This window comes from Anomaloglossus baeobatrachus, chromosome 2 (genome assembly GCF_048569485.1).
Source record: "Anomaloglossus baeobatrachus isolate aAnoBae1 chromosome 2, aAnoBae1.hap1, whole genome shotgun sequence".
Lineage (NCBI taxonomy): Eukaryota > Metazoa > Chordata > Amphibia > Anura > Aromobatidae > Anomaloglossus > Anomaloglossus baeobatrachus.
Window position 1 is genome coordinate 558,732,722 of NC_134354.1, and position 60,948 is coordinate 558,793,669.

The 60,948-nt window shown below is 47.1% G+C and overlaps 2 protein-coding genes across 3 annotated transcripts in view; both read right to left on the reverse strand.

Annotated features, from left to right (window-relative positions):
* Positions 1–5,275, reverse strand: part of RMP64 (ribonuclease MRP subunit p64) — a 37,535-nt gene extending 32,260 nt beyond the window's left edge. Inside the window, exons 1-3 of one of the 2 annotated variants that reach the window (XM_075336683.1) lie at positions 5,017–5,275; positions 3,592–3,746; positions 381–517 (exon numbers count right to left, since the gene is read on the reverse strand). In XM_075336683.1, coding sequence (XP_075192798.1) covers positions 381–517; positions 3,592–3,746; positions 5,017–5,101 — 377 coding nt within the window. In that variant the 5' untranslated portion in view covers positions 5,102–5,275. The remainder of the gene's footprint in view (positions 1–380; positions 518–3,591; positions 3,747–5,016) is intronic. The other variant, XM_075336684.1, reaches the window with a different exon arrangement.
* A 31,870-nt stretch (positions 5,276–37,145) lies between these two features.
* On the reverse strand, positions 37,146–58,148 carry TEX30 (testis expressed 30). Its single transcript, XM_075336687.1, has 5 exons — positions 58,073–58,148; positions 43,748–43,984; positions 39,282–39,333; positions 38,612–38,814; positions 37,146–37,465 (listed from the first exon to the last, which is right to left on the reverse strand). Exons 1-5 carry the CDS (start codon positions 58,088–58,090, stop codon positions 37,298–37,300), a joined length of 678 nt encoding a protein of 225 aa, XP_075192802.1. The 5' UTR covers positions 58,091–58,148; the 3' UTR covers positions 37,146–37,297.
* Between the last annotated feature and the right edge of the window lie 2,800 nt (positions 58,149–60,948).

Sequence of the window (60,948 nt, forward strand, 5' to 3'; positions counted from 1 at the left end):
TGATGTAACATTCATTACCATAGAAACAAAAAAGATCACAAAGCCAAAGACTTATCAGCAGCCCCTCGTACAGAATAGTCAACAAAGGGACAAATAAAAATAATGCAGTTAACTAGAGTGGAGTTTAGGGTATTGTGACCTCTTCTACAGCTAATTTTCGTCTACATAGATTAGATGTAATAATGATAATATAGGTCACATGTCAGTTTGGGAGCTGCGCTACTCCATTGGCATCCAGATGCCGTTAAATGTTATAGCTTTCAAAGTGGTAACAAAAAACAAATATATAAATGAAGCAGATATTTTTGCAGATATTTTGGAACCAAAGTTCTCAGTAACTTGCCAGCTGTTATCAGGAGAGAAACTCAAAAAAGGCTGACCAAACATTTTTTTCTGCCAAAACAGGAAGATTCTTGCAGCAAACATGAGTCAAAACATACTTTGGGCACAAATCCATCATCTCTTCTATGGAACCTTCTAAGCCCATCGTCTTTATCCGTTTTGTACATTGTTGTACCTGGAGAGAATAAAAAAGCATATATAATTTTTTTTCATATAATGCAATGAATTCAGTTGGGGTTTGGGTGTGATCCCTTTTTTTTCATGAATTTTTTTAAAAATACATTTTATAAATTTATAGAGTCAGCTGTCAGTCCCTGCTTAGGTATCGCTTACTATGCACTAAATAGTGACTGAAAGAGCGCAGCCGCAGCCATATGACCACAAGGCTGCTGGAAGAAGTAAAGTTAATTTCCTCCTGGCAGTGGGGCTCTCTGGGTGGGCGTCCGGCAGCGTCAGAACGCTATGAACCTGCAAATTAAACCTATAATAATAATAATATATTTATTCATTTATATAGCGCTATTAATTCCACAGCGCTTTACATACATTGTGAGCCCCGATGGGGACAGTGTTGCCAATCTAAATTCCCTATCTGTATGTTTTTTGGAGTGTGGGAGGAAACCGGAGTACCCAGAGGAAACCCACCCAAACACGGGGAGAACATACAAACTCCTTGCAGATGTTGTCCTTAGTGGGACTAGAACCCAGGACCCCAGCGCTGCAAGACTGCTGTGCTAACCACTGAGCCACCGTGTCGCCCACCTAAAGCAAACTGTAAGAACATTTTACAGATGGTGCTGATGTAAAGCACACGAGGTTAATGTTATATATTAACAATGTGTGGTGTTACTATTTGGAATGAAGTGATAATCAAAGTTTGAAAACTGCCAATTTTTAGACAATTTTTCAAATTTTTGATACTTTTATAAATAAAATATTGAACTAAACTTACCATTATCATAAAATATAATATGAGACCTCCCCCATTAATTGTGTAAGTAAAAAGAAATAAAAAAAAAAAACAGAGAAAAATCATTTAAAAGAAACAAAAGACCCTCTTTCTCCAATATATTAACCTTCAAAACACCCCTGCAGATCCAATGTAATCCACACCACGACGATCCCGACTCTGTTACATCCTGAGGTTGCAGTGCGTAGTCACATTATAAAACGTGACCAATCACTGCGGCGTCCGGGACACCCTACCAGAGCCACAGCTGTCAGAGCGGTGACGTCAGTGAGTTCACCTTAAGTTCCAGCTGGCTGTTCCCTTGGTACCCCAGCTGAGACCTCAGGTGAACTTATTGAGCATTAGGTTATGTGCGCACATTGAGTATTTGGTTGCAGAAATTTCGGCACGAAATCTGCATCACTTGGCAGAAAAACACATTGAAAACACGTCAAGCTGGCATGGAGTTCAAAACCGGACTGCATTTGATGCGTTTTCAATGCGTTTTTCTGCCAGGAGATGCAGATTTGGTGCAGAAATTCTGCAACCAAATACAGAACATGCACACATAAGCCTCCCCATCCTGAGAATACCAGCCCCCAGCTATCTGTTTTATCTTCCCAGGGTATCAATATTTGTGGGGACCCTATGCTGTTTTTTACTTTACTTAAGCTATTTACTTTAATAATTAAAACAAAACCTATGGGCTCCCTAGAATTTTGATACACAGCCAAAATGAAGCACACAGCTGGGGGTTGCAGCCTCCAGTTGTCTGCTTTATCTGCACTGGGTATCAAATACAGGGGACCCCATGCCATTTTTTTCCAATTATTTATTTGTAGACTCCACTTTGTAGACCCAGACAGCTAGCGTGACAGACGCCATCAGAGGGTGGACCGGGGAACAGTGAATATTTATAGGTTTTAATGAGCAGAACAAAGAAACAACTGCACAGAAATTTGATAAGTATAATTGTCCTACTTTACTCGCCATTTTGCTTCCTTTTGCAGCTCCCTAGCCATTTTACAGCATTTAAAGGGAACCTGTCAGCAGAAATTTCGGCCAAAACCTAAACGATTCCCCCTCTGCAGCTCCTGGGCTGCATTCTAGAAAGGTCCCTGTTATTATTGTGCCCCATGTGAGACCAAAATAAAGACTTTATAAAGTGGTACCTTTTTGTATTCAGATACTGTAAATGTGACACGGGGGCGGGCTTTCTGGCATCTGTTATTCTGCCCCCTGGTCCTGTATGCCGCCCCCATCGCTCCTTTCCATAGCTGATGCACCGCCCACTGCTCCAGCCATCCCCGCGCATGCCCAGTGCCAGTCTCACGGGACTGAGCAGTGTGACCGCTGGTGACGTGTGCGCAGGCAAGTGATTATGGGCGGGGCTGTGATTGTTATAAAAAAAAAAACCCGCCCATAATCTCGTGAGCGCGCAAACCTCACCAGCGGTCACACTGTGCTCAGGGTAGTGCTAGACTGTATGGGCTGCTTCCAGGGATGACGTCCCTTTTGTCACGTGATAGTATTTTGAACACGCCCCTATCACGTGACAAAAGGGACGTCATCCCTGGAAGCAGCCCATAGTCTAGCATCTACCCTGAGCAGTGTGACCGCTGGTGAGGTTTGCGCGCTCACGAGATTATGGGCGGGTACTTGCTGATAACAATCACAGCCCCGCCCACAATCACTTGCCTGCGCACACGTCACCAGCGGTCACACTGCTCAGTCCCGTGAGACTGGCACTGGGCATGCGCGGGGATGGCTGGAGCAGTGGGCGGTGCATCAGCTATGGAAAGGAGCGATGGGGGGCGGCATACAGGACCAGGAGGCAGAATAACGGACGCCAGAAAGCCCGCCACAGTGTCACATTTACAGTATATGAATACAAAAAGGTACCACTTTATAAAGTCTTTATTTTGGTCTCACATGGGGCACAATAATAACAACAGGGACCTTTCTAGAATGCAGCCCAGGAGCTGCAGAGGGGGAATAGTTTAGGTTTTGGCCGAAATTTCTGCTGACAGGTTCCCTTTAAGTTCAGGTCCCCATAGACTTATATGGGTTTCGAGGGTAAAGTCCGGTCCTAAACCAGACTTTTTTGTTATGTCTGGCCGGATTCACCAAACATCTGGATTTGACCATCTATAGTCAAAGAAAAAAAAAAATCTCAAAATCACTGGGATATGTTGAAACACTGCAGAGTTAATGGGACATAAAGGGATACATCAGGTTTCAAAAAAATTAGCCTCATCACAAAGGGGTTAACAAGCCATTTTATTATATCAACTATTTACCTGTTTTAGGGCTAGATAAGGTTTATGGCAGCTCAGCTGATGGTGATAAGCATATAGTATAGTGTCCAATGTTCTCACTTCTGTATTTAATGTCTCGCTCTTCAAAAAGGAGTGAGTGGTAGAACACTGATCAATAAGGGTCTTCATACATTTTTCTGGAAAAAAAAAAGTAATGTCTTCAGTGTATCCAAAATATTATCCATTATGCAGCAGAAATACATGAGAAACACTGCCACCAACAACAGGGAAAAAGCTGGTAACAAGTAAAAAAAATAAAAAAAATAATGCATTCACATTTTTATATAGATTTTGTACCCTGCAGACTACAAAAATATGTATTATGTCTATTAATCTCTTATTATTGATCTCCTTAAATGTATTCTCTGTGTACTGCTAAGTTTACCCCGAAAAGAAAGCAGACACCCCCTAAGGCCTCTTTCACACGCCCGTGAAAATCACGCACGTTTTTCACGGATGTGTCAAAGATGCGGATTGTCCTCGGTCAGCTAACACACGGAGAACGGGAACTTTCTACTCACCTGTCCCTGGTGTCGCTGTCCGTGGTGCTGATCTTCGGTCTCCAGCCCTGCAGACTCCCCGCTGCTGCTGTTTCCGGCCAAAGTGAATATTAAATGAGCGGCGGTCGGCAGCAAGTGACAGCAGCGGCAGAGACAGGAGGGCAGAAGAAGGTGAGTAATGTTTTGGGTTTTTTTAATGCACGCCTTTTCTCCAGTGCGTGTCACATGGAACACAACCATGTGGTCAGTGTGTGTTACGTGTGACACGTTTGCGTTCCGAGGGACACCCGTGATGCCAGAAAAAAACGGACATGTCGGCGTATGGAGCACACATAAGTACGGAATGGACACACGTTCCGTGCAAAAATACGTGTGCCCGATACTATAGGAAAAAATATGTCAACGTGTGCCCGTGTCTCCGGTACGTGAGAAAACTGTCCATACACGTACCGGAGGCATGTACGTGTGAAAGAGGCCTAAAAGAATCCCATTTACCAGACCCCAAACAATTAAGAGTTGAACTCAAGACAACTCTGGGTGAGAGCCCATCCACCATCAGCACTTGCCAACTTTAACTGTTTGAGGTCTGGTGAGTGCGATTTTTTTTTTCAGGGGGTGATGTGTGATCCCTTTGTTGAAGAGTCCTGCTGTATCCTGTAATATTTTTAGCTGCATGGACACTTCCTTATGGAACCGAAACCAGGGCTTGCTTGTGTGCGTGTGTGTGGGTATATATACACACACACACACACACACACACACACACAGGACTCCAGGTTCCAGATATAGCGAGCTGGTGGTCTAAGAACACCAGGGAATGGCCGTTTCTGCAGTTCCCCAGCACGCCTCCCTATCCCATATAACTGGCGAATGCGATACAGTAAGGTAATGTGTCTTCTTCTGTCACCTGTGTTTTCTCCGAGGGGCACGGAGAGCTGGCACTGAATGGCAGGGCGGGGGATGTGCAGCCGGTTCCAGGGCTCAGCCGCCATGCTGGTGTGCAGAGACTTCCGTGCACCGGTACATAAGCGTGCGAACAAAACACACACTGCCCCGGAAGTACTCCCGTCACACCGCAAACCTCTTCCGGGTTACAATGTAGTCCCTTAGTACAGCTCTGTTACCGGAAGTAGTATACCGCGGAAAGTCTGCTGAGCCGTTGCCTGCTGATATCCTGCCGTACGTCTCCGTGAAGTCAGTGAAGACCTGCTCCTCGGTGACATGGGCACTAGCGGCAATGCTGCAGGAGGCCTGTGATGTAACATCAATGCAGTCACCGCAGCACAACAGGAGGATCCAAAGTGCAGCTCTTCCAGGAGGAAGTGTGCGACATCAGCTGCTGTAGTGTCACATATAGTGCAGCCGAGCGGCACACACGTACTAGAGCGCCATCACTGAGGCACACACGTACTAGAGCGCCATCACTGAGGCACACACGTACTAGAGCGCCATCACTGAGGCACACACGTACTAGAGCGCCATCACTGAGGCACACACGTGCTAAAGCGCCATCACTGAGGCACACACGTGCTAGAGCACCATCACTGAGGCACACACGTACTGGAGCACCATCACTGAGGCACACACGTACTGGAGCACCATCACTGAGGCACACACATACTGGAGCACCATCACTGAGGCACACACGTACTAGAGCGCCATCACTGAGGCACACACGTACTAGAGCGCCATCACTGAGGCACACACGTGCTAAAGCGCCATCACTGAGGCACACACGTGCTAGAGCACCATCACTGAGGCACACACGTACTGGAGCACCATCACTGAGGCACACACGTACTGGAGCACCATCACTGAGGCACACACGTACTGGAGCACCATCACTGAGGCACACACATACTGGAGCACCATCACTGAGGCACACACGTACTAGAGCGCCATCACTGAGGCACACACGTACTAGAGCGCCATCACTGAGGCACACACGTGCTAAAGCGCCATCACTGAGGCACACACGTGCTAGAGCACCATCACTGAGGCACACACGTACTGGAGCACCATCACTGAGGCACACACGTACTGGAGCACCATCACTGAGGCACACACGTACTGGAGCACCATCACTGAGGCACACACATACTGGAGCACCATCACTGAGGCACACACGTACTAGAGCGCCATCACTGAGGCACACACGTACTAGAGCGCCATCACTGAGGCACACACGTGCTAAAGCGCCATCACTGAGGCACACACGTGCTAGAGCACCATCACTGAGGCACACACGTACTGGAGCACCATCACTGAGGCACACACGTACTGGAGCACCATCACTGAGGCACACACATACTGGAGCACCATCACTGAGGCACACACGTACTAGAGCGCCATCACTGAGGCACACACGTACTAGAGCGCCATCACTGAGGCACACACGTGCTAGAGCGCCATCACTGAGGCACACACGTGCTAGAGCGCCATCACTGAGGCACACACGTGCTAGAGCGCCATCACTGAGGCACACACGTGCTAGAGCGCCATCACTGAGGCACACACGTACTAAAGAGTCATACGTACTAAAGGCACACACGTGCTAGAGCGCCATCACTGAGGCACACACGTGCTAGAGCGCCATCACTGAGGCACACACGTGCTAGAGCGCCATCACTGAGGCACACACGTGCTAGAGCGCCATCACTGAGGCACACACGTGCTAGAGCGCCATTACTGAGGCACACACATACTGGAGCACCATCACTGAGGCACACACGTACTGGAGCACCATCACTGAGACACACGTACTGGAGCACCATCACTGAGGCACACACGTGCTAGAGCGCCATCACTGAGGCACACACGTGCTGGAGCGCCATCACTGAGGCACACACGTACTAAAGAGTCATACGTACTAAAGGCACACACGTGCTAGAGCGCCATCACTGAGGCACACACGTGCTAGAGCGCCATCACTGAGGCACACACGTGCTAGAGCGCCATCACTGAGGCACACACGTGCTAGAGCGCCATCACTGAGGCACACACGTGCTAGAGCGCCATCACTGAGGCACACACGTGCTAGAGCGCCATTACTGAGGCACACACATACTGGAGCACCATCACTGAGGCACACACGTACTGGAGCACCATCACTGAGGCACACACACGTGCTAGAGCACCATCACTGAGGCACACACGTACTAGAGCGCCATCACTGAGGCACACACATGCTGGAGCGCCATCACTGAGGCACACACGTACTAGAGCGCCATTACTGAGGCACACACATACTGGAGCACCATCACTGAGACACACGTACTGGAGCACCATCACTGAGGCACACACGTGCTAGAGCGCCATCACTGAGGCACACACGTGCTGGAGCGCCATCACTGAGGCACACACGTACTAGAGCGCCATTACTGAGGCACACACATACTGGAGCACCATCACTGAGACACACGTACTGGAGCGCCATCACTGAGGCACACACGTGCTAGAGCGCCATCACTGAGGCACACACGTGCTGGAGCGCCATCACTGAGGCACACACGTACTAGAGCGCCATTACTGAGGCACACACATACTGGAGCACCATCACTGAGGCACACACGTACTGGAGCACCATCACTGAGGCACACACGTGCTAGAGCGCCATCACTGAGGCACACACGTGCTAGAGCGCCATCACTGAGGCACACACGTGCTAGAGCGCCATTACTGAGGCACACACGTACTGGAGCACCATCACTGAGGCACACACATACTGGAGCACCATCACTGAGGCACACACATACTGGAGCACCATCACTGAGGCACACACGTACTAGAGCGCCATTACTAAGGCACACACATACTGGAGCGCCATCACTGAGGCACACACATACTGGAGCACCATCACTGAGGCACACACGTGCTAGAGCGCCATCACTGAGGCACACACATACTGGAGCACCATCACTGAGGCACATACGTACTAGAGCACCATCACTGAGGCACACACGTACTAGAGCGCCATTACTGAGGCACACACATACTGGAGCACCATCACTGAGCACACACATACTGGAGCACCATCACTGAGGCACACACGTACTAGAGCACCATTACTGAGGCACACCCGTACTGGAGCGCCATCACTGAGGCACACACGTACTGGAGCACCATCACTGAGCACACACATACTGGAGCACCATCACTGAGGCACACACGTACTAGAGCACCATTACTGAGGCACACCCGTACTGGAGCGCCATCACTGAGGCACACCCGTACTGGAGCGCCATCACTGAGGCACACACGTACTGAAGCACCATCACTGAGGCACACACGAACTAGAGCGCCATTACTGAGGCACACCCGTACTGGAGCGCCATCACTGAGGCACACCCGTACTGGAGCGCCATCACTGAGGCACACACGTACTGAAGCACCATCACTGAGGCACACACGTACTAGAGCACCATTACTGAGGCACACCCGTACTGGAGCGCCATCACTGAGGCACACCCGTACTGGAGCGCCATCACTGAGGCACACACGTACTGAAGCACCATCACTGAGGCACACACGAACTAGAGAGCCATCACTGAGGCACATACTGGAGCTCCGTCAGTGAGGCGCAGATCACACTTGTCATGGTCTGATCTTACCGCCTTATGTCTTATTCAGCCCCTAAAGTCTAAACGAGCCTGTGTTTCTCCTGGAGGCTTTTTTCTTTGTATATAAAACTCTAACCTGATCTTGATAAATTGGCCCGGGCTTATCAGTTGTTTTCCCCAGGACTGACCATGTTCTCGCCTCTGTGGGTGCACTGCATGTTCTGGGGAGCTGAGGTGACAGGACAGCCCTGACATTTGTAGGGCTGGTGGTATTCATGTGCTGTGCATACACCGGCCTCAGGGGGCAGAGATTTTCCCATAGGGATATAGTAACTTTATTAGTGGGACTACTAATCTTGGGGAAAGCCATGCCCCCGCAACTAGTCATCCACTAATTAGCATATTGTGGCCAATTTATAAAAAAAAACCTTGCAGGGTAATATACAAAGCAAGATGCCACCAAAAGGAGCTTGTTGGAAACTATAGTAAAAGTGGGAAAAAATCAGGGTCAGTTTTGGGGAAAATGACAGGTTCTCTCATAAAAGGGGTCGTTCTATACAACCCATGCTCATTCCCACTTTGTGCCCCAGTCAACACTTATACTCACCTCCAGCCAGGGTGGACTGGGACTCGCATTCAGCCCTGGCATTTGGGGGTGCACAGGCCCACTTTTCGCGTGGTTAATGTGTAATATCTTTGTGCACTTGTTGATGTGTAACACGACCATATAACATGCAGTCACGGCTGCGTCCAGTATTACAGCTCAGGCCTATTTATTGCTCTTAGTTGCAGGACCTGGTGAAGCCGCTATTTATTGCTCTTAGTAGCAGGACCTGGTGAAGCCACTATTTATTGCTCTTAGTAGCAGGACCTGGTGAAGCCACTATTTATTGCTCTTAGTAGCAGGACCTGGTGAAGCCGCTATTTATTGCTCTTAGTTGCAGGACCTGGTGAAGCCACTATTTATTGCTCTTAGTTGCAGGACCTGGTGAAGCCACTATTTATTGCTCTTAGTAGCAGAACCTGGTGAAGCCGCTATTTTTCCTACAGAGCTGGGTCTCGCAGATAATGAAGAGGATGCTGCTCTCCACATAATGTTGCGGTCACATAGCTGATGGGCAGGGATACAAAATCACATCCCCCTGAACTAATATTGATGACCTATTCTACAGATAGGTGATCAGGGAAGCTGTTGTTGTCACTGGTGATAATTTTGGACACACACCACTTAGGGAACGTGCAATGACATTTTTTGGGGGCAGATCCCACCATGGAAACCACTATGAAAAATCCTGGAATGACCATCTGCATCTATCGCTGTGCAGTGGATCAGGCTTTTGAACATCTTTTACCAACTTCAGGTTTCTAAAACCAAGTGATTAAAAGAAGTGACCGCTCCATTCTTCTGGTGTTTTCCACTCAGAAAACGCTCTGTATTTTACAATGCAAATCAATGGGAAGGCTCGGAAGATGCCGGAATCTACAAATCCCAGCTTGTCCTTAACAATGGCGAGGAGATGCTGGGAGTTGTTGTTATCAGACTGCGGACCATACAGGAACCACAATACTGATAACACGCAGGCAATATCACAAATAATCATTTACATCCAGGTACCTTTATAGGTGACCTCTTCTGAGTCGATCCCATCCCTTTTGTCTCCACGCAGTACAGACGCCATGATGAGATTTCGTGCCCACTGCTCGTCTCTGAAGACCTCCATCTTTATTTTTCAGCAGCACCTCCCCACACAGCACCTTTACAAATAAAAGTATCATTATACTGACCCATAAATATGTATCTCCCATGCTGTGCCCCTGAATAAATAATTGCTGTGCTTCCTTCACAAAATATCCCCCCACACTGCCCTTATCCAAAATTCCTCCCACACTGCCTCTCTCCTTAATATACCCCCACGCTGCCTCTTTCCATAATGTCCCCATACATTTCTCTCCATAATGTCCCCTACACACTGCTCTCCTTATAAGATACCCTCACACTGCCTCACCCTCACCCACATTACCCCTACACACACGCACACAAGAATACACCCTCCAGTACCCCTCCCCCCCCACACAATACAATGCACCCCCAATACCCCTCCCCACACACACACAATACAATGCACCCTCCATTACCCCTCCCCCCCACAAACACACACAAAATACAATGCACCCTCCATTACCCCTCCCCCCGTACACACAATACAATGCACCCCCATTACCCCTACACACACACACAAGAATGCACCCTCCAGTACCCCTCCCCCCACACACACACAATACAATGCACCCCCATTACCCCTACCCACACTCACACAATACAATGCACCCTCCATTACCCCTCCCCCCACAAACACACGCACACAAAAAATACAATGCACCCTCCATTACCCCTCCCCACAAACACACAATACAATGCACCCCATCACACCCTACACACACAGAAATACAATGCACCCCCCATCACCCCCTACACACAATACAATGCAACCCCCATTACCCCTCCCCCCCACAAAATACAATGCACCCTCCATTAGCCCCTCCCCAGACATGATACAATCCACCCCCCATCACACCCTACACACACAAATTACACTACCCCATCACTACACACTCCTGCCTTACCCCTCCCTCGGAATACAGTACTCCCCCTCTGCCTGTCACAAAGCTGTGTTTCTTCACAAATACTCCCCCATTATCTGTCCTCAGCCCCTCCCCTTCATCTTGAGCTCCTCCATGGAGCACTTACCGCTGCCTGATGCATCCAGTGTGGCGCCTGCAGCACTGTGATGACGTCAGCAAGGTGCTGATCTCATCATGTTGTTGCACGTCGGGGGAGGATCTCAGTCCCGACGCACTGTTCAAATGTATTTACGTCTGAAAGACGCAAATACATTTGAATAGGAAGGAGGAATCTGCGGTCACCGCCACCGCCGCGCTCCTCAGCAGTGTGTCCATGCCGGGCACACTGTCACACAGCAGGGCCGGCAAAGCACGCTGCCTCCTGCTCCTGCTGCAGCTAGTGTGCCCGGCATGCACACACTGCTGAGGAGCGCGGCGGTGACTGCAGATACAGCGGCCCACTGCAGGCACCGGCCCACTACAGGGACTGGCCCACTACAGGGACCGATCCACTACAGGGACCGGCCCATCTGACATTTGCCAGAATTGCCCTATGGTCAGTCCGGGCCTACCTCCACCGTTTATTCGTTGTTGTCAGCAGCGGCTCTCCCAGGGATTGCGTGACATTGTAATGTCACACGGTCCCTGCAACCAATCAGCGGCCGTTTCACTCTACCCACCATTGGACCAATCACTACTGCTCACTCATTTTCTCCAAATGAATGCAATTTGTCTGAAGGCAGTCTGCCATAGTGTTAAATATAAATCCTTTTAATGAGGTAATAACACGCACTTAAAGGGAACCTGCCATCACTTTGACCTTGTTAGGCTATGTGCGCACTGGAAAATGGAATTTTCTCAAGAAAATTCCGCAGGTATTCAAAGATTACCGCACCCGCGGTAAAAAAACGCGGAAAACCGCATGCTGTTTGCTGCGGTATTGTTGCGGTATTGCCGCGGTTTTGCCGCGTGCGGGTTGGTATGTGCTTTATTGCATTCAATGCAATAAAGCACATTGAAGAAAAAAAAAAGTCATTTCATTCTGAGATAGTAGATAGATAGATAAAGAGACAGAAGAATAGATAGAGGGATAGATAGATAGACAGATAGATAGAGGACATTGGCTGCATTTCCCACGGTCGGCAGTGAGTTCACATTACCGGCCGTGGGAAATGACCGGTAATTACCTCTGCTGTCTCGCTGCGAGGCTGCATTCATTCAGCGCTGTGTATAAGTCGCGGCTGGATGTAAGCAGCCCAGGAGCTGTGGATTACGCCTGAGCTTTGTTTCGGGAGGGGTTAATAAAATGGTGAACGAGGCTTGTTTGTGTTTTATTTAAAATAAAGGATTTTTCTGTGTGTTTTATTCACTTTACTTACGGGTTGATCATGTCAGCTGTCACATAGACGCTGCCATGATCAAGCCCAGACTTAATGGCGGCGATCCGCCACCATTAACTCCTTGTATTACCCTGACTGCCACTGCTACACGGCGGCAGGAAGAGCCGGGGACACGCCGGTACTGCCGCATAATGCATGCGACAGTCCCGGGGCAGCTGCGGCTGATATTCTCGGCTGTGGGAGTGAGGCGCTGGACATTAACCCTGCCCCTCTCCCTCCCCAGCCTGAGAATACCGGGCCGCCGCTGTGTGCTTACCTCGGCTGGACGGGAAATATACAGCGGAGCCCACGTGCTTTGTTTTCTATATTTCCGTTTGCTTTCTATGTGTATTTTATGTGTCTGTGTTCTATGTCTGTGATGTGTGTCTGTGATGTGTTTGTGTTTACTCTCTGCTCTGCTTCGTCTTCCTGTAATGACATCACTTCCCTGCAAAACCGCAGGCAAGCGATGTACATTACCGCAGGTAAACCGCGAAATACCGCAGGGAATAACGCAGGAAAACGCAGTGAACCGCACAGAATTTGCTGCCTGCGTTATTCCCTGCGGGATTTCACGATTACATTGGAGTCAATGGAGTGAAATCCCGCAGCGACGTGCGGAAAGAATTGACATGCAATTGTTTTTGCTGCGGGAATCCCGCAGCAAGACATGCAGCTGTCAAATTCCGCCTAGTGCGCACAGGATTTTTTTTTCCCATAGGTTTTGCTGGTGATTCACTGCAGAGATGTTATGAACATTTTCTGCAGCGAAACATGCAGCAAAACCGCAAAAAATCCGCGGTAAGTGCGCACAGGGCCTTAAACTATTAATTTGGGCATGCAGGTTATAGATTGCTGAGAAAAAAAAGTCATACCGTTATGTCTCAGATGCCTTGTTGTGGTTAAATTATCTTTTATCACTTTATGTAAATGAGCTTTTCCAGACTATGGGGCGGATGTTGCCATGAAGATAACTCCGCCTCCAGAGATTATTTTAAATAAAAAGTGCATTACCAGTGTGATGGTTAAGGCTACTTTCACACATCAGTTTTTTGCAATCAGGCACAATCCGGTTTGTGCCTGATGCAACGGATCCATGTCAGAGTGTGAAAAACTTATGCGACGGATCCGGTAAAAAACAGATCCGTTTTTTGTTTTGTTTTTTTAAAGCTGAGAGAGAGAGACCCCGTCATCAACGCACATACACCAGCACTCCCGCACGCATCATCCCCGCACACACCCCGACACTCCTGCACGCATCATCCCCGCACACACCCGACACTCCCGCACGCATCATCCCGCACACACCTCAACACTCCCGCAAGCATCAGCACCGCACATACACCGGCACTCCCGCACGCATCATCCCCGCACACACCCCGGCACTCCCGCACTCATCATCATCACCGCACACCCCGACACTACCTCAGTGTTGTCACCACTGACAGCGCAACTCCCTCAGTTGCTACGTGGAGCTGATAGAGAGCGGCGGTGTTCCACGGCTGCACCTGTCAGCTTCATATAGCAGAGCTGAAAGCGTCGCGGGACCTCTGTGGATTACGTCGGACCTGGAGGGGTGTTTGGGGATTTTAATAAAATGGTGAAAGAGGGTGTTTTTTTGTCCTTTATTCCAAATAAAGTATTTTTTTGGGTGTATGTGTTTATTTACTTTCACTTACAGGTTAATCATTGGGGTGTCTCATAGACGCCTGCCATGATTAACCCCTTATTAACCCGATTGCCACCGCACCAGGGCAATTCGGGATGAGTTGGGTAGAGTCCCGGGACTGTCGCATGTAATGCATGCGGCAATTCCGGGCAGCTGCTGGCTGATATTGTTAGGCTGGGGGGCTCCCCATAACGTGGGGCTCCCCTTCCTGAGAATACCAGCCTTCAACCGTGTGGCTTTACCCTGGCTGGTATCAAAATTGGGGGGACAGCACGCCATTTTTTTAAAATTATTTATTTTACTGCAAGATATAGACCCGCCCACCGGCGGCTGTGATTGGTTGCAGTGAGACAGCTGTCACTCAGCGTGGGGGCGTGTCTGACTGCAACCAATCATAGGCGCCGGTGGGCGGGGAAAGCAGGGAATATGAGATTGAATAATGGGCGGCTGGCATTTTCAAATCAGGAGAAGCCGCCAGCATTGTGACAGCCATGCAGCCCCGCGCCGGGGATCGGTGAGTGGGTGAGAGTGAGTGAGTCAGTCAGTGAGTGTGAGAGAGAGAGAGGCTAGGGCCACACAGGGCACTTCTGCGATGCTCGCATCACACTCGGCTCGCGCTGGCAGCACAGCAGGAGCCGAGTGTCATGCTAGAGTCCCTGCGTCTGCGGTCAGCCTGTGCGAGCGGACCACAGCTGCAGGAGGCGGGCAGGCTCTCAGGAGGGGCGGGCTGGCACGGAGGAGGGGAAGGTGGGATTTCTCTCCCTCCTCCGTTGCTGGCTATTGCGACTCTCGCTCTGCATGCACGGTACACCGGTGTACCACGAGTGCGGTGCGATTTTTTTCTCGCCCCATTCACTTGAATGGGTGCGAGAGAAAAGAGTCTTACATTACAGTTGCAGCATGCTGCGATTGTTTTCTCGGTCCGATTAGGACTGAGAAAATAATCGCTCATGTGCGCAGATACACAGGCTAGAATTGGTCCGAGTGGAATGCGATGTTTTATCGCACTCCACTCGCACCGATTTTCTTAGGCCAGAGAATCACTTCTGGGCATTCTCAGAAGTAAAAACCGAATCCGGTACATGCTTCCGGCGTTTGATACATGCCACCGGATTCAACGTGCATAGACTTCCATTATGCACCATGCCGCACAGCGCCGCACCCGGCGCTGTGCGGTTTTTTTATGAGACAAGAAACATTGCATGAAACGTTCCATGCGGCCACCGCATTCATTAATTAAGCCGCATCCGGAAAAAGCCGGATGCAACGCAAGGTCATCAGGCACAATCCGGCGACAATACAAATCAATGGGGATAAAACGGATGCCGTACCGGATCCGTTTTAACCGTTATTTTCCGGATTGTGCCTGATGGGAAAAACCTGATGTGTGAAAGTAGCCTAATGGCTGTCACTGCAGAGTTGTTTGTGATTATAGCTAAGGCTACTTTCACACATCCGGTTTGAGCCCTGCGGCTCAATCCGGCTGTGAAAACTATGCAACGGATGCGGTGAAAACACCGCATCCTTTGCATCAGTTTTTACATGCGGCCGGTCCGGTTTTTTCCGGTTGCGGCATGCTACTGAGCATGCGCAGTGGAAAATACCGCATGCGGCGACCGGATGCGTTTTTTTCCGCATCGCGCCGCATCCGGCCTCCATAGGGATGCATTGAAAAATGCGCCGCAGCGGCCGGATGCGGCGTGATGCGGTGTTTTTTGCCGGAGCAAAAAACGTTGCAGGGTACGTTCGATCCGGCCGCCGCATCGGCTAAATCTGCCGCATGCGGCAAAAACCGGACCGAACGCAAGCCCCTACGGCACAATGCGGCACTAATGTAAGTCAATGCAAAAAAAAACGCAATCGGCGTTACAAAAGCCGGTTGCGGTTTTTCTGCAGAACGCCGTATTGTGCCGCAGAGCAAAAATCCGGATGTGTGAAAGTACCCTAACACTTCTACAGGTGCCTCTCACAGGCAGATAGATTAGTGTTGTAATATTGTTGCAATAAAGCAGAGCTGCAAAAAATGTGTTTGAAAGAAGACAAATGTAATGTCTCCTGTTCTGTGTCAACACTGGTAATGCCTCCTATATAAAATAATCTGTGGAGGCGGGGTTATCTTCCAGGCAGCATCCGCCCCATTGCCAGGAAGAAGTCATTTATATAAAGTGATAAAAGAGGATTTATCCACAACAAGGCATCTGATATGAGGGAGACAGCTAGGACTTTTTTCAGCAGTCTATAACCTGTAAGCCCATATTAATAGGTTAGATAGGTCAAAGTGGTGACAGATTCCCTTTAAATGAGGTCGAGAGGATAGATGGATGCATACAAAATAATTGTATAATATATATGCATTCAGACAAGGTAGAGGGATAACTATGTACAGCAGGCTAATAAAGTGCACATGGCTCCAAACATAGTGATACCTGTGTAGGTTCTCCTGCTGGAGTGGCAATTAAACGGAATCTGTTGTGTCGTTTTTTGATGTTAAACTGCCCCCAATGTGTTATACATGATGCAGTGTGCGTCACTAACATGGTTTAAAAAAATAATAATTCCATGTATTTATCTTAAAAAAAAAAAACACTTCGTATGCTTAGGTGAATGCATTAAATACCTTAGGGTTCAGTCATAGGAGTGGAGCTTTTGCTGGGAGGATTAACGTTCATTTCCTCCTGGCAGCGGAGTTTATCTGCAGGTTAATAGCATTTTTCCACTTGACAGGTTCACTTTAAAGCCATTTATAACAGAAAATGTAGTCTATAGATAACATTCAAGCCCATTTGTTTAGGTTGGAGATATGTGAAAGTAATATTCTCATAAATGGCAAGGCCCAAAATCTCCAGCAAAACATTGCCCAGAGCATCGCACTCCTACAGCTTTGTATTCTTCTCATAATAGTAATATTTTTTATTTCTCTAGCTGCAACATTTTCCACAGCTCTTTACAATTCAGAGGGGACAAAGAAGCTAAGACAGAGTAACTCATAGCTCAATGCATACCAAGAGGAGTGAGGGCTGCTTACAATCTATGAGGAAATAGGGGGGACATAAAAGGTACAAATAAAGGGCTTGTCATGTAAGGTCCAGCCATAAGTATAATAAATAGTGCTGTTCAAAAAACACTGCATGAACCAGTCACCAGCCAGGATCTGTACAAGTCCAGATACAAAGTCATATTGAGTGCATGGAAGATGTAGCGCCGGCGCTCCTGCACTACCCTGTCTCCCCAGCAGGGACTCCGACTCACCAGTGGTGGTTTAAAGAGAACCTGTCAGGTGCAATACGCACCTAGAACCACAAGCAGTTCTGGGTACATATTTGTAATCCCTGTCGAAGTGTCCCAGCCTATAGTAGCATAGATAAAGAGATCTTTAGAAAAAGTATTTCTAAATATCCCTTATGTTATGCTAATGAACACAGGGACTAGTCGCAAGGCCGTTATTTCCTCAGACTAGTCCGCCCTCTTAGTATGTTAGCACACCCACAGGGGCATGCTAACATGCTATTCAATGCCCATTGCCCAGCGTCACCAGCGGTGACATGCATACCTGTGTCCATTGTCACCGCCTCAGACGCCGGGTTTAGGGTCAGTGCACATGATCAGAAACGCCCAGCACTTCCAGTCATGCACTCTAGACCTCTCTGAAGCCGGGACGCGTACACTCAGCTTCATAGTGCGCATAACCGGAAGTGCCGGGATGTCTGATCATACGCACTAAACCCGGCTTCCAAGCTGGTGACAACAGACACAGGTACGTGTGTCACTGCTGATGACGCTGGGCAATGGGCATGGAATAGCATGTTAGCACGCCCCACTGGGTGTGCTAACATGGTAACATGGCGGACTAGTTGGTCGAAATAACGCCCTTGCGACTAGTTCTTGCGCTCATTAGCATATCATAACGGATCTAGATGCTGGGACAGTTAGGCAGGGATTAGCAATATGCATCCAGAACTGCTCGTTATTCTGGGTGCATCTTGGACCTGACTGGTTCCCTCTAAGTCTCATTACTCAACTGCAGTAATATTAGTAGTCCATGGCCATCAAACTGGAGCCCTGCGAACGACCTCTTTGCTACCAGAAAATCCCCGGTCCTTTTCTGAATATAGGCTCAATTTGACATTGTTGGAGCATTGCACACGCATGACGTCATCCTGGGCTTTCTAATTAGAAGAGGTGTCTGGAATGCCAGTAAATAGATGGGCTCCGATCTGTTGGTGTCAGACCATTGATGTGGGCGCTGGACCAGGACCATGCATATTAATTTACTCATCCCTATATTCAGAGGTTGATATCTTTAGGGTGTCTGGAAGCTTAGACAAGCGATTTGGGATTTTTAGATGAGCAGATTGAATAGCTTGATGTAGACTTGTTTTTTAAGTCCTTTTAAAACATTATGTCATTGTAACCATCTGTACTTTTAGGAGGTGCTTTAATATTCTGAAGTTATCTTTTAATTGATGCGTCTTTTCAAGCCCTCTGTCTCCATATGGCACATTTATCACCCACTGCTGAGTATACTGTTGATCTGCAGTTGTTTTCTCAGTCTCCCACATGCAGTTAATGAAGTAATTGTGAGGCTGTATTATGTAGCACAGATGTTACGTAAATGTATCTGAAAGAGAATCTCTTTAGGAATGACATTAAGAACAAGTTTCCTCTGCAATCCTCAACGAGTCAATTACACAGGTATGCAAGATTTGGGTTTATGAAAATTGTTTTATATCCAATGACTGATTCTTATGTTTTCTTATGCCCTGATTTAAAAAAAAAACTTCTATCTTTTACCATCACGTATGGATTTCCACAAAATGGGCATGAACCACTTTCAAGTCAGCACTCACTGCTGCAAAACAAACCTACTTCTCATCCGTCATATCCTCTCTATCCTACAACCCTAAACAGCTATTCAACACTTTCAACTCTCTCCTCTGTCCGCCAGCACCATCTGCCTCTCATCTCAGCTGAAGACTTTGCCTCTTTCTTCAAGTAGAAGATTGACAACATCAGAGCAAGCTTTGGCCTGCAATCCCCACAGCCCCTCCTCACAACTATTTGGCCTTGTTCAGAAGATCATCTTTCTTCTCTCCTCTCAAGATCACATCTCACCATCTGTGCACTTGACCCGATCCCATCCCACCTCATCGCTAATCTCACCACAGTCTTCATCCCAACCCTAGCCCATCTTTTCACCCTATCACTAACAACTGGTGTATTCCCTTCATACTTTAAACATGCCTCCATCACACCCATCCTCAAAATGCCCTCCCTTGACCTTTCCTCTGTGTCAAACTATTGCCCCATATCACTTCTCCCCCATGCCTCAAAACTACTGGAACAGCATGTCCATCTTGAACTGTCCTCACACCTCTCTTCCTGCTCTCTCTTTGACTGGCCACAACCTGGCTTTCGACCGCATCATTCCACTGAAACTGCCCTAACTAAAGTCATCAATGACCTACTAACCGCCAAAGTCAAGAGACACTACTCTGTCCTCCTCAAACCTGGACCTGTCCTCTGCCTTCGACACAATAGACCATTCCCTTCTACTACAGATTCTCTCGTCTCTGGGCATCACAGACTTGGCGCTATCTTGGATCTCCTCATACCTAACCAACCGAACTTTCAGCATCTCCCACTCTCACACCACTTCCTCATCTTGCCCCCTATATGTTGGTGTCCCCCAAAGTTCAGCTCTTTGACCACTGCTGTTCTCCGTCTACACCTTCAGTCTGGGACAGCTCATAGAGGCCCACAGCTTTCAGTATCACCTCAGCATCACGCTGATGATACGCAGATCTACCTCTCTGGACCTGACATCACCTCCTTACTAACCAGAATCCCACAATGTCTGTCTGCTATTTCATCCTTTTTCTCTGCTCGATTTCTAAAACTGATCATGTACAAAACAGAATTCATTATCTTTCCTCCTCCTCACTCAACCACCCCAACTGACCTATCAATCAAAGTCATTGGCTTCTCACTTTCCCTAGTTTAACGTGCTCGCTGCCCGAGAGTAACTCTAGACTCCGCTTTCTCTTTCAAGCCACACATCCAAGCCCTCTTCACCTCCTGCCACCTCCAACTCAAAAATATTTCCCTGTTTCATAAATTTGTTTTCAAAGAAACTGCAAAACCCCTAGTGCATGCCCTTATTATCTCCTGTCTGGACTATTTTAACCTCCTGCTCTGTGGCCTCCCTTCTAACAGTCTTGCACTCCTACAATCTTTTTTTTTTTTTTTTTTAAATGGTGCTGCCCAGCTAGTCCACCTGTTCCACCGCTACTCTCCAACCTTTCCTCTCTGCTAATCCCTTCACTGGCTTCCCATTGCCCAACAATTCCAGTTCAAAACCCTAGCCATGACCTACATAGCCATCCACAACCTGTCTCCTCCTTACATCTGTGACCTAGTCTCCCGGTACTTACCTGCACGTAACCTTCGATCCTCACAAGATCTCCTCTACTCCCTTCTCATCTCCTCTTCCCACCATCGCATCCAAGATTTCTCCCGTGCGTCCCCCATACTCTGAAATGCTCTGCCACAACATATCCTACATTGACAAGCTTCAAAAGAAACAAGACCCACCTCTTCCGACAAGCCTACAATCTGCCGTAACCCTCAGTCCACTATAGCGCCACACGTCCATCTCTATCCTCACCGCCTGCATTCTCACCCATCCCTTGTAGACTGGGAGCCCTCGCAGGCAGGGTCCTCTGTCCTCCTGTACCAGTCTGTCCCTTGTTTTGTTTATGATTATTGTACTTGTCCCTACTATGTGTACCCCTATTCACATGTAAAGCGCCATGGAATAAATGGCTATAATAAATAATAATAACTATGATGATGACGATGATGAAATTACGTACAAATAAGATGAACAAGAAAAATCTTATTGTAGCCAAAAATGTACACGATATTATATAAATTTATTGAACATTCATTCTGCAACTTTATTAGAACTTAATTCCTTTTCCTCTTCTCTTCAAAGCTTCTCTTGATACCTTTTTTCTTATAGTAGGCCTGCGGATCATCTTCCCCTATCATGTTCACGTTCCGTCTACCTTAGTATCGTTGTTGGTACCGTCTCCTTGATATCCTGATTAAATCTTTCTCTTTGCTCTTCGCTAATAGCACCAAGATTTCAGGAAAGTAGTCTAAAGGGGAGTCTAAAAAATGTAACTTAATATTCATCAGACAACCCAAGGCTTTGAAACGGTTCAGCATGTTCTCCAGGATGGCTCTATATTATAGATTTTTCTTTGTTGTTACCTAGAAATTTTTTAACAACTTATTTTAAAGAATCCAAGCCCTTTTCTCAACAGCTTTAATTTTTTTGTTTTGAACTTGTCATCCTTCATTTGTTTTTGAATATTCAGACGTATAAAAATGCCTTCCTTTAGTTTTGCTTCGGTCAGTCCCTGACACTTGGTACATAGATTCTTAAAGGTAAGGTGTCACGTTTATTTTTGTATTAATAATAGTGATTATGAAATCAAGTATTTTTAATACAAAATTAATTTCACTGTTTATTTCGTTTTTATTTAATTCTAGTTTTACTAAAACACTGGGCGCTGCCATCTTTGATCTGCTGTGTGTAACGACAACTCCCTGTGCATAACAGTCAGTTGTCAGGCTGCGACCCTATTCTCTAAGGCTATGTGCCCACGGGACTCTGTATCTGCGGATTTTTCTGCATCAAAATCCGCAGCTTCCCCCCAAAATCCGCACCTTTTCATAGGTGCGGATTTTGTGCGGATTTGACGCGGATTTTGTTGCGGATTTTGCGATTTTTTTTTTAATTTAATTGAATAGGCAAAATCCGCAAGGCAATCCGCAACAATAATTGACATGCTGCAGATTTTTCCGCACGAAAATCCGCATGATTTCCGCTGCGGAAAAATCCGCAGCGTGGACACAGCAATTCCCAAATGCCATAGAAATGGCTGGGGAGTAGCTGTGCTGCAGATTTCTGGAAAATCCGCGGCTTTTCCGCGAGAAATCCGGGGCAGAATCTGCGCATTTTCCGCAGCGTGGGCACATAGCCTAACACTGACACTGCTTCTGCTGTGCAGATCACAGTAGAGGGAGGAGATCACTGCCATCTTTGCGGAGCTTACAGTGTATGCTTTGTGGTGCACTTTCCCCCTGTCACCTGCTCGGGATGTGTGAGTACCGCTACCCTAACCCCCCTACTGCTCTACCTTCCCCCACTGCCACTCCCCCCCACCACTGGCCCTCTGCAGCAGGGAGGTATACATGGGCATGCATGCGGCAGAGCATTGCGGGCGTGTGGCAGAGCATTACAGGTGGAGGGGTGGCAGAGCATTGCAGGCAGGCGTGCAGCAGAGCATTGCAAGTGTGTGGCAGAGCATTGCGGGCATGCGTGCAGCAGAGCATTGCGGGCGTGCGTGCATCAGAGCATTGTGGGCAGCAGAGCATTGCTGGTACGGGGCGTGCAGAGTGCTATGTAGGGAGCACAATGTAGCTGTCCTTGATGACACTTTAGACATTAGGATCACTTTGCGGTCACCAACAAAATGGCTCTGCACTGTGATCCTAAACTTAATTTTTTCTTATCCTTTTGGAAACACCCAGCTTGGGAGGGGGAGCTGTGACATCACACACAGGAGAGCAGACTCCACCCACTTTTACTGCAGTTGTAATGTGAGCTATTTCTGCAGTAGTTCTACAGCAGGATTTCAGCAGCTACTCCCCCAGAGCTTTCATAAACTGCTTCATCAGTCCAAGCTTAATGTGGAGGCGTTGCAGAACTTGACTGGGATCAACTAACCTTTCCATAACTATGTTCTTGAGTCCTGTTACTCGTTGGCCAACATTTTTTGTCCAGCTGAGAGTCCTATCCTGGCTGGCCCATTCACACAAACAGCATGGGAACTTTGTGTTTCCTTTTTGCTGCAGAAGTAGGAAAGACAGAACTTTTAGATCACCATATACTGACCAGCCTTGATCCTCGTAGTTAAAGTGGCGGTCTAAAGGCAAAAGTAAATTTACTTTTAAATTCCTATTTGATGCTATATTCTAAGCAATTTTCCCTAACTATCTGCTATTCTATTTTTTTTCTATTTGCTGTATGATGATGATCCGTTTGAGAAGCCCAGTGCACAGGGGTGGGATTCAAATTTTTAACAACAGGTTCTCTGTAAACCCCACCCATTTGAAAACCACACCCATTATGTAACCACACCCATTTTCTTAGCCACACCCATTTTCATGCACTTTCCTCAACCAAAAAATACAAGTAATTTAAAGTATAATCTCTTTCCTCTTCTTCCCCTCCTATACTTTCACTCTCCTGTCCAGCACCAGTTGTTCCAGTCACTGTCAGTCATATTGTATTAAATGGTTTTTCTACAGTTTTTAAAAATTATTACTAAAGGAGCCCTGCTTCCCCATACAGATCCCATCCCATTATGGCCTCTTTCCCCAGCAGATCCCATCCCATTATGGCCCCTTTCCCCAGCAGATCCCATCTCATTATGGCCCCTTTCCCCAGCAGATCCCATCCCATTATGGCCCCTTTCCCCTGCTGATCCCGTTCCATTATGGCCCCTTTCCCCCTGCAGATACCATCCCATTATGGCCCCTTTCCCCCTGCAGATCCCATCCCATTATGGCTCCTTTCCCCTGCAGATCCCATCCCATTATGGCCCCTTTCCCCCTGCAGATCCCATCCCATTATGGCCCCTTTCTCCATGCAAATACTATCCTTTTATGGCCTCATCTCCCCATATAGCTCCCCTCTTATGTGGCCCCTCTCCCCATATAGCCACATATAGCTCCCCTCTTATGCGGCCCTTCTCCCCATATAGCCACATATAGCTCCCCTCTTATGCAGCCCCTCTCCCCATATAGCCACATATAGCTCCCCTCTTATGTGGCCCCTCTCCCCATATAGCCACATATAGCTCCCCTCTTATGTGGCCCCTCTCCCCATATAGCGCTCCCCTCTTATGCGGCCCCTCTCCCCATATAGCGCTCCCCTCTTATGCGGCCCCTCTCCCCATATAGCGCTCCCCTCTTATGCGGCCCCTCTCCCTGCATCTTCGGCTGACTGAGCGCTTACCTGCAGCGGCGGCCTCTCCTGTGTCTCCCGTCCTCCTCCGCGGCTCTCTGCACACTGACAGACGGCAGGAGGAGGAGCTCCCTCCTCTCACTGCCGTGACCTCTGCAGTATCATTGCGTCGCTGCACGCCAGGTCAGGGAGCCAACAGGCTCCACTGAACCAGGAAGTGCGGCACGGGGGTACGGGCATTAATTTGTGCTAGTGTCTTAAAGAGACACTAACACAAGTGAATACAGGGAACCGGATCGCCGGAGCCGTTTCTTGCCGGTTTTGGGAACCGGCTGCTATTTTAACAACCGGTTCTCCAGAACCGGACAGAACCAGCTAAATCCCACCCCTGCCAGAGCATGCTGGGACACTCAAAGTATAATCAGAGGCCCCTGGTGAAGCAGCTGGTATAACAGTGAAACAGGATTCAACCCAATAGCCAACATACATGCTGTTTCCTGGATACCCCACCATAACATGCTTTAACTGCTGACATTACTTGTTGTACTGAAGAGGTGCCTCATGATTTGGATGATCAATATCGCCTGATTATTGTAGCTTACAGTATACAAGCACTTTATATCGTAATCACTGGTTTATTTCATATTATTACTATGCATGCTATTAACCATTGGTTGATGTTATGTGGAAACAATGTACAATCATCATTTCGCCAACCAGGAATCCAGCATTTATGCTTATTTCCATCATTTGCATTTGATAGATGTGAATATACATACAGTCCCTGACAGAAGTTCTGTCGCTTAGTTCTTCCTGGCAAAGAAAAACAAGGTGCTCAAGGACTGGCCAGCCCAGTCACCAGACATGAACATCATTGAGCATGTTTGGGGTAGGATGAAAGAGGAAGCTTGGAAGACAAAACCAAAGAATCTAGGTGAACTCTGGGAGGCATGTAAGACTGCATTCTTTGCTATTCCTGATGACTTCATCAATAAATTGTATGAATTATTGTTGAACTACATGGATGCAGTTCTTCAAGCTCATGGAAGTCACACAAAGTATTAAATATTGCTCTAATAGCACCACAACTTCATTCACCACTGTTATGCAGCATATTTTTATATTAGAAGTTAATTATTTGTTTGAATTTCACATTACTTTCTTTGGGCGACAAAAGTTTTGTCTTGCCAAAATCTGACTTGTGTTCATTAAAGCCATATTCCCAAATCTGGCCTAGTCTGAATGTGAAATAGGCTTCTCTAAAAGGCCAAATCCTGACACTGGCTAAAGCTTATGACTGATGTGGGCTAATGAATGGCCCAGATCATGCACTTATATATTTAAAATGCATGGGACATTCATAATATAAGTGCTAAAGAAAACATAAAATAAAACAGTATCACCATATATGTACATCTACATCTGTCAAGTACAAATAATTAGAATGCGCATGAATGCTGGATACTTAAAGAATACACAACAAAGTACCATACAGTCCCTGACAGAACTTCTGTCGCTTATCCATGTTATGTAAATAAAAGCTTATAACTTGACTTTAAATTCATCCATTGGTTTTATAAATTACTCTTTTGAAAGCTGAAACCCTCCCAAATTTGGTTTAGGTTATGGAAATAAAGTTGCTGCAAAGCTGAAATATTGATCATTTTTGTGCCTTTTAGTTATTTTAGCAAATGTTTTTCTGTGTGCTTTTGTTAGTCTAATAAAGATTTGTAAGACGATTGTTTTTTGCATACATACCTCCTTTCTCTTAAAGGGAAGGTGTCGTCCAAAAAAAAAATTCAATAACTGGAAAAATGTAAAAGTATTAATGTTTTAATGTTTTGTTTAGATATTGTTTTTAATTGAGCAAAATATAAAAAAAAAATTAAAAAGTTTGATATTTTCCACTCTTAAACACTAGGGGGAGCAGCTTCTGAAATCCTACTGTAGAAATAGCTCAAATTCCAGCTGCAGTAAAACTGGGCAGAATCTGCTCTCCTGTGTGTATGTCACCTCCCCCTCCCAATCTGGGTGTTTAACAGAGAATGAAATTTAGGATCACAGTGCGGAGCCATTTTGCTGGTGACCAGAAATGTCTAAAGTGTCACCAAGTACAGCAGGAGTATCACACAGGAGAGGATTAGATACACGGCTCAGCAAGCAGTATCACACAGGAGAGGATTAGATACACGGCTCAGCAAGCAGTATCACACAGGAGAGGATTAGATACACAGCTCAGCAGACAGTATCACACAGGAGAGGATTAGATACACGGCTCAGCAGACAGTATCACACAGGAGAGGATTAGATACACAGCTCAGCAGACAGTATCACACAGGCAAGGATTAGATACCTAGCTCTGGAGACAGTATCACACACAGGATAGGATTAGATACAGCTCAGCAGGCAGTATCACACAGGAGAGGATTAGATACATGGCATGGAGGGGGGAGCAAGGGGTGTCATTGGAGACGGTAGCAGCGGCGGCGGGGGAGGGGCGCCGGTAATCACGGACTGCTCTGCATGTACGCCCGCAGCGGCTGCAGCAAGGGGAGTGGAGGAGGTGTCATTGGAGCATTGGAGAAGGGTAGCAGCGGCGGTGGTGTGGGGAGGGACGCTGGTACTCACATGCTCTGTATGCACACTCACACAAACACCCACAGCTCTGCTGCATGCACGCCGGCAGCAGCGGGGGGGGTGTCATTTGAGACGGTAACAGGGAGGGGAGGGGAGGCGGCCCGGCGCCCCATACTCACACATCCCGGCGGTTGACAGGGGTAAAGTCAAGCAAACAGCATATGCTGTGAGGTCCACAATGATGGTGCTGATCTCCTCCCTCTGCTGTGATTTGGACAGCCCAGGGGGCGCATCCAAGTCACAACAGACGCCTACTCTAATGTTACTAAATGGGGTCGGAGCCCGACTATCAGAGTCTATGCCCAGGGGGCTGCCATAAGGGTATGTGCACACGTTGCTTTTTTTTCCGCGCGGAAAAAAACGCACCCTCTGGCAGAGGGGAGAATTGTAAACAATGCTTTTTGAGAAACAACGCATCGAAAACGCATGCGTTTTTCATGCGTTTTTCATGCGTTTTTCATGCGTTTTTCATGCGTTTTTTTAGGTGCGTTTTTTAAGACTTGTCAGTGATAATAAAGTTGGTTGAACACAGACCTTTGGAAAAAAAAACCTGTGATGTCATTTCCTTCTCCACATTCTGTTTGGATAAATGCACCCACTCTCCCCGGGTCACAGCTGCAGACTGCCGAGCAGCCAGCACAGCTCACACTGAACACTGTGCTGGCTGTCAGCTGCTCTGCTCATGTGACCGGCCAGCGTGCACTGTGAAGGAGGAGGGGGCCGCGGGGGATCAGCGCTGCGACCGGACAGGTATGTATGACACCGGGGGGAATTGGGGTGAACGGGCAGGGCCTGGGGAACAGTTTTCTGTCGCATGTGTTATTGCACATGCGACAGAAATCATAGGAGCAGGGCGGCCGGTGCGCTACTGTGCGCGCGGCCATGTTGGATTTTCGGGAGGGGGGTCGGGGGTCGGGGCGGGCACTTTGGCGACACCGGGGGCTTTGCCAGGAAGTGAGGTCAACAGGAAGCCTCTTGACCTCACTTCCAGGTAAATGCCTGCGTTCTGGCGTGCCGACAAAGCCCGCGGACCGCAACAAAAAAGCAGGTCCATGCGGTGTAGCTGCGTTCTGACCCCACATCATTGATTTCAATGGGGGAGAGAACGCAGCCACAACGCACAAAAGAAGTGACATGCTGCTTTTCTTTCCGCACCGATTTTTGGCATCCAAAACGCTGCGGAAAGAAACGCAGCGTGTGCACTGATTTTTCAGCTTTCCCATACACTTTGCTGGGAAAGCTGAACGCATGCAATTTGCCACTGAAACGCTGCGGTTCAAAACGCAGCGTTTCCGCGGTAAAAAACGCATCGTGTGCACACAGCCTAAAGGAGGTAAGTAACTGTCGTTACAAACACCAAATCCAAGATGGCAGCCCCCACTGCCTTCAGTAAAGAAGGGAATTTTGTTTACTTACCGTAAATTCCTTTTCTTCTAGCTCCAATTGGGAGACCCAGACAATTGGGTGTATAGCTATGCCTCCGGAGGCCACACAAAGTATTACACTAAAAGTGTAAAGCCCCTCCCCTTCAGCCTATACACCCCCCGTGCTGCTACGGGCTCATCAGTTTTGGTGCAAAAGCCAGAAGGAGGAAAAAATTATAAACTGGTTTAAAGTAAATTCAATCCGAAGGAATATCGGAGAACTGAAACCATTTAACATGAACAACATGTGTATACAAAAACAGGGGCGGGTGCTGGGTCTCCCAATTGGAGCTAGAAGAAAAGGAATTTACGGTAAGTAAACAAAATTCCCTTCTTCTTTGTCGCTCCTTATTGGGAGACCCAGACAATTGGGACGTCCAAAAGCAGTCCCTGGGTGGGTAAATAATACCTCATAATAGAGCCGTAACGGCTCCGTCCTACAGGTGGGCAACTGCCGCCTGAAGGACTCGCCTACCTAGGCTGGCATCTGCCGAAGCATAGGTATGCACCTGATAGTGTTTCGTGAAAGTGTGCAGGCTCGACCAGGTAGCCGCCTGACACACCTGCTGAGCCGTAGCCTGGTGTCGCAAGGCCCAGGACGCTCCCACGGCCCTGGTAGAATGGGCCTTCAGTCCTGAGGGAACCGGAAGCCCCGAGGAACGGTAAGCTTCGAGAATTGGTTCCTTGATCCACCGAGCCAGGGTTGATTTGGAAGCTTGTGTCCCTTTACGCTGGCCAGCGACAAGGACAAAGAGTGCATCCGAGCGGCGCAGGGGCGCCGTACGAGAAATGTAGAGTCTGAGTGCTCTCACCAGATCTAACAAGTGCAAATCCTTTTCACATTGGTGAACTGGATGAGGACAAAACGAGGGTAAGGAGATGTCCTGATTGAGATGAAAAGGGGATACCACCTTAGGGAGGAATTCCGGAACCGGACGCAGAACCACCTTGTCCTGGTGAAACACCAGGAAAGGAGCTTTGCATGATAACGCTGCCAACTCAGACACTCTCCGAAGTGAGGTGACTGCTACTAGAAAAACCACTTTCTGCGAAAGGCGTGCGAGCGAAATATCCCTCATTGGCTCGAACGGTGGTTTCTGAAGAACCATCAGCACCCTGTTCAGATCCCAGGGTTCTAACGGACGCTTGTAAGGAGGGACGATGTGACAAACCCCTTGCAGGAACGTGCGTACCTGTGGGAGTCTGGCCAGGCGCTTCTGAAAAAACACAGAGAGCGCAGAGACTTGTCCCTTAAGGGAGCCTAGCGACAAACCCTTTTCCAATCCGGATTGAAGAAAGGACAGAAAAGTGGGCAAGGCAAATGGCCAGGGAGAAAACCCCTGAGCAGAGCACCACGACAGGAATATTTTCCACGTCCTGTGGTAGATCTTGGCGGACGTTGGTTTCCTAGCCTGTCTCATAGTGGCAATGACCTCTTGAGATAATCCTGAAGACGCTAGGATCCAGGACTCAATGGCCACACAGTCAGGTTGAGGGCCGCAGAATTCAGATGGAAAAACGGTCCTTGAGACAGCAAATCTGGTCGGTCTGGCAGTGCCCACGGTTGGCCGACCGTGAGATGCCACAGATCCGGGTACCACGACCTCCTCGGCCAGTCTGGAGCGACGAGGATGGCGCGGCGGCAGTCGGCCCTGATCTTGCGTAACACTCTGGGCAACAGTGCCAGAGGAGGAAACACATAAGGAAGCTGAAACTGCGACCAATCCTGAACTAAGGCGTCTGCCGCCAGAGCTCTGTGATCTTGAGATCGAGCCATGAATGTTGGGACCTTGTTGTTGTGCCGTGACGCCATTAGGTCGACGTCCGGCATCCCCCAGCGGCAACAGATCTCCTGAAACACGTCCGGGTGAAGGGACCATTCCCCTGCGTCCATGCCCTGGCGACTGAGAAAGTCTGCTTCCCAGTTTTCTACGCCCGGGATGTGAACTGCGGATATGGTGGATGCTGTGGCTTCCACCCACAGCAGAATCCGCCGGACTTCCTGGAAGGCTTGCCGACTGCGTGTCCCACCTTGGTGGTTGATGTAAGCCACCGCTGTGGAGTTGTCCGACTGAATTCGGATCTGCTTGCCTTCCAGCCACTGCTGGAACGCTTTTAGGGCAAGATACACTGCCCTGATCTCCAGAACATTGATCTGAAGTGAGGACTCTTGCTGTGCCAAGATATGTCAGCGATTGGACCGGTGTCAGATTTGACTTTGGAAAATTGATGATCCACCCGAAACTCTGGAGAATCTCCAGAGTAACGTTGAGGCTGTGTTGGCATGCCTCTTGAGAGGGTGCCTTGACAAGCAGGTCGTCTAAGTAAGGTATCACTGAGTGACCCTGAGAGTGGAGGACCGCAACTACTGTAGCCATGACCTTGGTGAAAACCCTTGGGGCTGTCGCCAGGCCGAACGGCAGTGCCGCGAACTGAAGGTGTTCGTCTCCTATGGCGAAGCGCAAGAAGCGCTGATGCTCTGGAGCAATCGGTACGTGGAGATAAGCATCCTTGATATCGATCGATGCTAGGAAATCTCCTTGGGACATTGAGGCGATGACGGAGCGGAGGGATTCCATCCGGAACCGCCTGGTCCTTACGTGTTTGTTGAGCAGTTTTAGGTCCAAAACAGGACGGAAGGACCCGTCCTTCTTTGGAACCACAAACAGGTTGGAGTAGAAACCGTGACACTGTTGCTGAAGAGGAACCGGGACCACCACTCCTTCTGCCTTCAGAATGCCCACCGCCTGCAGAAGAGCCTCGGCTCGCTCGGGAGGCGGAGATGTTCTGAAGAATCGAGTCGGAGGACTTTTTGGAAGCCGAATCTGCCTTCCATTCCCGCAGCCACAAGGCCCTGCGTATTGCCACCGAATTGGCGGCTGCAACCGCCGTACGGCTCGCAGAGTCTAGGACAGCATTAATAGCGTAAGACGCAAATGCCGACGTTTGAGAGGTTATGGACGCCACCTGCGGCGCAGACGTACGTGTGAGTGCGTCAATTTGCGCCTGACCAGCTGAGATAGCTTGGAGTGCCCATACGGCTCCGAATGCTGGAGCAAAAGACGCGCCGATAGCTTCATAGATGGATTTCAACCAGAGCTCCATCTGTCTGTCAGTGGCATCCTTGAGTGAAGCTCCATCTTCCACTGCAACTATGGACCTAGCCGCCAGTCTGGAGATTGGAGGATCCACCTTGGGACACTGAGTCCAGCCCTTGACCACGTCAGGGGGGAAAGGGTAACGTGTATCCTTAAGGCGCTTGTAAAAACGCTTATCTGGACAAGCTCGGTGTTTCTGGACTGCCTCTCTGAAGTCAGAGTGGTCCAGAAACATACTCTTTGTACGCTTGGGAAACCTGAAACGGAATTTCTCCTGCTGAGAAGCTGACTCCTCCACTGGAGGAGCTGAGGGAGAAATATCCAACATTTCATTGATGGACGCAATAAGATCATTCACTATGGCGTCCCCATCAGGAGTATCAAGGTTGAGAGCGGCTTCAGGATCAGAATCCTGATCAGCTACCTCCGCTTCATCATACAGAGAGTCCTCTCGCTGAGACCCTGAACATTGTGATGATGTCGAGGGGATTTCATAGCGAGCTCGCTTAGTCGGTCTGGGGCTGCGGTCCGTGTCAGAGACCTCACCCTGGGATCCATGAGACACCCCGGGAGGACATTGCTGTTCCAACTGAGGGGGACCAGGGGGCAATGATTCCACAGTGCCCATGGCTTGAGATGCCGGCCTGGATTGCAAGGCTTCTAATATCTTAGCCATAGTCTCAGAAAGTCTTTCAGTAAAAACTGCAAACTCCGTCCCTGTCACCTGGACAGTGTTAACAGGTGGTTCTCCCTGAGCCACCCTTAGCAGAGGCTCCGGCTGAGAAAGTGCCACAGGGGCCGAGCATTGCACACAATGAGGGTCAGTGGAACCTGCCGGCAGTATAGCCGTACATGCTGCACAGGCAGCATAGTAAGTATGTGCTTTGGCACCCTTGCTATTTGTGGACGACATGCTGTTGTCTCCTCTGAGCAATACAGGAGGGTATATAGCCAAAAATCAACAGTGCACCATACAGTGTAAAGTATAGTCTATAATCATATAATCTATAAGTACACTTCTGCACTAATGGGGCCAGCACCACAGGTGCTGCTTACCGCCTGCGCAAAGCGGTTGTGTGGGCACCAGAATTCCTGCCTGGGTCTCCCTGAGCTTGTCTCTCCTCTCCAGCGTTAGCAGAGCTGAGAGGAATGGCTGCCGGCGTCCTGAGGAGAGGAGGGAGCCGTGGGCGTGACCCAGAAAAGTGCGGGAACTGGTGCCCCACTGTGCAGAGTGAGGGGGGTGGAGTATGCAAAGCATGCTCCAGCCCTCAGTGCTGCCGTCCTGTACAGCGTCCCGCCCTTCCCCTGACTGGCAGGGCTGGGGGCGGGAAGAAAAAAAGACTAGGCCGCAAAAGCCGGGGACTCGAGTTATAAGCGCGGCCGCCGTATAAGCGCGGTCGGCGCGGAAGTCCCCGGCGCACTAACAGTCCCAGCCGCGCCGCAGTGATAACCATGGCAGCGGCGGTCCGCGCGGCAGTCCCCCTACACGAACACACTCAGCGACGCTGAAGTGTGTAATGGCACAAACGCAGTCAGCGCTGCTGTCCCCGGTGCACTAGCACACCCAGCAATGCTGGAGTGTTGCTGTGCGCGGTCCCCACGGGGACACAGAGTACCTCAAAGTAGCAGGGCCATGTCCCTGAATGATACCTCGGCTCCTATCCAGCAGGGTCCTCAGGAGCTGTGGATGGAGCACGGTCTCCTGTGCCTGGAGACCGAAAGGATCCCACTTCACCCAGAGCCCTAATTGAGGGATGGGGAAGGAAAGCAGCATGTGGGCTCCAGCCTCCGTACCCGCAATGGATACCTCAACCTTAACAACACCGCCGACAAGAGTGGGGTGAGAAGGGAGCATGCTGGGGGCCCTGTTATGGGCCCTCTTTTCTTCCATCCGACATAGTCAGCAGCTGCTGCTGACTAAGCTGTGGAGCTATGCGTGCATGTCTGACCTCCTTCGCACAAAGCATAAAAACTGATGAGCCCGTAGCAGCACGGGGGGTGTATAGGCTGAAGGGGAGGGGCTTTACACTTTTAGTGTAATACTTTGTGTGGCCTCCGGAGGCATAGCTATACACCCAATTGTCTGGGTCTCCCAATAAGGAGCGACAAAGAAATTAGAATTAAATAAAAACTAAATAAGCAGTGATTTTAATTTTGTATTAAAAATACTTGATTTCATAATCACTATTAATACAAAAATAAAAAAACGCGACACCCTTCCTTTAAATTTGCAGAGGGGCAGAGGTTGTGGCAGTGACCGCAGCCTTCATCCCCTCCCTGAAAAGAAGCATCATCATGACGCTTATTTCAGGGGCTGGTTGGTCTGTTCTTGCTGTGTTCCTGCTGTGCCTGTTCCTCCCTGCGCTGTGCACTGGGCAATCTGCACCGTGCACAGCGCCTGCTCTTTTATCGGCTCAGATCAGTAATCTTCCAGTAACAAAAAGAGGTGTGTATACCCAGCATGCAGGAAACTAGCAATGGTCCCGCTGGTGACATCACTGGTCTCCTGTGTGCTGGGTATAGATACTGCTCTGTTACTGACCGATTCTTACTGATCTGAGCCGGTAATAGAGTGGGCGCTGGCCACTGTGCAGATCGCACAGTGCACAGAATAGCGACACAGTAGAGTCCAGAGTAGCCCCTGTAATGAACATCACTGATGACACTTTGTTTCAGGGAGGGGGCAAAGGCTGCTTTTACTATAACAGCCCCTGCACTCTCCCTGAAACAAAGCGTCATCATAGACACTGGTTTCAGGGCCTTCCCCGCGCTGTGCACTGTACGATTTGTCAGTGCCCAGTCTATTAGTGACAATTATCAGTATCTGCCAGTAACAGAGTGGTGTCAATACCCGGTATGTAGGAGACCAGTGACGTCACCAGTGCCGGCGGCACCACTCTCCTGCATGCCGGGTATAGACACCATTCTGTTACCGACTGATTAGTACTGATCATAGTCACTAACAGAGTGGCCGTTATGCACTGTGCAGATCGCAGAGTGCACAGTGCTGGGAAAGACAGATACAGTAGAGAAAGACCAAAGAAAGACCATCCCCAGAAACGAGCGTCATAATGACGCTTCATTTCAGGGAGGAGATAGAGGCTACAGTCACTGCCACAGCCTCTGCCTCCTGATTAAACTTTGTCTGAGTATCCCAGCATGCCCTGAAATTCAGAAATGAATCGTCATCAGACAAGAAACAGAAAAAAAAATAATATCAGTTAGATAGTGTAGTTAGGGAACGGTAGGGAATTTTTTTATACAAGTATATTAGAAAATAGCTTACATTCTAACATCAAATAGATAGACCCTTAAAATGAAATTTACTTTTGCCTTCGGAGCACCCCTTTAAGTTCTTGAGAATAAAGTCTAAATTCTCATAGTTTTCCTTCAGTTGCACAGAATGCCCTACAGTCACTGAGGCATACTTGCTGCTATTGTACATTAGCCGCTATTAGACTTTTTTCGGAGGAGCCTCCCCTCGCTCACATTATACTCAGTGTTAAATTGATCCTTCAGCCCAGGAACATCACTGCAATACACCAGAGCACAGTCTTGAGAAAAATTGAAAGGATTTCTTTTTGGAATTCTATTCTTTTGGAATCCTATGGAGTCAGTGTCTGTGAATAAACTGTATGTGATGGTATTTTTTAGATATTTTTTGAAAGTATATTAAATATAGATTGCTAAATATCTCCTTTTTCCTAATATTCATGGCAGGTATGCAATTCATTATTCACATGTTCAAATTAGCAAGTAGCATTTTTCATTGTATATTCCAATATTTTTCCATATGCTTGAGGCATTATACCATTATCTATGTTTGATGTGCAGCCTTATCCTTTGTATAGTATGTATTTTTTGGCTTGCACTCATAATATATATATATATTAGTGCTCACTTCAGTTATCCTAAACAGTTATATGTAGTTTTTTTCTGAATGTGAACACAGCTCCGCCCCTTTCGGCCATGTTTTTTCCATCTCCTATATAAGAAAGTCCTTAGTTACCCCTCTCCACCCACAGCAATTTTTAATTGCAATGAGATGACACACAGTTAGGGTCACAGAGCTAGGGACCCCAATATAGAGATATACCTTGACGAGGTCTTGGGGCTCAGTTACATTGATCAATGCGATTGCTAAATATCTCCTTTTTCCTAATATTCATGGCAGGTATGCAATTCATTATTCACATGTTCAAATTAGCAAGTAGCATTTTTCATTGTATATTCCAATATTTTTCCATATGCTTGAGGCATTATACCATTATCTATGTTTGATGTGCAGCCTTATCCTTTGTATAGTATGTATTTTTTGGCTTGCACTCATAATTTATATATATATATATATAGTGCTCACTTCAGTTATCCTATTCAGTTATATGTAGTTTTTTTCTGAATGTGAACACAGCTCCGCCCCTTTCGGCCATGTTTTTTCCATCTCCTATATAAGAAAGTCCTTAGTTACCCCTCTCCACCCACAGCAGTTTTTAATTGCAATGAGATGACACACAGTTAGGGTCACAGAGCTAGGGACCCCAATATAGAGATATACCTTGACGAGGTCTTGGGGCTCAGTTACATTGATCAATGCGATTGCTAAATATCTCCTTTTTCCTAATATTCATGGCAGGTATGCAATTCATTATTCACATGTTCAAATTAGCAAGTAGCATTTTTCATTGTATATTCCAATATTTTTCCATATGCTTGAGGCATTATACCATTATCTATGTTTGATGTGCAGCCTTATCCTTTGTATATAAGAAGGAGGACTGTCCATTGCCTGACTAGACTCTTGCTACATGATACCAATCTAGGATCTGCGGATCCGATTGGCAATCCATAACCGAACCTGGATTATACTACTACATGGACTTCAGCATCAAATGCAAGAATTCGGCTGAGATATCAAAGACTACCTAAGGAAGGAATCGAGCTTGGGACAATCCCGTCACCTGAATACAGGCTTTGCGGCCATCAGCCAGCTTCCTAAATCTGGCGTTATTCCATTCTCGATGAGTGCCCGCCGAAAGCGGGGTACTGCTGGTTCGGAGTAAGTAGCCCTGGAAGCTCTGAGGCACGGACATTCTAATCCCTGGTGAGCCAGCGGAAGGGTAAGAAACCGTTGCCGGTTACATTCTGTGGTTTTGTTGGTTATGTGCCGTTAATTGTTTGGGGATTCAATAAAGTCTTAATATTGTGATTCCCTCATCTTGTGTTGTCTGAGTAGTGTTCCGTCCACAGTTAAGGAGGTCAGGCGTTCAGTGGGGATGAGCTCTGGGCCATGCTGTCTTTCTACAGGCGGCCGGGTCAGCGGACGAGAGCACCCACTGACCCCCGTGTCTCCACAGGCCCCATTCACACTTTTGCTATGGGGCCCCATAATTTATATGTGCGCCTGATCATACAACTGAAAAATGACGCAAGGTTCAGGAAATGAAAATTAGGCAAAGTGTCAATGGCTTATTTCTCTCTCTCCACACATGAGCACATACTAGAATTCCTGCAATCATAGACAGTGTCATTCTGGGTGTGGTTTGGCAGTACTGTGTTTAAAGGACAGAAGTCAAAACTTTTAAATAATGGGGCATTTTCGTTAATCAGGTTTCAACAACATCAACATTTATTCATCAGTAATCCAAACTAACAACACAAATCCCTGAGCTGAAAGAGTACCCTTTCCATAATCCGAGGAGGGCAAATAAGCCCCATCATCGCTGCGGATGAAGATAGACAATTCTAGAAATGTTCATAGAGATCATAGAGAGTTTAAAGTTAGCCGAATCCACACTAAAGTCTGTTCATTTACTTCCGGTAACACGTCTTCCAGTGTTTTCCCCTTCGCTGTCAGTCCATGATTTGCATTGTCAATCCAATGTATTTTTACAGGAGCTTTGATTTTGCTGACTATGTTTGTCATCAAGCTCTGAAGGAGAAAAAAAAATTAAAGTGTTCATACAGAGGTGACGTAATGGCTTTTATCATAATGCACGATTTTATCATCTCACATAACGGCAGATAATCATGTGATAACGTTACACGGATTAGCACACGTGGACAAATCTTTATATAAAGTATGGTGAAAAGGAGCGGTCCGAAAAGTAATGAGAAATTGCCTTTTCTAGGAACATGTATGTACTTGCAGATGAGCAATAGAAGAGATTTGTTTTCCAGGAAAGGCACATGTTCATAAGGTCAGATTACTAGTAAATCAATCCAGTTTTGTACAGAGCCATGTTTGTACAGAGACATTTGCTATAATGTATTCTCACCAAGCTTGTGTGCAAGTAAACAGTGCTGCTTAAGACCTCATTAAGACATCTGGGATTTTTCACGTAAGAAAAAAACCCCACAGATTTCAGGTTTCACAAAGATTTTTCAACATTTCATTGTGTTTTATGTCTGAAAACTGGCAAAAACATCTTGGCGAAACAGGTCCACAGTCTATGCTATGCAGACTAGCCTTACTAATCTTTATGGATGCCTGGTGTCTAAACATTAACAGATATGACAAACTTTAATTTACTCACTAATGCTAGTGACTTATCCAAACCAAATTATAACTACAGCTGCACTTAAAGAGTCTATGTGACTGCAGATTTGAGAATCCTCAGCGCACACTGTGCACTGTCCAATTCTTTGGGCATGTGACCACAAGTATGTGATTTGCATACATGCGGTCACGTGCCAACTAGACGTATACGGCCTCACTCATTTCAATGAGACTGAGCTAGGCTGGACACATCTAGCTGGAATGGTGCACGAAGTATGCCAATAGCATTCTTGCAGTCACATGACCACCTGCTGCCAGTACCAGAGAATTCTAACAGCGCGCACTGTATGCACTGTCAGGATTCAAAAGTCTGTAGTTACATAGAGCGACTGTAGTCTTGAGCCCCAAGCCTGTACTGCACCTTTAAGTTCAAGACATATATTTTAATGACCATGGCTTTATAGCTTTATATATATATATATATATATATATATATATATATATATATATATATATATATACAAACATCAAGCAGTATAAGACAGATCTTCAATAAATAGTATAACTGAACAATCTCACCTTGTCGCACATCTCATCTGCTGAGCCAGAGATGAACAAGGCTGGTTTTGTTATCAGCAATAGATCTTCATCTCGTAGCTTGCTTTTTGCCTTGGGAGTGTGCAGGGGATATGACAGACAGATCAGCCCTAGGATGAAGGTGTCATCTTGCTCACTAGCCGTTCTCACTAGAGAGGTGGCAACACGAGAACCCATTGATCGTCCTGTTAAAGAGCCATAATATAGTGTTTTACTCTCCAAATACTAGTATTGATGGCTTCCTATGTTTAGGCAGTTTACATTTAGCTGCTATATTTATATAATAAATTTCCTTCTATCATCAAAAAGGCGTAGAGATACAATACATAAAGCACTCACTAAAAGCAACACCAGGGCTCACGTGACGTCATGACACTGTAAGAACTTGTAATACGAGGCGCTCAGAATGCCGGCTGTGGAAGCTTGCACTGTCCAGGCCTGGCGGCCACGCAGTACCAAGGTGGTCTGGTGAATCTTTATGCTTAACTCAATTTGGCATGCCGATTTCGCTAAGTTGCCTATGTGCAGCTCCTCTACCCTCTGAACCTTTTCAGCCAGTCAGAAGCCTTACTAAAGCTCATTTTTTTCTGATGGCCCACTAAAGGCAGTAGAGCATGAGTATATAAATGCTATTTCTAGTAATAGAGCTCACCCGCAAGAAAGACACCAGCAACTTTATATTCTTCATTAGACTTTAAGTAGCTCTAGAATGAATGAAAAGAAAAAGTTATTTCAGAATAAAGCAGTGTGTGTTGTGTGCATATTGTATAATGCATGGTACAAAGCTGCTATACCAAGAGCAGTCACTAAGTACGGCTTCAGCTGTGTGGAGCAAAGAAAGATCGAAGCAGCCGCTTCATCCAGCTGATCTGCAGAGGTGGACCCCCACCAATTGAATATGGCGTATCCTAATCATACCCCATACATTTTGCAAACCTGAACAATCTTTTAAGAGTTCTTACTTACAGATTTGTGGATGCCTGGATGACACATCTATCTAGCTATACAGTTACCCATCTCCTGCTCTTAGGCCTCATTCACACTTGTAATAGTGTAGGTAAACCAAATCTCCAAAAATGGGTCCAAAACATGAATAAGGTACAAATCTTTGTATTATACTTTTACTGTTATACATGAGCGGATCGATTTCCAGATCTCCAGTCCAGAGTTCAGATCAGTGGTGTCTGGCTGCTTGACAAGAGGCTCACAAATCTCTTACCTTCCGGTGTCCCCGACACAGTATTTCATTTGTCAGGGGTGGCGCAGCATCATCTGTGCGATGTGTTGCAAACATTATGTTGCTTCACCCCTGGCTAATCAAAAGGGTGTGCTAAAGACGCTGGGAGGTAAGGCTGCTTTCACACTACGTTTTTTTAACATGCGTCATGAACGTTTTTTTAACTCAAAAACGGATCCAGTGAAAATGCGTTTTTATTTCAATGCATTTGCAATGGACTCACATCAACATGCGTTTGCGTGCGTTATAGTGAGGATCCAGCGGCTTGCAGTTTTTTTAACTTTTTTCAAAAACATACTTGTAGCGTTTTTGAGCTGCGTCCAAATACTGTTTTTTACTGGATCCTGACTATACTGCATGCAAACGCTGGCATGCTGATAGACAGGATCCTGCTTGCTCTACTGAGCATGCCCAGAAACTAGCCTGTCGTGATCAGTCTTTCTCTCCCCCTCCCTCTCTCTCTCTCCCCCCCTCTCTCTCCTCTCGCTCTCCCCCGCCTTAGAGCGGCAGACGCTCATAACCAAGGTAAATATCGGGTAACCAAGCAAAGCGCTTCGCTTAGTTACCCAATGTTTACCTTGGTTACGTGTGCAGGGAGCAGGCAGCCCGGCTTCTAGCAGCTGCGGACGCCCGTAACCAAGGTAAATATCGTAACCAAGGTAAATACCCGTAACCAAGGTAAATATCGGGTATCCAAGCAAAGCACTTTGCTTAGTTACCCGATGTTTACCTTGGTTACCAGTGTCCGCAGCTGTCAGATGCCCTCACTCCCGATCACATGACTTCAATGCCCGCCCATAAACTTCTTTGTAAAAACAGGATCCACTTTTACAGCAAAAAAAACGTTCATGGCGCATGTTAAAAAAACGTAGTGTGAAAGCAGCTTAAGAGGTTTGCTGGCCTCCTGTGCAGCGGCCAGGTACCACTGACCTTCATGAGATCATCCACAAATTTGTTAGGATAGTTAAGCGGGCTGTACCAAGATTGCGTTTGAGTTAAAAGTCAATTATAAAATTTAAAAAAAAAAAAAATGTTATGCAGGCCAAAATTAATGAAATATTTGCTGCTTTTCGCCATTCTTCTAGCACCGTTTGACGCTTTTATAAGCTGATAGAGTTGGGGTAGCATCTTACAGACAGATTCAGTATAGATGAAGCCACAAAACATTATAAATGAAATAAGAAATTGACACCAGCAATTTTGGTTTGTCACGCACAGGCTGCCCATGTTGAGACAAATAATAGTAATCAATAGATTTTGGAATAAAGCGTTAAAAATATGTTCCTGTGCTGAGATCATCTCAAATTTGTGCCCCTGCTATGTACTGTGTGTTTTGCTGAGTCTGACCATGCAGAGCTTCTCCAGTTCATGGTAGACACATATCACAGCTCCTGGTCTGGGGAGGAAGCATACGTCACTTATGATAAGTGAGTATACAGACGACACAGTGGGGGCTCACAGCTGCTGCATCCTGAGGTTCCACAGTTCCCTGTCTAAGGTACCACAGGAGTGAGTGTTTCTTCCATGTCACGAGTGCTATGAGCTCATCATGAACCAAATTAGTGATGAACGTGCTCCACTGACTTTATTCATGGTGAGCTAAGAAGACTGGAGACCTGGCAGAAATACTAGCACTTGTGATAAAACAGGAATGTGTTCTCTCAAAAAGCAGCAGCTGTGAGCCTTACTAGGTGTCTGCATAACAATTATCATAAGTGAGTTATGCTTCCTCCCCTGGACTGGATCATGAACTGGAGCAGCTCTGCACGGACAGACACAGCCATTACACAGTACATAACAGGAACACATATATAAGATTATGTCAGCACAGGAACTTTTTTAACACATCTAATTGTGGAACTTATTATTATTCCAAGATCTATTAATTTATTTAAATGTACTTTTTTCCTGGGACAAGTCCTTTAATCTTTGCTTTCCTGAATATCCTATTCACTACAATGAGTGTAAAAGAAATTACACAGCACAGTATTACTTTAAAATCCAAAAATGACTTACCGTATTTCATTCTGGGTAAAATAAGCACATGAACATACTGTCTAAGATAAAGCTATGTGTTCCAAACTTTGATGTTTTTCCTCATGGCATAAATTTGATATATTAACCCTTGCCTGGTACCACGATAAAAAATCACTAGTTGTACCAGTCTGCATGGGGTTACATTGACCCCATGGTAGTAGACAAGGGTTAAACAAAGACTTTAACACTAGAAGTCCCAGAGAGGGGTCATTTAACATTTCTACCTTTGGAACCCAGAGACAGGTCGAATGACCTGAAGGATTTTAGCTAACATCCTATAAACACCGTCTTTTGTTCTGTAATTAAGGCCATTGCTGTCGCACCACATGAGGTTGTTGTTTTCCATTGAGTTTAGCCATTTAGTTTCTAGTTAGTTAGGTCAGTTTGGACTAAAGCCCCTTTCACACATAGCGACACAGCAGCGATCACGACGGGCGACCTGACCTTATCAGGATCGCTGCTGTGTCGTTACATGGTTGCTGGTGAGCTGTCAAACAGGCAGATCTCACCAGCGACCAGTGACCAGCCCCCAGCGACGTGTGGTAGCGATGCTGCGCTTGGTAACTAAGTTAAATATCGGGTAACCATTACCCGATATTTACCTTGGTTACCAGCGCACACCGCTTAGCGCTGGCTACGTGCACTCCTAGCCAGAGTACACATCGGGTTAATAAGCAAACCTTTGCTTATTTACCCGATGTGTAGTCTGGCTACGTGTGCAGGGAGCAGGGAGTCGGCACTGACAGCCTGAGAGCAGCGGTGCTAGTAACTAATGTAAATATAGGGTAACCAAGGAAAGGGCTTCCCTTGGTTACCCGATGTTTACCTTGGTTACAGCTTACCGCAGGCTGCCAGAAGCAGTCTCCCTGCTCACTTCAGTTCGTCGCTCTCTCGCTGTCACACACAGCGATGTGTGCTTTACAGCAGGAGAGCGACGAGCAAAAAATGAAGCTAGACATTCAGCAACGAGCGGCGACCTCACAGCAGGGGCCAGCTCGTTGCTGGATGTCACACACAGTGACAGCGACGGGACGTCGCTGCTACGTCACAGAAAATGGTGACTTAGCAGCGATGTCGTTGTCGCCGTCACTGTGTGTGACACCACCTTAAGGGTCATTTGACCCTCTTTCGGGACTTCAGGGGGGAGCTCGAAATTTCTGGGACTTCTAGTGTTAAAGGGTTTTTCAGGACTTTAGCACTGATGACCTATCTCTAGGATAGGTCATCAATGACCAGTGGGGGTGAAACACCCAGCACTTCCACGAATCAGCTGTTCCCGATACTGGTGGCGTCTGAAACTACTCAGTTGCAGAGATTCACATCACAATTCCATCAATTGAATAGTAGCTGCGGCTCTGTACTGCACATCTGCCCCCTACTGATTCGAGTAGTTGAGAATATCAAGTCCCCAGCCGCCGCTGGTACCTGGAGCAGCTGTTCGGCAGAGGTGGCGGGTGTCGCACCTCCATCAATCCTGAGGATAGGTCAATGTTAAAGTCCAGATATCCCCTTTAAAAGCAGTTTGCAGTGCACAAACCCCACACCCCTCTAATTAATATCAAAGACACAAAACGTTGACATTTTAGTAATAATTTTGACATTGTGTCATCTGTCAAATAATGTCTTGTGTTTCAGTGCATGAGGATGAACAGCTAGACATTACAATACATTACTGGGTAAGCACTTCAAATCTCATGCTTGTTGTATTCACTACAACAGGGCTTTAATTTAAGGTAATCACACGTATGTACAGAGTGAATGGACATCTGACCTCACATTTGTGGTGTCCTGTACTGTAAGAATGCCATAAATGTCAATGTGAAATCTGATATTCATGCACATACCAACACTGCACTGTAAGCTTTTGTTCTGTACACCAAGTTAAGTCCTTTACAGGTAAATCTGAGACACAGCAATCCATGGGAGGCCAGGTAACTTGCCAAAGACACCAGTTGTGAGAAATTCATGTCACCGCCAGCGCCATGTGTCAGTATAACGCCATATCGTAGTCCCCGGCAGTGTCTAGGCACAGACAGCATGGCATCTAGGCATTTCTCCCCAAATGGAATAGTAATCTTCTCCTAGAAACACAAACATTCATCAGTACGCCTAAAGAAATATGATCATTCACATGATTGCAACCCAACATTATATCATTCCTTTAAATAACACCCAAAAGATCATTGTAAATAGGGGCACGTGGTAATGCACAATCTGATCTGGCCCTCTAATCCGAGGAAAAGGATTTCAAGATTTAGTACAGCCATATACAATTAGGTCCACAAATATTTGGACACTGACAGAATCTTTGTGATTTGGGCTCCGCATGCCAATATTTTTTATTTATAATGAAATTACTGAGATGCAATTAAAGTGTAAACTTTCAGGTTTAACCCCTTCACGACCGATGATGTACATGTACGTCATCGGCCGTGTCCCTGCTTTTTATGCGGGCTCACACGCTGACATCTTTCTGGGCACTTTACAGAGGATTTAATCAGCCATCAAGTAAGTGCCTCTAACAGCCACAGGAGGATCCGGCATTCATAGGAGATCGTATGCCCTTTAACCCCATATTGATTATCTAACTGAATATTGACTATGTTTTGGTAAACAGCTAAGATGCCAAAACTTGTGTCACTATCCAAATATTTCTGGACCGAACTCTGTGTGTCATTCCCTGCAGGCGCCCCACAATTTGTGTCAGCAGCATGATCCTGTGTCTCCTCCTTGTCAACACAGTCCACTGCTTCTTGGTATTTGGTCATCGGTGTCCATCCATAAAGATATGATGTAATAGCAAAAAAATACAAAAAGGATTCACGTGGCATGCATTATTTCCTAACACTGTTTTATGCTATACTATGCCTTTTTTGCTATACTGATGCTTACCTACCTGACCATGCTCAAGAATACTTAGTTTGTCAAGGATTCAGTCATACACTTTAAGGTTGTATTAATTTCACAGACTTATTAAGGGTCTTGGCAATGGGTCTCCTGAATAAACTTACATGAGACCTTTAAGTTAGAATCCGGAGACCCGCTGCCATCCATCCATCGCTGACCGTACTTGTACTCACCACATCTGCAGTTGGGCCTGTAGCGATCCACCAATTCTTTTATTTATTTTGCTTATTTATATAGTGCCAGGGGCGTAACTACCACGGTCGCGATTGCGACCGGGCCCGGGAGGTTAGGGGCCCGTGGCCGCCCGGCAGATCAGCAGCCAGCTCCTTTCTGTGAGAGGAGCTGCGCTGTTCTGCCGCTATATGACCCGGTCGCCGCTGCTGACACTGGGCCCCCCTGCCTGGTATCAGCGGTGGCGTCACCGCGCTCCCGTCACTCACCGCGCTCCCGTCACTCACCGCGCTCCCGTCACTCACCGCGCTCCCGTCACTCACCGCGCTCCCGTCACTCACCGCGCTCCCGTCACTCACCGCGCTCTGCTTGGATATTGCATAGAGTGGCCGACGCCGTTCTATGCATCATCAGTCTTCCCCCGTGCCTGCGCAGTGACGTCACTCCTGTGCGACTGCTGTGTGTAGTGAGAGCACAGAGCACAGGAGGACGCCGACCGGAGCCACGGGGCACGAGGACAGAAGTGAGGACGGGCAAGTAGAGATGAGGACAGAACTGCGGTGGAAGGAGAAGAGAGGTGAGTACTTGTTTTTTTGTTTGTTTTTTTTATAAAATCAGTGAGTACACGGTGAGGCTGGCTGCAGGACACATGGAGTCCTTGGGTGGCCCTGGCTGCAGGACACATGGAGTCCTCGGGGGGGGAGTTGGCTGCAGTTCACATGGAGTCCTTAGGGGGGCCCTGGCTGCAGGACACATGGAGTCCTTGGGGGGGGGGGCCTAGCTGCAGGACACATGAAGTACTTGGGGGGAGGCCTGGCTGCAGGACACATGGAGTACTTGGGGGGGGGGGGCCTGGCTGCAGGACACATGGAGTCCATGAGGGGGCCCTGCTGCAGGACACATGGAGTCCCGGGGGGGGGGGGGGGGGGGGGGGGGGGGGGGAGTTGGCTGCAATTCACATGGAGTCCTTGGGGGGGGCCTGGCTGCAGGACACATGGAGTCCTTGGGGGGGGCCCTGGCTGCAGGACACATGGAGTCCTTGGGGGGGGGCTGGCTGCAAGACACATGGAGTCCTTGGGGGGGCCCTGGCTGCAGGACACATGGAGTCCTTAGGGGGGCCCTGGCTGCAGGACACATGGAGTACTTGGGGGGAGGCCTGGCTGCAGGACACATGGAGTCCTTGGGGGGAGGCCTGGCTGCAGGACACATGGAGTCCCTGGGGGGGGGGGGGGGAGTTGGCTGCAATTCACATGGAGTCCTTGGGGGGGGCCTGGCTGCAGGACACATGGAGTCCTTAGGGGGCCCTGGCTGCAGGGCACATGGAGTCCTTGGGGGGGGGCCCTGGCTGCAGGACACATGGAGTCCTTGGGGGGGGGGGCCCTGGCTGCAGGACACATGGAGTCCTTGGGGGGGGGGCCGACTGCAGGACCATGGAGGCCCTGGGGGAGGGCTGGCTGCAGGACACATGGAGTCCATGGGGGGGGCCCTGGCTGCAGGACACATGGAGTCCATGAGGGGGCCCTGGCTGCAGGACACATGGAGTCCATGAGGGGGCCCTGGCTGCAGGACACATGGAGGCCCGGGGGGGGGGGGCTGACTGCAGGACACATGGAGGCCCGGGGGGGGGGGGCTGACTGCAGGACACATGGAGGCCCTGGGGGGGGCTGACTGCAGGACACATGGAGGTCTATGGTGCTGCATTATACATGGAGGTCTATGGGGCTGCATAATAAACATGAAGGACACCTTATACATGAACTATATGGGTGCATTATACATGGAGGAGTATGGGGCTGCATAATACAATATGAAGGTTTATGGGGCTGCATTGTAATACATATAGGACTATGGGAGCTACATTATAATATATGGAGGACTATGGAGGCTACTTTATACATGGAGGATTATGGGGGTGCGTTATAAAACATGGAGGACTGTGGTGCAGTATAATATATGGAGAACTATGGGTGAATTATAATACATGGAGGTCTATGGGAAATGCATTATAATACATGGAGGACTATGGAGGTGCATTCTAATATATGAAGTGTTATGTGGGACCCTTTATACTAAATGGAAGGCTATGCGGGGGCCATTATAGTATTTGGAGAATTATATACGAGGGGGGATAAAGATACAAGCAGGAGATGGGAATGTTTTGTGCTGAGGGAAAAAAGCTCTTTCCCTCAGCACCCGGCTTTCCCATGCTCTGCTATACATCTCTCAGCACCCAGCTTTCCCATGCACTAATATGGGAAAGCTGGGTGCCGAGGGAATGATATATAGCAGAGTATGGGAAAGCTGGGTGCCAAGGACAAGATGGATATCAGAACATAGGAAAGCTGTGCTCTGGTAAAGGGATTTCAGATCATGGGAAAACTGGGTGCTGAGGGTAAGAGCCAAGTGTCAGCATCATTATCCTGTACCCCGAGTGTCAGTGTCATTATCCCGTACCCCAAGTGGTGGTGTACGTGGAGGGGGGGCCCCGGTCCAAATTTTGCACCAGGGCCCATCAAACTCTAGTTACGCCACTGTATAGCGCTATTATATTCCGCAGAATTTTACAGACATTAGTATCACTGTCATTACAGGCATGAAATCACTACAGTCACATCCACAGACACACAATACAGGGATGAGATCACTACAGTCACATCCACAGACACACAATACAGGGATGAGATCACTACAGTCACATCCACACAATACAGGGATGAGATCACTACAGTCACATCCACACAATACAGGGATGAGATCACTACAGTCACATCCACACAATACAGGGATGAGATCACTACAGTCACATCCACACAATACAGGGATGAGATCACTACAGTCACATCCACACAATACAGGGATGAGATCACTACAGTCACATCCACACAATACAGGGATGAGATCACTACAGTCACATCCACACAATACAGGGATGAGATCACTACAGTCACATCGCATCTACACAATACAGGGATGAGATCACTACAGTCACATCTACACAATACAGGGATGAGATCACTACAGTCACATCTACACAATACAGGGATGAGATCACTACAGTCACATCCACACAATACAGGGATGAGATCACTACAGTCACATCCACACAATACAGGGATGAGATCACTACAGTCACATCCACACAATACAGGGATGAGATCACTACAGTCACATCCACACAATACAGGGATGAGATCACTACAGTCACATCCACACAATACAGGGATGAGATCACTACTGTCACATCGCATCCACACAATACAGGGACGAGATCACTACAGTCACATCCACAGACACACAATACAGGGATGACATCACTACAGTCACATCCACAGACACACAATACAGGGATGAGATCACTACAGTCACATCCACAGACACACAATACAGGAATGAGATCACTACAGTCACATCCACACAATACAGGGACGAGATCACTACAGTCACATCCACAGACACACAATACAGGGATGAGATCACTACAGTCACATCCACAGACACACAATACAGGGATGAGATCACTACAGTCACATCCACACAATACAGGGATGAGATCACTACAGTCACATCCACACAATACAGGGATGAGATCACTACAGTCACATCCACACAATACAGGGATGAGATCACTACAGTCACATCCACACAATACAGGGATGAGATCACTACAGTCACATCCACACAATACAGGGATGAGATCACTACAGTCACATCCACACAATACAGGGATGAGATCACTACAGTCACATCGCATCTACACAATACAGGGATGAGATCACTACAGTCACATCTACACAATACAGGGATGAGATCACTACAGTCACATCTACACAATACAGGGATGAGATCACTACAGTCACATCCACACAATACAGGGATGAGATCACTACAGTCACATCCACACAATACAGGGATGAGATCACTACAGTCACATCCACACAATACAGGGATGAGATCACTACAGTCACATCCACACAATACAGGGATGAGATCACTACAGTCACATCCACACAATACAGGGATGAGATCACTACAGTCACATCGCATCCACACAATACAGGGATGAGATCACTACAGTCACATCACATCCACACAATACAGGGATGAGATCACTACAGTCACATCCACAGACACACAATACAGGAATGAGATCACTACAGTCACATCCACAGACACACAATACAGGAATGAGATCACTACAGTCACATCCACAGACACACAACACACACACACAATATGGGGATGAGATCACTACAGTCACATCCACAGACACACAATACAGGGATGACATCACTACAGTCACATCCACAGACACACAACACACACACACAATATGGGGATGAGATCACTACAGTCACATCCACAGACACACAATACAGGAATGAGATCACTACAGTCACATCCACAGACACACAACACACACACACAATATGGGGATGAGATCACTACAGTCACATCCACAGACACACAATACAGGGATGACATCACTACAGTCACATCCACAGACACACAATACAGGAATGAGATCACTACAGTCACATCACATCCACACAATACAGGGATGAGATCACTACAGTCACATCACATCCACACAATACAGGGATGAGATCACTACAGTCACATCGCATCCACACAATACAGGGATGAGATCACTACTGTCACATCGCATCCACACAATACAGGGATGAGATCACTACAGTCACATCCACACAATACAGGGATGAGATCACTACAGTCACATCCACACAATACAGGGATGAGATCACTACAGTCACATCCACACAATACAGGGATGAGATCACTACAGTCACATCCACACAATACAGGGATGAGATCACTACAGTCACATCCACACAATACAGGGATGAGATCACTACAGTCACATCGCATCCACACAATACAGGGATGAGATCACTACAGTCACATCACATCCACACAATACAGGGATGAGATCACTACAGTCACATCCACAGACACACAATACAGGGATGAGATCACTACAGTCACATCCACAGACACACAATACAGGAATGAGATCACTACAGTCACATCCACACAATACAGGGACGAGATCACTACAGTCACATCCACAGACACACAATACAGGGATGAGATCACTACAGTCACATCCACAGACACACAATACAGGAATGAGATCACTACAGTCACATCCACAGACACACAACACACACACACACACACAATATGGGGATGAGATCACTACAGTCACATCCACAGACACACAATACAGGGATGACATCACTACAGTCACATCCACAGACACACAATACAGGAATGAGATCACTACAGTCACATCACATCCACACAATACAGGGATGAGATCACTACAGTCACATCACATCCACACAATACAGGGATGAGATCACTACAGTCACATCGCATCCACACAATACAGGGATGAGATCACTACTGTCACATCGCATCCACACAATACAGGGATGAGATCACTACAGTCACATCCACACAATACAGGGATGAGATCACTACAGTCACATCCACACAATACAGGGATGAGATCACTACAGTCACATCCACACAATACAGGGATGAGATCACTAGTCACATCCACACAATACAGGAATGAGATCACTACAGTCACATCCACAGACACACAACACACACACACAATATGGGGATGAGATCACTACAGTCACATCCACAGACACACAATACAGGGATGACATCACTACAGTCACATCCACAGACACACAATACAGGAATGAGATCACTACAGTCACATCGCATCCACACAATACAGGGATGAGATCACTACAGTCACATCCACAGACACACAATACAGGGATGAGATCACTACAGTCACATCCACAGACACACAATACAGGAATGAGATCACTACAGTCACATCCACACAATACAGGGACGAGATCACTACAGTCACATCCACAGACACACAATACAGGGATGAGATCACTACAGTCACATCCACAGACACACAATACAGGAATGAGATCACTACAGTCACATCCACAGACACACAACACACACACACAATATGGGGATGAGATCACTACAGTCACATCCACAGACACACAATACAGGGATGACATCACTACAGTCACATCCACAGACACAAAATACAGGAATGAGATCACTACAGTCACATCACATCCACACAATACAGGGATGAGATCACTACAGTCACATCACATCCACACAATACAGGGATGAGATCACTACAGTCACATCGCATCCACACAATACAGGGATGAGATCACTACTGTCACATCGCATCCACACAATACAGGGATGAGATCACTACAGTCACATCCACACAATACAGGGATGAGATCACTACAGTCACATCCACACAATACAGGGATGAGATCACTACAGTCACATCCACACAATACAGGGATGAGATCACTACAGTCACATCCACACAATACAGGGATGAGATCACTACAGTCACATCCACACAATACAGGGATGAGATCACTACAGTCACATCGCATCCACACAATACAGGGATGAGATCACTACAGTCACATCACATCCACACAATACAGGGATGAGATCACTACAGTCACATCCACAGACACACAATACAGGGATGAGATCACTACAGTCACATCCACAGACACACAATACAGGAATGAGATCACTACAGTCACATCCACACAATACAGGGACGAGATCACTACAGTCACATCCACAGACACACAATACAGGGATGAGATCACTACAGTCACATCCACAGACACACAATACAGGAATGAGATCACTACAGTCACATCCACAGACACACAACACACACACACAATATGGGGATGAGATCACTACAGTCACATCTACAGACACACAATACAGGGATGACATCACTACAGTCACATCCACAGACACACAATACAGGAATGAGATCACTACAGTCACATCACATCCACACAATACAGGGATGAGATCACTACAGTCACATCGCATCCACACAATACAGGGATGAGATCACTACTGTCACATCGCATCCACACAATACAGGGATGAGATCACTACAGTCACATCCACACAATACAGGGATGAGATCACTACAGTCACATCCACACAATACAGGGATGAGATCACTACAGTCACATCCACACAATACAGGGATGAGATCACTACAGTCACATCCACACAATACAGGGATGAGATCACTACAGTCACATCCACACAATACAGGGATGAGATCACTACTGTCACATCGCATCCACACAATACAGGGACGAGATCACTACAGTCACATCCACAGACACACAATACAGGGATGACATCACTACAGTCACATCCACAGACACACAATACAGGGATGAGATCACTACAGTCACATCCACAGACACACAATACAGGAATGAGATCACTACAGTCACATCCACACAATACAGGGACGAGATCACTACAGTCACATCCACAGACACACAATACAGGGATGAGATCACTACAGTCACATCCACAGACACACAATACAGGGATGAGATCACTACAGTCACATCCACACAATACAGGGATGAGATCACTACAGTCACATCCACACAATACAGGGATGAGATCACTACAGTCACATCCACACAATACAGGGATGAGATCACTACAGTCACATCCACACAATACAGGGATGAGATCACTACAGTCACATCCACACAATACAGGGATGAGATCACTACAGTCACATCCACACAATACAGGGATGAGATCACTACAGTCACATCGCATCTACACAATACAGGGATGAGATCACTACAGTCACATCTACACAATACAGGGATGAGATCACTACAGTCACATCTACACAATACAGGGATGAGATCACTACAGTCACATCCACACAATACAGGGATGAGATCACTACAGTCACATCCACACAATACAGGGATGAGATCACTACAGTCACATCCACACAATACAGGGATGAGATCACTACAGTCACATCCACACAATACAGGGATGAGATCACTACAGTCACATCCACACAATACAGGGATGAGATCACTACAGTCACATCGCATCCACACAATACAGGGATGAGATCACTACAGTCACATCACATCCACACAATACAGGGATGAGATCACTACAGTCACATCCACAGACACACAATACAGGAATGAGATCACTACAGTCACATCCACAGACACACAATACAGGAATGAGATCACTACAGTCACATCCACAGACACACAACACACACACACAATATGGGGATGAGATCACTACAGTCACATCCACAGACACACAATACAGGGATGACATCACTACAGTCACATCCACAGACACACAACACACACACACAATATGGGGATGAGATCACTACAGTCACATCCACAGACACACAATACAGGAATGAGATCACTACAGTCACATCCACAGACACACAACACACACACACAATATGGGGATGAGATCACTACAGTCACATCCACAGACACACAATACAGGGATGACATCACTACAGTCACATCCACAGACACACAATACAGGAATGAGATCACTACAGTCACATCACATCCACACAATACAGGGATGAGATCACTACAGTCACATCACATCCACACAATACAGGGATGAGATCACTACAGTCACATCGCATCCACACAATACAGGGATGAGATCACTACTGTCACATCGCATCCACACAATACAGGGATGAGATCACTACAGTCACATCCACACAATACAGGGATGAGATCACTACAGTCACATCCACACAATACAGGGATGAGATCACTACAGTCACATCCACACAATACAGGGATGAGATCACTACAGTCACATCCACACAATACAGGGATGAGATCACTACAGTCACATCCACACAATACAGGGATGAGATCACTACAGTCACATCGCATCCACACAATACAGGGATGAGATCACTACAGTCACATCACATCCACACAATACAGGGATGAGATCACTACAGTCACATCCACAGACACACAATACAGGGATGAGATCACTACAGTCACATCCACAGACACACAATACAGGAATGAGATCACTACAGTCACATCCACACAATACAGGGACGAGATCACTACAGTCACATCCACAGACACACAATACAGGGATGAGATCACTACAGTCACATCCACAGACACACAATACAGGAATGAGATCACTACAGTCACATCCACAGACACACAATACAGGAATGAGATCACTACAGTCACATCACATCCACACAATACAGGGATGAGATCACTACAGTCACATCACATCCACACAATACAGGGATGAGATCACTACAGTCACATCGCATCCACACAATACAGGGATGAGATCACTACTGTCACATCGCATCCACACAATACAGGGATGAGATCACTACAGTCACATCCACACAATACAGGGATGAGATCACTACAGTCACATCCACACAATACAGGGATGAGATCACTACAGTCACATCCACACAATACAGGGATGAGATCACTAGTCACATCCACACAATACAGGAATGAGATCACTACAGTCACATCCACAGACACACAACACACACACACAATATGGGGATGAGATCACTACAGTCACATCCACAGACACACAATACAGGGATGACATCACTACAGTCACATCCACAGACACACAATACAGGAATGAGATCACTACAGTCACATCGCATCCACACAATACAGGGATGAGATCACTACAGTCACATCCACAGACACACAATACAGGGATGAGATCACTACAGTCACATCCACAGACACACAATACAGGAATGAGATCACTACAGTCACATCCACACAATACAGGGACGAGATCACTACAGTCACATCCACAGACACACAATACAGGGATGAGATCACTACAGTCACATCCACAGACACACAATACAGGAATGAGATCACTACAGTCACATCCACAGACACACAACACACACACACAATATGGGGATGAGATCACTACAGTCACATCCACAGACACACAATACAGGGATGACATCACTACAGTCACATCCACAGACACACAATACAGGAATGAGATCACTACAGTCACATCACATCCACACAATACAGGGATGAGATCACTACAGTCACATCACATCCACACAATACAGGGATGAGATCACTACAGTCACATCGCATCCACACAATACAGGGATGAGATCACTACTGTCACATCGCATCCACACAATACAGGGATGAGATCACTACAGTCACATCCACACAATACAGGGATGAGATCACTACAGTCACATCCACACAATACAGGGATGAGATCACTACAGTCACATCCACACAATACAGGGATGAGATCACTACAGTCACATCCACACAATACAGGGATGAGATCACTACAGTCACATCCACACAATACAGGGATGAGATCACTACAGTCACATCGCATCCACACAATACAGGGATGAGATCACTACAGTCACATCACATCCACACAATACAGGGATGAGATCACTACAGTCACATCCACAGACACACAATACAGGGATGAGATCACTACAGTCACATCCACAGACACACAATACAGGAATGAGATCACTACAGTCACATCCACACAATACAGGGACGAGATCACTACAGTCACATCCACAGACACACAATACAGGGATGAGATCACTACAGTCACATCCACAGACACACAATACAGGAATGAGATCACTACAGTCACATCCACAGACACACAACACACACACACAATATGGGGATGAGATCACTACAGTCACATCCACAGACACACAATACAGGGATGACATCACTACAGTCACATCCACAGACACACAATACAGGAATGAGATCACTACAGTCACATCACATCCACACAATACAGGGATGAGATCACTACAGTCACATCGCATCCACACAATACAGGGATGAGATCACTACTGTCACATCGCATCCACACAATACAGGGATGAGATCACTACAGTCACATCCACAGACACACAATACAGGGATGAGATCACTACAGTCACATCCACAGACACACAATACAGGAATGAGATCACTACAGTCACATCCACACAATACAGGGACGAGATCACTACAGTCACATCCACAGACACACAATACAGGGATGAGATCACTACAGTCACATCCACAGACACACAATACAGGAATGAGATCACTACAGTCACATCCACAGACACACAACACACACACACAATATGGGGATGAGATCACTACAGTCACATCCACAGACACACAATACAGGGATGACATCACTACAGTCACATCCACAGACACACAATACAGGAATGAGATCACTACAGTCACATCCACACAATACAGGGATGAGATCACTACAGTCACATCACATCCACACAATACAGGGATGAGATCACTACAGTCACATCCACAGACACACAATACAGGAATGAGATCACTACAGTCACATCCACACAATACAGGGATGAGATCACTACAGTCACATCCACACAATACAGGGATGAGATCACTACAGTCACATCGCATCCACACAATACAGGGATGAGATCACTACAGTCACATCACATCCACACAATACAGGGATGAGATCACTACAGTCACATCCACAGACACACAATACAGGGATGAGATCACTACAGTCACATCCACAGACACACAATACAGGAATGAGATCACTACAGTCACATCCACACAATACAGGGATGAGATCACTACAGTCACATCCACAGACACACAATACAGGAATGAGATCACTACAGTCACATCCACAGACACACAACACACACACACAATATGGGGATGAGATCACTACAGTCACATCCACAGACACACAATACAGGGATGACATCACTACAGTCACATCCACAGACACACAATACAGGGATGACATCACTACAGTCACATCCACAGACACACAATACAGGAATGAGATCACTACAGTCACATCCACACAATACAGGGATGAGATCACTACAGTCACATCACATCCACACAATACAGGGATGAGATCACTACAGTCACATCCACAGACACACAATACAGGAATGAGATCACTACAGTCACATCCACACAATACAGGGATGAGATCACTACAGTCACATCCACACAATACAGGGATGAGATCACTACAGTCACATCGCATCCACACAATACAGGGATGAGATCACTACAGTCACATCACATCCACACAATACAGGGATGAGATCACTACAGTCACATCCACAGACACACAATACAGGGATGAGATCACTACAGTCACATCCACAGACACACAATACAGGAATGAGATCACTACAGTCACATCCACACAATACAGGGATGAGATCACTACAGTCACATCCACAGACACACAATACAGGGATGAGATCACTACAGTCACATCCACAGACACACAATACAGGAATGAGATCACTACAGTCACATCCACACAATACAGGAATGAGATCACTACAGTCACATCCACAGACACACAACACACACACACAATATGGGGATGAGATCACTACAGTCACATCCACAGACACACAATACAGGGATGACATCACTACAGTCACATCCACAGACACACAATACAGGGATGACATCACTACAGTCACATCCACAGACACACAATACAGGAATGAGATCACTACAGTCACATCCACACAATACAGGGATGAGATCACTACAGTCACATCACATCCACACAATACAGGGATGAGATCACTACAGTCACATCCACAGACACACAATACAGGGATGAGATCACTACAGTCACATCCACACAATACAGGGATGAGATCACTACAGTCGCTTGGCATAGAGCAGTCAGGAAAAACTACTTTCATAACTGATATGAAAATCGCAAACTAAATAATGTGAGGCAAACAGTGCAGATAATGCTAAATTGCCACATACACCCAGTACACAATAGTGTAACACACACAATGCAGTTATAATTACCAGTGTCACACACATGTATCAGTACACAAGTGTCTCTCACAGTCAGTGATTGCTACTTCATAGTCACACACAATATAGTAATCATTATCATAGTGCCTCTAACACAGTGCAGTAATCATTACACCATACAATCAGTACACAATAGTGGTAACACAGTGCAGTAATCAGTACACAATAGTGCCACTGTGCAGAAGTGTCCCCGTGTCCCTGTACCAGCCCCAGTCCTGCTTGTACCTCAGTGTAGTCCCCCATGGCCTCCACCACACGCCGGAGGGAGGGGCGGGAGGCGCTTCCTGCTCAGCCCCCACTCACTTTCCCTGCTCATGGCTGATGGACTCGGCTGCTTCACAGTTTGAGGACACAGGATTTCTCTTTCTGTTGTGCGCACTAGGCGTTTTTGCCGCGTTTTTAGCGGCGTTTTTTACCGCGTTTTTGTGCTGAAAACGCAGTGACATTGCTTCCCCAGCAATGTCAATGGGTTTTCAGAAGTGCTGTCCTCACACAGCTTTTTTTTTAGCTGCGTTTTTGTGGTGACCACAAAAACGCAGCATGTCAATTATTTCTGCGTTTTCCACTGCGTTTTTCACTCATTGAATTCAATGAGATGTTAAAAACGCAATGAATAACGCATATAGCCGCGTTTCTATGACTAAAAACGCAGCTATAAACGCAAGGGGTGGGTACTACAGTGACGTGTACAGGAAGAGGATTCCTTCTGTTGGTAAACACAGAAGCAGGAATCCTCCCGGTACCGTCACCGCCGCGTCCACCTCCCGTCCTGTGCATGTCAGCTCCGTGCGGCGCCATGTCTGGGCGGGAGGTGGAGGCAGCGGCGAAAAACAAAGTGAACAGTAGAAAAAAAAAAAAGTCATATACTCACCTGTCTGCAGGGTCCCGGTGCCATGCCCGCTCCCAGCTCCTCCCGGTACCGCCGCTCTGGCTGTGTGCAGTCTCCCCGGGGCAGGACCTGGCGGTGGATCACCTGATGCAGTCACCTGACGTATCAGCTGATCGTAGTCTCGCCGGCTTTTTCGCGCCCGGCCGGCTATCAGCTGATCCTGCCGTCAGGGGACTTCATCAGCTGATTACCGGCAGCTCCGGCAGCGATCGTATAGGATCAGACTCCTGTCCAATCGATCGCTCCAGGAGCTGCCGGTCATCACCACAGCACATAAGTGAGTATTATTTTTTTTTTTTCTACTGATGCATCAGCTGATTGTATAACCGGCTTTTATACAATCAGCTGATGTGTGATGGGATTCAGGCACTTGATCCTGACACATCATCTGATCGCTTTGCCTTCCAGCAAACCGATCAGATGATATTGGATCCGGATTGGACGGCGCGGGACCCTGACCCAGGATTACTGCGGAGGGGGGTTTATTTCAATAAAGATGGAGTCACTAATTGTGTTCTGTTTTATTTCTAATAAAAATATTTTTCTGTGTGTTGTGTTTTTTTTTTATCATTACTAGAAATTCATGGTGGCCATGTCTAATATTGGCGTGACACCATGAATTTCGGGCTTAGGGCTAGCTGATAATATACAGCTAGCCCTAACTCCATTATTACCTAGATAGCCACCCGTCACCAGGGCAGCTGGAAGAGTTGGATACAGCGCCAGAAGATGGCGCTTCTATGAAAGCGCCATTTTCTGGGGTGGCTGCGGACTGCAATTCGCAGTGGGGGTGCCCAGAAAGCATGGGTACCCTGCACTGTGGATTCCAATCCCCAGCTGCCTAGTTGTACCCGGCTGGACTCAAAAATTAGGCGAAGCCCACGTCATTTTTTTTTTAATTATTTCATGAAATAATTAAAAAAAAAGGGCTTCTCTATATTTTTGGTTCCCAGCCGGGTACAAATAGGCAGCTGGGGGTTGGGGGCAGCCCGTACCTGCCTGCTGTACCCGGCTAGCATACAAAAATATGGCGAAGCCCATGTCATTTTTTTTTTCTTTTTGGGCAAAAAACTGCATACAGTCCTGGATGGAGGATGCTGAGCCTTGTAGTTCTGCAGCTGCTGTCTGCTCTCCTGCATACACTAGTGAATGGAGGATGCTGAGACTTGTAGTTCTGCAGCTGCTGTCTGCTCTCCTGCATACACTAGTGAATGGAGGATGCTGAGACTTGTAGTTCTGCAGCTGCTGTCTGCTCTCCTGCTTACACTAGTGAATGGAGGATGCTGAGACTTGTAGTTCTGCAGCTGCTGTCTGCTCTCCTGCATACACTAGTGAATGGAGGATGCTGAGACTTGTAGTTCTGCAGCTGCTGTCTGCTCTCCTGCATACACTAGTGAATGGAGGATGCTGAGACTTGTAGTTCTGCAGCTGCTGTCTGCTCTCCTGCATACACTAGTTCTGCAGCTGTCTGCTCTCCTGCATACAATGAACATTTTGAAGAAGGAAATGACATCAGACCTTTTTTTTTTTTTTTTTTTCATCAACAATCTTTAATGGCATTGTGCACTGATTAAAAACGCAGTGAGCAAAAACGCAGCAAAAAACGCACCAAATCGCGGCAAAAACGCATGCGTTTTTGCCGCGTTTTTTTAGCCGCGGGTGCGTTTTTTAGACAAAAACGCACATAAAAACGCAGCGTGAAAAAACCGCCTAGTGCGCACATACCCTTACAATTCTCTTTTCTAGCCTTGGTAAATAGGTGCACTGCCACTGATCTTTGTGCAATGTGGGAGAGTAAGGGTATGTGCGCACGTTGCTTTTTACCTGCTTTTTACCTGCTTTTTTGCTGCTTTTTCTTCTGCGCTGTTTAATGCCAAAATGGATGTGTTCTTCTATTCAAGCAAAGTCTATGGGAATTTGGGTTTCTTGTTCACACTATGTTGTTCAAAATGCTGCCTTTTTGAGGCAGAACTTTGGTCAAAAACTCAGCTTTTCAAAGAAGCAACATGTCAATTGTTTTTGCCATTTGGGTTTTGCACTGCAAAGCTGAGTTTTTGACCAAAGTTCTGCAACAAAAAGGCAGCATTTTGAACAACATAGTGTGAACAAGAAACCCAAATTCCCATAGACTTTGCTTGAATAGAAGAACACATCCATTTTGGCATTAAACAGCGCAGAAGAAAAAGCAGCAAAAAAGCAGGTAAAAAGCAGG

Coding starts and splice junctions, on each gene's coding strand:
- TEX30 (XM_075336687.1), bottom strand. Junction 39,334..43,747: donor AAGCTTACAGTGCAGTGTTG/GTATGTGCATGA, acceptor CATTCATTCTAG/AGCTACTTAAAGTCTAATGA. Junction 37,466..38,611: donor CAGATGAGATGTGCGACAAG/GTGAGATTGTTC, acceptor TTTCTCCTTCAG/AGCTTGATGACAAACATAGT.